General features: G+C 43.8%; 1 protein-coding gene across 1 annotated transcript; it reads right to left on the reverse strand.

Moving 5' to 3' along the window:
- Nucleotides 1-48,999: 48,999 nt before the first annotated feature.
- On the reverse strand, nucleotides 49,000-59,516 carry LOC137345854 (probable G-protein coupled receptor 139). The gene is made up of 2 exons (XM_068009101.1): nucleotides 59,375-59,516; nucleotides 49,000-49,910 (listed from the first exon to the last, which is right to left on the reverse strand). The coding sequence occupies exons 1-2, from the start codon at nucleotides 59,472-59,474 to the stop codon at nucleotides 49,000-49,002; spliced, it is 1,011 nt and encodes a 336-aa protein (XP_067865202.1). The 5' UTR covers nucleotides 59,475-59,516.
- Nucleotides 59,517-72,089: the final 12,573 nt, after the last annotated feature.

Genomic DNA, 72,089 nt, shown 5'->3' on the forward strand with positions numbered 1-72,089 from the left:
GGAAGTAATTGCGAGACATTTATAAAATCAAAATACAACTAAGCAAAGTTAACATGGTTCCGTGGAAGGAAAATCGTCGTTCACAAATTTATTAGTGTTCTTTGAGGATGTAGCAAGTAGGGTGGATAAAGGGGAACCAGTGGACATCCTGTATGTGGATTTCCAAAAGGCATTTGATAAAGTGCCAACAAAAAGGGTACTGAATAAGATAAGAGCTCATGATGTCGGTGGGGGAGGGTGAGGGTGTCATAGAATCATAGAGTTATACAGCACAGAAACAGGCCCTTTGATTCCATGCCAAGCATCAAGCACCTATCTATTCTAATCCCATTTTCCAGCACTTGGCCCCTAAACTTGTGTGCTAGGGCATTTCAAGTGCTGATCTAAATACTTCATAAATGGTGTGAGGGTTCCTGCCTCTACCACCCCTTCAGGCAGTGTGTTCCAGATTCCAACCACCCTCTGGGTGAAAAAAATCCTCACGTCCCCTCTAAACGTCCTGCCACTTAACTTAAATCTATGCCGTCTGGTTAGTGACACCTCTGCTAAGGGAAAAAAAAGTTTCTTCCCGTCTACCCTATCTATGCCCCTCATAATCCTGTACACCTGAATCAGGTTCCCCCTCCGCCTTCTCTGCTCTAAGGAAAACAACCCTAGCCTATCCAGTCTCTCTTCATAGCTGAAATGTTTCAGCCCCGGCAACATCCTGATGAATCTCCTCTGCACCCTCTCCAGTGCAATCACATCCTTCCTATAGTGTGGTGCCCAGAACTGTACACAGTACTCCAGCTGCGGCCAACTAGCATTTTATACAGCTCCCATCATATTCCTCCTGCTCTTATATTCTATGCCTCGACTAATGAAGGCAAGTATCCCGTAACCCTTCCTAACCACCTTATCTATCTGTGCTGCTGCCTTCAGTGATATATGGACAAGTGCACCAAGGTCTCTCTGACCCTCTGTATTTCCGAGGGTCCTACCATCCATTGTATATTCCCTTGCCTTGTTAGTCCTCCCAAAATGCATCACCTAACACTTCTCAGGATAGATGGGCAACACTGCCCATCTATACTGTCCTGTAATCCATAGCTTTCCTCCTCAGTATTTACGACAGCATGAATTTTCGTGTCATCTGCGAACTTACTGATCATGCCTCCTATATTCATGTCTAAATCATTAATGTACACTGCAACCAGCAAGGGTCCCAGCACCGAACCCTGTGGTACACCACTGGTCACAGGCTTCCAGTCACAAAAACAACCCTTGGCCATCACCCTCTGCCTTCTGCCACTAAGCCAATTTTGGATCCAAGTTGCCAAATTACCATGGGCTCTTACCTTCTTAATTGATCTCCCATGACTTATGAAATGCCTTACCGAAGTCCATGTAGACAACATCAACTGCTTTACCCTCATCTCCACATCTCGTCACTTCCTCAAAAAAATTCAAATTTTTTGAACATTATCTCGCCCTGTCAAAGCCATGCTGACTATCCTTGATTAATCCCTGCCTCTCCACGTGGAGATTAATCCTGTCCTCAGAATATTTTCCAATAGTTTCTCGACCACTGATGTTAGACTCACTGGTCTGTAATTACCTGCTTTATCCTTGCTACCCTTCTTGAATAATTGTACCACATTTGCTGTCCTACAGTCCTCTGGCAAATATCCTGTGGCCAGAGAGTATTTGAAAATTTGCGTTAGAACTCCTGCAGTCACCTCCCTTGCCTCACGTAGCAGCCTGCGATACATCCCATCCAGGCCTCGGGATTTAGCCACTTTTAAGCCCGCTAAAACCGCTGTGATAATTTGTTGGAGTGTATCACAATCCCCTTCCCTGATCTACATCTCCATAATGAACACAGATGAAAAGTAATCAATTAAAACCTCACCTACGTTGCCCCACTCCAGGCACAGATTGTCACTTTGATCCCGATTGGACCCTACTCTTTCCCTGGTTATCCTCTTGCCCTTATTATACATATGAAACGCCTTAGGATTTTCCCTTATCTTGCCCTCCAGTGTTTTTTCATGCCCCCTCTTTGGTCTCCGAATTACTTTTTTAGGCACCCTCCTACACTTTCTATACTCCTCTAGGGCCGCCACTGTTTTCAGCCCTCTGAATCTATCATAAGCCTCTTTTTTCTTTTCTTATCCAATTCTCTATATCCCTTGACATCCAGGGTTCCCTGGACTTGTTGGTTTGACCCATCACCATTACAGGAACATGTTGGCTCTGAACTCTATTTCCTTTTTAAGTGACTCCCACTGGTCTGATGTAGATTTTCCTACAAGTAGCTGCTCCCAGATTCTGTTTTATCATATTGAAATTGGCCTTCTCCTAATTCAGTACCTTTATTTCTGGTCCATCTTTGTCCTTTTCCACAACCACCTTAAATCTTGCAGAGATTTGGTCACTATCCCTGAAATGCTCCCCTACTGACACTTCTACCACTTGTCCAGCTTCATTCCCTTCTGTTGTAGGACTTTCTATGTGCTGGCTCAAAAAGCTGTCCTGTCTGCACTTTAAGAATTCTGCCCCCTTTAAGCCTTTTGCACTAAGACTATCCCAGTTAATATCAGGGAAATTTAAATCCTGGACTATTATTACCTGATTATTTTTACACCTGTCTGAGATTTTCCTACATATCTGCTCCTCTATCTCTTACTCACTGTTTGGAGACATGTAGTACACCCCTAGCAAAGTGATTTCCCCCTTTTTGTTTTAAAGTTCTATCCATAAGTCCTCATTTGAGGATCCTTCGAAGATATCATCCCTCCCTACTGCAGTAATTGACTCCTTGATCAATATTGCAATGCCACCTCCTCTTTTACACCCCCTGCCCACCTCCCGTCATGCCTGAAGATTCTATACCCTGGAATATTGAGCTGCCAGTCCTTCCCTTCCCTCAATCATGGCAATATATTAGCATGAATAGAGTTTTGGCCAATAGGAGAAAGAGAATTGGGATAAATGTGTCATTTTCAGGTGAGCAAGTTGTAAGTGGTGAGCAGTGCTGAGGCCTCAACTATTTACCATCTATATGAATGACTTTGATGAAACGATTGACTATATTGCAAACAAATTTGCGAACAATACAAAGATAGGTGTGAAAACAAGTTGTTAGGAAGACACAAAGAGTTTTCAAAGGGATATAGATAGATTACGTGAGTGGACAACAATTTGGCAGATGGAGTATAATATGGGAAAATATGAGGTTGTCCACTTTGGTGAGAAAACTAGGAAAAAAACGATATTATTTAAATGGAGAGAGACTGAAGAATGTTACAACACAGAGGTTTATGGGTGTTCTCATACAAGAATCACAAACACGTTACCATGCAGATACAGCAAGTAATTAGGGAGGCAAATAGAACCTTGGCATTTACTGCAAGGAGGATGGAGTATAAAAGTTAGAAAGTCTTACTACAGCTGTACAGGACATTGGTGAGACCACACCTAGAATACTTTGCAGAGTTTTGTTCTCCTTATTTAAGGAGGGAATATATTGGATGCAGTTTAGAGAAGGTTCACTCGGTTGTTTACTGGGTTTAAAGGATTACCTTATGAGGAAAGGCTGAGCGGATTGGCCCTATACTCATTGGAGCTTAGAAGAATGAGAGGTGATGTTTTTGAAACATTTAGGATTCTCAGCGGGCTTGACAGGGTAGATGCTGAGAGGATGCGTTCCCTGGTGGGGAAATCTGGAACGAGGGTGAACAGTTTCAAAATAAGTGGTCTCACATTTAAGACCCAGACGAGCAGGCATTTCTTCTCTTCGAGGGTCTTTAATCTTTGAATTCTCTAACCCAGAGAACAGTGGAGGTTAGGTCATTGAATAGATTCAAGGCCGAGCTAGACAGTTGTTTGATCTACAAGGGAGTCAAGTGTTATGAGAGGCAGGCAGGAAAGTGGAGTTAAGGCCAGTGTCAGATTAGCCATGATCTTATTGAATGATGGAGCAGACTCGAGGTACCAAATGACCTACTCCTGCTCCTATTTCTTTATTTATGGACAGTTCTATCTGTTGTCATTTTTTCTTACACCATCAACTTCTGAAAACAGACTTCTTCTATCTACCCTGCTCACTTTAGTTATAATTTTAAACACTTTGATCATATTGCCCTGTAATCTAATTCATTTCACCAAAGAGGGAGGGGGAGTGATTTTCATCGAATGTTTTAGGAACTAAAGATCCTCAGATGTGACTAATATACAACGTCAGTTTAGCCCGCACTTGAGGAAGATATGTTATCTTGGTAAAGCAGTTGAAACCAGAGCTCAGAGAGACACTCAGACCCTCATTGAGTAGCTTATTGCTGTGTAAAATGCCTGCTAACGCTCACTAAAGAGTCTACACGGCATTTTGGTAGTTAATGCTTCATGTAATGCCCTTTCCTAACAACGACTAGCTGTTTGGGAGCAAACACCACATTGATGTTGACTTCAAGAGCTACTTAAAGGGATACTCACTATGTCACGATCATTTCTGCTGTCGTTGTGAAAAAACATCTCTGGAACACCATGGGAGACACTTTGGGATGCTTTGTCAACACTGTTCCAACACTCGAGCAACATACATTCTGGGAACTCTGAGAAATTCCCCTAAAAATACTAAGTGCTATTCGGTGTTGTGTTCTCAACCACATTCGATATATTCTCGGAGTCATCCAGAGAAAGGGATTGCTCTGTCATGGGTAGATGAGTGAAGGCTCTCCTTCGGCTTGATGAGAAACGGGAGGAACACAGGATGTCAAGCAGAACAGCAGTAGCTTCTGCAAGAGAGAGTGACAGGAGGAGGTCAACGTTGTATCCTATTCTCAAGCGGTAAAGACATCCCTCCTCCTCTGGAGGTCGTCTGCTAGAGCGCCCGTATCGAAAAACCAATGCAACGCTCCCTCGCTCCCCGCGTCTTTTTGCAATGATCGTCCCTGTACCAACCAGAACACCCCACACAGACAGACGTAGGAGTGAGGAGCCCGTATGCAGTGCTCCACCAATATTGCTGCTAACCAGACCATGAGCAATAAACTGGTTGGTGATGACTTAACACATTCATGCAAGTTCAAATTGGGGTCAAATAAGACCTAAAATGTGTGTTAAATCCAGACTTTCAAGCAGGTGTGTCCTTTTGGCAATCCGCTAATGTTTTCAACCTTCGGTCAAAGCAAACCCCACCATCTTTTCTCGTTTTGCAACATATTTTATTTCCTCAAACCTCACCCCAGTGGATCTGCTTTACATCATCCCTTAAGCTTCAGGTGCATGAATAAAAAAAAGTCAATTGTGGGATTAGGGTCAATTAATGATGGACAGGATAATATCACAGACAACGAAAAATAAATGGCAGAAATATTAAAGAAATAATTTGTATCTCTACTTACCAGGGGACCAGGACAAATGGACATGGTGTTAGATGATAATATTAGAAATATGGTAACTGCATTTAAAATAAATAAAGCTGAAATATTAAATAAACGTCTCAAAGTCAAAGAGGGCAACAAACTTACTCTGAACAGTTTACATCTGTGCATTTTGGAAGAATCTAGGGAAGAGATAGCAGAGGCACAATGATATATTTTTAACAACTCATTAGAAAAAGCTGGAGTGCCAGAGGTCTGGCGGACAGCTAATGTTATACCTGTACTAAAGAAAGGAGATAGAGCACGTTCAGTGTTCTGTAGACCAGTTAGCTTAATATTGTGGTAGGTAAAATAATGGAATCCCTATTAAAAAATTAGAAGATCATTTAGAAACAAAAACATGATAATGATTAGTCAGTATGGATTACAAAAGGGAAAGTCTTACTTGACCAACTTCATTGAATTTTTTGAAGAGGTAACAGGGAGACTAGACAAAGATGATACAGTAGATGTAAATTATCTAGATTTCCAAAAGGCCTTCGATCAGGGCCCACATAATAGACTATGATAAGGTCAGAGAATGCGGAGTCAGTGGACAAGTAGCAGAACAGATAGCGAGTTAACTTCAAGACATTCTTCAGAGTGACAGCAGGTGGGAAGTGGTGTTCCAGAAGGATCAGTGCTGGGACCTCCATTACAATTTATATTAACAGTTTAGACTTTGGAGCCAAAACCGCAATTTCTAAATTTACAGAAGCCACCAAATTGTTAAGAATTGGGGAGCAGGATATTGAGGGTGGGGGGAGCGGGGGGAGGGAGGTGGGTACGGGGGGGTTGGGGGGAGAGTTAGCCAATACTGAGGAAAACTGCAACAAATCATAGGAAGATATTAATAAACTTGAAGAATTGGTAAATTACTGTTAAATGAATTTAAATATAGACAAATCTGGGTTATTATTTTTTTTCAAGAAGAATAAGGAGGTTGCATATTACTGAGAAAATGTAAATAGGGTAGAAGAGAAAAGGGATCTAGGTTTACAAATATACAAATCACTAAACCTGGCGAAGCAGCTGAACAAGATTATAAAAAATAACTAATCACAATTGGGTTTATTTCTAGAGGGATGGAATTTAAAAGTTTGAAAAAAAAGTTCTGCTAAACATGTATCGATCTTTGGATGGATCAGATCTGGAGTATTACACATAACTCAGATCACCATATGATAAAGAGATACAGGCACTGGATAGGGTGCAAACAATTACAAGTATGATACAAGAAATGCAGAGTAATCCTGTCAGGAGACAATAAAAATGTTGGGTTTCTTTTCTCTCGAGAAGTGAAGGCTGACGGGTAAAATAATAGAGGCTTTTAAACTTCTGAAAGGCTTCGATACCTAATAATAATCCTAATCAGTGGAAACACCCACAAATAAAGATTTAATGGAGAAAAGATATACCAGGATATTAACAAATTAACAAGCCGTTGTTCAGTGGAGAATACTGGCCCATTCGTCCATTGGTGCCATTGCTTCCTGCCCCGGTGGGTGTTGATTGACTTTTGTTTGTTTTAACAGCAGCTACTTTCAGCAATACCGAGGAAAGATTATACATTTTATGACAATAAACATATATTTTAAAATGTAGACTGCTTTGAGATAAAAAAAACAAGATTGTCAGATTGTGTAAACAAAAGTTAATTCGATGCAATATATGCTCTAATCAGTTCAAGTGCTTAAAATATTCTAATACTTTAAAATTCACTCTGTGGGTTATCCATCACAGAGAAATTTCGAAGGTAGCAAAGCTCCCAGAATAAGAGCAGAGCTAACTGATTGGTGTAACAGGGAGGAGGACGTTAGAGTTCACTGTGGGGACTGAAGTTATGGTGGTAGTGTTAGCTTGATAGTGCGATCAGAGGTAATGGTTAAGTGGGTAATAGTGTTCGATATCACAGGCCAGGATCGGTGCAACCTGTGGGATGAAGGGGTCAGAGGTCATAGCTAATAATTTTAGCACATACCACCAAGAAAAGCAAACAGGATGATTATTGGGAGCAATTTAGATTCCAGAAAATGATGACCAAGAAACTGATAAAGAAGGGGAAAACAAAATATGAATGCAAGCTAGTGAGAAACATAAAAGAGGATTGTAAAAGTGTCCTTCGGTATGTAGAAAGGGGAAAAAAATCAGCAAAGAAAAATGTGGGACCATTACAGATGGAAACACAAGAATTTATAATGGAGTAGAGAAATGGTAGAGAAATTAAACAATTATTTTGCATCTGTCTTCACGGAGCAAGATACAAAAAATCTCCCAGAAATATTTGAGAACCAAGCGACCTGTGAAAATGTGGAACTGAAAGAAACTAGTATTGATAACGAGATTGAGATTGATAAATCCCCTGGACCAGATGAGCTACATCCCAGAGTGTTGAATGTGGTGGCTATAGAGGTGGTGGATGCACTGGTGGCTATCTTTCAAAATTCTATAGGTTCTGGAAAGGTTCCTGTGGACTGAAAAGTAGCAAATGTATCCTCACTATTTAAGAAAAGGAGAGAGAAAACGGGGAAAGACAGACTGGCAATTTGACGTTAGTAGTAGGGTAAATGTTAACATCTATTGTAAAGGATGTGATACCTAGACACTTAGAAAATAATGATATGATTGGGCAGAGTCAACATGGATTTATGAAAGGTAAATCATGTTTAAGAACTCTGTTGGAATTTTTGAGGATGTTTCTTGTAGCGCAGATGAAGGGGAACCAGTGGATGTGGTGTATTTGGATTGTGAAAAGGCTTTTGATAAGGTCCCACACAGGAGGTTAACAAACAAAATTAGAGCACATGGGATTGATGGTAATATACTAGTATGGATTGAGAATTGGTTAACAGATAGAAAACAGAGAGGCAGAATAAACGGGTCATGCTCAGGATGGTAGGCTGTTACGATGGGGGTCCTCAAGGATCACAATCTATGTCAATGATTTGAATGTGTGGACCAAATGCAATATTCCTAAATTTTCTGGAGGTTTCAAGGCGACTTGAACAGGCTAAATGAATGGGTAAGAACATTACAAATGGAATATTATGTGAATAAGTGTGAAGTTATCCACTTTGGTAGAAAGAACAGAAAGACAGAATATTTCTTAAATAGTGAGAGATCGGGAAGTGTTGCTATCCAAAGGGACCTTGGTGTCCTTGTTCATGAAAGCTAGCAGGCAGGTGCAGTAAGCAGTTAGGAAGATAAATCGTATGTTGGTCTTCATGGCAAGGGGATTTGAGGACAGGAGTAAAAGTTTCTTGCTGCAATTGTATAGAGCCTTGGTGAAACTGCACCTGGGGTATGCTGTAGTATTTCCATCTCCTTATCCAGGAAAGTATATATCTACCATAGAGGGAGCAGTACAATGGATGTTCACCAGACTAATCCCTGAGATGGCGGATTGATGCCAGGAAACTGGGCTTGTATTCTCGAGAGTTTCGAAGAAGGAGAGGTGATATCATTGAAACATACAAAGTTCTTACAGGGCGTGACAGGGTGGATGTTGATAGGATCTTCCTCCTGGCTGGGGATATCTAGAAGCAGGGGACATAGTCTAAGAATAAGAGGTGGGCCATTTAAGACAGAGGCAAGGAGACATTTCTTCACTTAGAGAGTGGTGAATCTTAGGACTTCTCTATCCCAGGGAGCTGTGGAAGCTCAATCATTGAGAATGTTCGAGACTGAATTTGATAGATATCTGAATACTAATGACATCAAGGGATATGGAGACAGTGCAGGAAAGTGACGTTGAGGTAGATGACTAGTCATGGTCTAATTGAATGGTGGAGCAGGCTCCACAGGATGAATTGCCTACTCCTGTTCCTAAGTTCCTATGTTCCTATGATTAGCTGGACTCATAATTTGGCAGTCAACTATTTCGTCAGCATGGAAAGCTGAATCTTCATAGTGCCAGAGATATTAGATTGGTTAGATGGTTGGAGAATGGCAGGGGAAGAACTACAAATGGAAAAGAGAGTGAATAGCCTGGAAATCAGGGCTTACTGCATGACTGCTGGAGTTGTAAGACAAGTTGGCGAACTCGCATTTGTGCCGCCTAGTAACTGAGAGCTGGAACTACAACCTACATCTTCATTATAAATGTTGAGACAGGAAACTGTACTGAAACGTTTTGGCAAATATTGATAAATATCAAGGAGCTCCAGCAAAATTGAATCCAATGGGAATCGGGGAAAACTCTCCACTGGTCTGAGTCAGTCTGAACACAAAGGAAGATTCTTGTGATTTTTGGAGGCCAACCATCTCAGTCGAAAGTTATCTCTGCACGAGTTCTGGAGGGATATGCCCTAGGCCCAACCATGGAGTGATAGAGCCATTTATGGAATAAAAGGAGGCTACTTGGCCCATCAAGACCATTCCAGCTCTTCAATGAGCAAACCAATCAGTTTCAATCCCCCGCTCGATCCCCGTAGCCCTGCAAGTTTATTTCCTTCAACTGACCATCCAATTTCCTTTTGACATTATTGATTGTCTCCACTTCCATCAAACCCGCGGGCAGAATTACTCACATTATCATCTTCTGTGTAAAAAAAAAGTTCTTTCTAACATTCTCCCAGCATCTCTTGCTCAAAACCTTCAATCTCTGTCCCCTAGTTATTGTGCCATCAGTTAATGAGGACAGTTTTCCCTTGTCTCACTTATCTAAGCCTGCCACAGTCTTGTACGACTTCATCAAATCTCCCTTCAATCTCCTTTGCTCCAGGGAGAGCAACACTAGTTTTTCCAACCTAGCCTTCCAACTCAAATCCCCCATTCCCCCAATCTGTTAAGTCTCATCTACATCCTCCCAAGGACCTGCACATCCTTCGTAAGGTGTGGTAATCAGAAATGGACACAATATTCTAGTTGGGACCTAACCAGAGCTTTATCAAGGTTCATAACAACTTTCCTGTTTTGATCTCTGTCCCCATTTATGAAGCCCAAAATCTCATCTGCATTGCGAACTGCTCTCTCACTATGTCCTGCCGTTACGAAGGCTGGGCCATGAAACATGATTATGCCTTAAATATTGTGATGTTTAAAAGTTTAATATAGAGTCCAGAAGGTCAGCTGACCTCATCTCCACTCTACAAAATCTTACCAGGATAACAGAGGAAACAGATTCAGGACTGTCTTCTGAAGAACAGACACTACACAATTAAACCTGGGTTTAACAATGGGTTCTGCCCTTCCGGATGTTTGGATCATAAAAGAAAAAGGGGCACAGTGGCACAGTGGTTGGCACAATGGTTAGCACCGCAGCCTCACAGCTCCAGCGACCCGGGTTCAGTTCTGGGTATTGCCTGTGCGGAGTTTGTAAGTTCTCCCTGTGTCTGTGTGGGTTTCTGCCAGGTGCTCTGGTTTCCTCTCACAGCCAAAGACTTGCAGGTTGATAGGTAAATTGGCCATTGTAAATTGCCCCTAGTGTAGATAATTGGTAGGAGAATGGTGGGGATGCGGTAGAGAATATGGGGTTAATGTAGGATTAGTTTCAATGGTTGGTTGTTGGTTGTCAAAGACACGGTGGGCCGAAGAGCCTATTTCAGTTCTGTATCTCTAAATAAAAAATAAATAAATAAAAACGAGGAGTCAACCATTGTGAACAGGAAACTTGACCCAGGCAGGTGTTAACCCTTGAGGACAATGGAAAGGCTGAATAGTTATGGGAAACTCAGAATACTGGTCTTTGTATTTTGCAGTAGAGCAATAAAGGATTGAATTCTAACTCCAGATAAATTTAACAGACCTTCTGCATGAAGACAGGTTGCAAGGTAGGAATCATCCCATTGTGGCATCACACAGCCTGTGAGAAGGCACTCTTCGGAATGCAGCTTGAAGGAACGCTGTAAGAGAAGAAATCCAGTGGTGATAGCTGGAGTGAGAGAAAAATAACAGTGGTCTCAGCACTAGCCAGTGGGTAACACCACTGTTTACCATCCTCCAGTCTGAAAAACAACTGTTTCCCAAGACTCTGTGTCACCTGACCTTAAGACATTTGCTTTTTTTTTATCCAGGCTGACATTGACCCTCCAATTCCATGAACCTCTTTTGTTAAACAACCTTTTATGTGGTATTTCATCAAACGCTTTCTTAAAATCCATATACACAACATCCCCTTCATTGACGTTCTCTGTTACTTCATCAAAATAATCAATTGGATTAGTCAAGCATGATCCACTGTTTACAAATCCGGGCGAGTTATCCTTAATTAACTCAAACTTCTCAGAGTGCTGTTGATATTTTCTGTAGGCATCACCAATGGTAAACTAACTTGTCTGTAGTTGCTAGGATTGAGCTTGCACACTTTCTTGAACAACAGTGTCACATTTTCCACTCTCCCATCCTCTGGCACCTCCTTAATATCCAGGGAAGACAGAAAGATTATGGAAGACCTCTTCTATCTCCAGCCCCAATTCCTTTAGAAACTATTCGGCCCTATCTACCTCAATTCATAGACACCCTCTCCAGTACCTCATCCATCTCAATTTTTACCCTCTCCATGGCCTTTGCTCAGTCAGCTTCTACCGATATTTTGTAGATTCTTCTTCCTTAGTTAACACCGATACAAAGTGCTCATTAATTATTCTAGCCTTGCCCTGTACCACTAAGCATATATCACCATCTTTGGTCCTAATAGGCACCACTCCACCGCCTATGACCCACTTGCCAGTTACATGCCAGTGGAAGATTTTTCGGTTATTGTTTAAAAATAAGGGGTCGCCCATTTAAGACGAAGATTAGGAGAATTTGTTTTCTCTCAGATGGTCGTGATTCTTTGGAACTCTCTTCCTCAAAAGACAGTGGAAGCAGAGTCTTTGGATATTTTTAAGGCAGAGGGGGTGAAACGTTATTTGGGTAGGCGGCAATGTGTAATTGAGATTACAATCAGATCAGCCATGATCTTGTTGAATGGCGCAGTGGGCTCGAGGGGTGAGTGGCCTACTCATGCGCCTAATTCATATGTTCAAATGTTTGCATGTTTCCTTTTCTGTTGACTGCCATTGTGTTCTCATATCCTCTGTTTACCAGAAGGATTGTCCTCTTCACCTCCCCTCTCCACATATTGTATTTAGTCCCGTTCTCATTTGAATAATTCATCTGAAATGCATCATATACTTTCATTTTTTGTTTCTTCATAATCTCTATCAACCTAGTCATCAGATGAGCTCTGTTTTCTGTTTCCCTAACCTTTCCTCTTGTTGGAATGTAGCGAGCCTGTATTCCTTAGAGATAACCTGTTATTCTGTTACACTTCTTACAGTCAGCGCTTTGTTCCATTTAGAATCAGAGAATCATAGAAAGTTTAAGGCACAGAAAGAGGCCATTTGGCCCATCGTTTCTGTCCTGGGCGAAAAACGATCCACCTATTCTAATCCCACCTTTCAGCATTTCAGAATTACAGAATAATTCAGTGCAGAAGAGGCCCTTCAGTCCATCAAGTCTTCACTGATGGCTTAAAGACACCTGACCTGTCTACCTAATCCCATTTGCCAGCACTTGGCCCATAGCCTTGAATGTTCTGACGTGCCAAGCGCTCATCCAGGTACTTTTTAAAGGATGTGAGGCAACCCGCCTCTACCACCCTCCCAGGCAGTGCATTCCAGACCGTCACCACCCTCTGGGTAAAAAAGTTCTTCCTCAAATCCCCCTTAAACCTCCAGCCCCTCAGCTTAAACTTGTGACCCCTCGTAACTAACCCTTCAACTAAGGGGAACAGCTGCTCCCTATCCACCCTGTCAATGCCCCACTTAATTTGGTCCGTAGCTTTGCAGATTATGGCACTTGAGGTGCATATCCAGACTCCTTTTGAATGAGTTGAGGGTTTCTGCCTCAACTACCCTTTCAGACAGTGAGTTCCAGACCCCCACCACCCTCTGGGTGAAAAAGTTTTTCCTCATCTCCCCTCTAATTTTTCTACCAATCACTTTAGATCTATGCCCCCTCGTCACTGACCTCTCTGCTAAGGTGAATAGACCCTTCACCTCCACTCAATCCAAGCCTCTCAAAATTTTGTACATTTCAATCAGATCTCCCCTCAGCCTTCACTGTTCCAAGGACAACAACCCCAACCTATCCAATCTTTCCTCATAGCTGCATTTTCCCAGTCCTGGCAACATCCTCGTAAATCGCCTCTGTACACTTTCTAGTGCAATTACATCCTTTCTGTAATGAAGTGACCAGAACTGCACACAGTAATCAAGTTGTGGCCTAACCAATGAGTTATACAGTTCCAGCATAACCCCCCTGCTCTTGTATTCTATACCACGGCTAATAAAAGAAAGGATTCCACGTGCTTTCTTAACCACCTATCGAACCCCTCCTGTTACCTTCACGGATCTGTGGACATGCACTCCAAAATGTCTCACCTCCTCAACACTTCTTAGTATTTTCCCATTAATCATGCACTCATTTGCCTTGTTTGACCTCCCCAAATGCATCACCTCACACTTCTCCAAGTTGAATTCCATTTGCCAGTTTTCTACCCATCTGACCAGGCCATCACTATCTTCCTGTAGCCTACAGCTATCCTCCTCGCTATCTACCACACAGCCAATCATTGTGCTGTCTGCAAACCTCTAGATCATGCCCCCTACATTTTATTTTTTAAAATTTATTTAGAGATACAGCACTGAAACAGGCCCTTCGGCCCACCGAGTCTGTGCCGACCATCAACCACCCATTTTTTATACTAATCCTACACTAATCCCATATTCCTACCACATCCCCACCTGTCCCTATATTTCCCTACCACCTACGTATACTAGGGTCAATTTATAATGGCCAATTTACCTACCAACCTGCAAGTCTTTGGCATTTACGTCCAAATTGTTAATATATACCACAAAAAGGAGCTCCATGTGTGATTTTGATTTGACCATGTACCCTTTTGTTATTTAAACTCTCCTGACTTCCACCCCATCACAGACCTTCCCCTTTGTTATTTTTGTGCCTTCCCCACTTTTGTGAGCTTAAAACATAACACAGTTCGAATATTTCCAAGTTCTGATCACAGATCATTGACCTGAAACATCAGACATCGGCCTTATTTGCTAACTTCTTGTATTAAAGTATCTACCACTAATCACTGATCAATTCTTCTGTTGTCTGTTTTCTGGACATTGTTTCTTCTGCCTTCCATACTCGCTTACTAATTTCCTGCCTTTTCTTCCTAACTGTTCTCCCTCCTTTCTGAATCTTTGCTCCGGCTAATTCAAAACTGTCAACCAGGATATTCGTTCCAGTCTGTTCAGGTACAGACCCTCCAGCTTGCACAGGTCCTATCTCCCTCAGAACCGGTCCCAGTGCCCCAGGAATCGAACGCCTTCCCTCTCGCGCCATCTTCCAGCCAGGTATTCATCTGTTCTATCCATCTATTTCTATACTCACTAGCACATGGTACTGGAAGCAATCCAGAAATATTACCTTTGGGGTCCCAATTTTAATTTCTTTCTCAGCTCCTTAAAATCTGCCCCTGTAACCAGGGAGGCCACATACCATCTTGGAATCATGTCTGTGCTACAGAAACGCCTTCTGTTCCCAAACTATAGAAGCCTCTATCGCTGTTGCTTTTCTTGCTTTCTTCTTGTCCCTCCACTGCCTTTCCCCCACAACCACTGTACAGCAGAGTCACACATGCTGCTGTGGTCTTGACTCTGGCTGTATTCCTCAGATGAAACATCGGATTCACCAGTATCCAAATCTGAACACCTGTTACAGAGCAAGATATTTGGTCCTTCTTGTCCATCTGTTGGTCGTTCAGTACCTCTCTGCCTGCACACTCTCAAACAGTGGATTGGCCACACCTTGAAAGAAGCTATTGACATAGCCCTCGGCCTCACAAATGCACCACAGTGAGGTTTACTGCTGCTCAAACTCCAAACCCCGAAACCCGAGTTCCTCCAGCTGATTACACTTCCTGCACATGCAGTTGTCCAGGACATGAGGCACATCCTGGCGTTCCCTATGGCATAGGATATGCATCCAATATGACTGTCCTACCCTGCTATGTTTCTAATTATTGGAATGCTATCTAAACTTGGCAGAAATAAAGGTAAGGCTTGTATCAGAACTGGACAGAAAAAAACACATGAGCTACTCACCAATCAGGTTGTGGTGAAGTCACTTTAGGTGTTTTTTTTACCTCTCATCCTAATACTCACGTTATTTTATGTCTATGAGCTCCGATTATGATTACATTTGCTTTTCTAGTTTTTTAAAGTATTTATTAATCTAGATTCTGTTATATGTAGGCATTCATTTAAATCCATTTTAAGGCAAGGGGCTGTGCACAGACTTCCAATACCTCAGTACACAAATTCCCAATAATGCACTCCCATCATGGGATGTTCTTCACTGGGTGATCTGATGTGTAAAAATACTCGTGCTTTACAACCATTCGAAGTTGCAATTCTTCCTTTGTGTATTATACCGTGGAGTTTCTAAAATCAACACGTTATTCGCCAATACATTTACAAACCAACAGGCAGGATGGACAGTTTCTTTACATGCAAGTTCATAGGGGATATAGGTAGATTTACATGCACATATTAATCTGACATTCACACACTCTAACAAAGCCTGACAGACATAGAATGAATCTCACGCTCACATAAAGTACCAAAGTCTGGCAGATTTAGAATGAACCCCACACTCATACCCAGTGCCAGAGACTGACAGGAACAAAGGAAACCCCCACAATCACACATAGCACCAAATACTGACAGATACCGAATGCATCCCCCACTCAGAAACAGTAACAGAGACTGACAGAAGCAAGGGGCACCCCACCATTACAAACAGTACCAAACACTGACAGATTTAAAATGAATCTCACACGAACAGACAGTACCAGAGATGGATAGAAACAAAGAATTCCGACAATCACAAAAATACCAGTGACTGACAGCCACAGAATGAACCCCTCCTGCAGAACACTTTTCACAATAAGACTTGAGTTCCCAACATTCCTGTGGTGGCTTTACAGGGGCACCTCCAACCATTTGGTACATTTGTCTATGCTGACCAGGCAATTCTGGCAGCCTGACGGGACCCTAGGTACGGACCTGATAAACTTGATTTGGAGGTGTGTCCATGGGCCATTGGGTAGCAGCGCTCTGAAGGAGGGCTCGGATGGTCAAGGTGCCAGTTTATCCTGTAGGCACACCAGACATTTAGCTACTCTGCTGGAGCTATCCTCCCTCATCCCGCACCATGCTACCATATGGAATTTACCAACAGTTATCGCATCAGAAGAGCGGCCAGCTCCAGGCTGCCAGTGAAAAATCTCAAAAGAAAATTCTGCCATTGAAGGGGAACACGGACAGTGGGAAAAGAATCGGATGTCGGTTTAAGCATCAAAAGGGAATTCTTAGAATGGGTAGACTGTCCCCCCGATATATAGATGATTTGGTGAGCACACGCAGTTGGTTGGGGCATGCCTGGTGAGGGTAACTTCATAGGATGGCCATGATTTCTGGAGAGGGAAAGAATCACATTAGCATGAACGATCTTCCACAGTGGACACATACCTGAAGAGCACGACCTGAATCTCGCCGGAGATGATGGTCTCTTTTGCTGTCTGGTCTGCTTCTCAATTGCAGAGCATGTGTGCATTCGAGCTCTTAATATGTCCTTTAACTTTGCCTGCAAAATAGGCCTGCATTCTTTTATGTAGCAAGTGCCACATCGGCCTAAAGAGTGTGGCGTGGGTCAGAGGTTTACTGTCAAATATACACCAATAATTCCAATGGTAAAGGGACAAATGAAGCATAATGTTAATAGTATGGGCATTATAGGACCAAATATTAACCTTTTGTTCGGCAGTTGAAATTACTGCCACCACGAGGGCTACTGTCTCAGCGTATTGTGCAGAATGGAGGGTACATTGGTACTGAAGAACACGGTCAGGATGATGACAGAAAACCCAGTCACGGGTTTCTCGTTCACATGGAACGATGAGCCATCAATGTAAATATCAGGAGTGTTTTTTGATCCCAGACTTCTTGACTTGATGTGCCATGAAGTTAAGGAGATGGAGCGGACATTTACGGAGCTCTCCCTCGTACTGCATCATTTGAGCTCGTAGAGTGATACATTTTGAAGTAATGTCCAAGTGACTCTCCATTAGCAGCAATGTCTAATGACTTTGCCAAGTAGGAGAGAAATGTCCGGAGTCTAGTATTAAATTCAGTGAATTGTGAGAAAGGTGGAACAAAATTTTCACAAGCCTGTGATATTTGTAAAAGATATTACTTTAGAGAAAATGGCTAGCAAATTCTGTTTACAGGTGTCATGGGTTGTCTCAACTCCTGCGAAGATTTGTGATGTGTATACATTTTACAACAGACTATTCTTGACATCCTGACAGAGAACTGCAGCCAAGCCATGGTCAGCTGCCACTAATTCAAGGTGGAAGGGCTGGTTAGAGTTCGGAGCTGTTAAAGACACCGCCTGCATTACTGTCTGTTTGAGGGACTGCACAGTGTTAGTGTCCATTCGGACAATATATTGTCTCCCATCCCTCTCAGTTTATCATGTAGAAGTTTTCCTAATTCGGCAGACCTTGGGATAAACATTCTCTGATAATCAACTAATTCAAAAAAAGATCACAAAGTGGTTTTCGAAGTGGGCAGTGGTCGTTTTTGAATAGTTTGTACCTTTAGTGCAGGAAGTTCCTGAACAGTGCTGACATTGACGCTCTCAAAAAGGTGACACGCTGCTGCGTCAACTGTGTCTTGCGGGGACTGAGTTTTAATCCTGCTTTCTGTAGCAGGACATACCCTTTCTAATTGCTGGCATCCAACTGCAAATTCTCCACACATTGCAACAAGCATTATGGTCACGAAAAGGTCTTAATAGCAGCTTCCATATATTTATGAAATATCATCAGTGTAGTATGGAAGCCTCTCAGAAGGCAAATCCACATATAATTCTGATACTCAAAAATAAAGGCACATTAATAGTGGTCTGCACATCAAATAGGGATGCTCCAGGAACTGTTAGCTAAATCCAATGTGAAAATCATGTTAAGCCCAGTGGAATTTGGGACAGGATGATTTGAGTTCTCACACCACTGGAGAGCGCGTTGCTGTGACATAATTCAATTTCCGATAGTGATTGGAAAGGCACCAGCTGCATTAAGGATTTTTAACTGGCCAGATTGGTGAATGCATCGTGGACATGCCTTTTCTAATAGCACCCTGTTGTAGTAGAACACATAAACATATTTTTAAAACGCACATAAGAGATAGAAGCAGGAGTAGATGACATGGCCCGTCGCGCCTGCTCCACCATTCACTCCAGTCATGGCTGATCTTTGCCTTCAGCTCCACTTTCCCACCCACTCCCCATGTGCCTTGATTCCCTGAGAGGCAGAAAATCTGTCTATCTTAGCCTTAATTATATACAATGATGCAGCATCCACAACCTTCTGGAATAGAGAATTCCAAATATTCACAACCCTTTGAGTGAGGAATTTCTCCTCAAATCAGTCCTAAATGATCAGCTGTTTATCCTGAGAATACACCTCCGTGTTCTAGATTTCCTAGCCAGGAGAAACAATCTCTCAGTGTCAACCCTGTGAAGTCCCCCTCAGAATATTGAATGTTTCAATGAGATCACTTCTCATTCTTCTAAATTCCAGAGAATATTGGCCAATTTACTCAGCCTCTCATCATAGGACACCCTTCTCACCACAGGGACCAACCTAGTCAACCTTCCCTTTACCGCCTCCAGTGGAAGTATATCCGTCCTTAAATATGTATGGTAATCTGCACACAGTAGTCAAGGTGAGCTCTCATCAAAGCCCTGGAAAATTATAACAAATCCTCTTTATTCTTATACGCCAATCCCTTTGCAATAAAGGCCAGCACGCCATTTGCCTTCCTAATTAAATGCTGTACACGCATGCTAACTTTCTGTGCTTCTTGTACAAGTTCACTCAAGTCCTTGCGAATATCAACATTTACAACGACAGTAGAGTTTTTTTGTTCTTGCAATGACATGGGGTGACTGTCTTTCGGAATAGAGTACTGTTTGGTGAGGGAATGTGGGGATCTGTTAATGACCTCTTCAATGTTAAATCGCTCAGTCATGTTTTGATTTGGAAACAGCCGTGTCATAGTTCTGACTGCGTACCTCGATCACGGGATCAGAATACACAAAAGTGGGTAACTGTAATGCCTTTTTACTTCCAAAGGTCGAATGAGAATCTGCAATTTTTGCGCAAAACACTCCCCCGCCACCTCACAAAGTCGCCCACCCCAACAAGCCAGAGGCATTCTTTCACATAATCTATCAGGTAACCGCATTGTCCTACACATTGTCTCCTAAAATCCCGATCCTCCCTCCAAGATGAACCGCTGCCATGGATTGCAATTCACACAGCAAACATTATAAACCTCAATCAGCATTTGGGAGAATCCATCAATGCCAGATAGAAACAAGCTTTCCCTCTGGCTACTTAGTTGTGTCCAGGATGTGGGGTATGGATGACCATCACAGATGGCCCAGCATTGTCAAACATCGACTGCTGCTGGGCGCCATTAATGAAAGCAGACACCACCAGTCTGGCAGAACCATCACGTTGGAACTTTGTGTCGAGGGGGATGGAATCTCTTATTGTTGTCCAGTTCTTCACATCCTTCTGGTGGTAGAGAAAGAGGAGGTAAATGTACGGTAACAACAGAATCTGGGGCTCCCATCTATCCCCTGGCTAGGTGTGAGGTCATAAGCATAGCCATCATTTTATCACACTTCTCTTCCAGTTTGTCATTTTTTCCCCCAGCGAAGGAATCCCCGGATTGGACTTCCCCTGAACATGATAGCGAGCGGGAATCTCCTTTTTTAACCATTGTTGTCTGTCCTCCACTTTCCAGTCGATAATCCTTCAGCATGAGTCCGGGTCTCCCGCATCTATAACATGCTACTGCCCGCTGGTAAGGTCATTCTACCGTTGAAATGTTTCCTTGCATCAGTTTCCCCCCGTTCAGGAATGTTATCTTGAACCGTTACCCATGCATCTTTACTGCAGGGCAGGATTTGATCCCAGTTGTTGGACCAATCAACCACATCACTAGTTGTTGTGACTGGGCCTGAAAAAGACGTCACAACTGCTCCTCATTACAGAAATCCGAGGAGGGCTTCTCCCGGAGCTCCGGAATGAATGGGCTGAGTGCGTCTATAAAGGTCCACTTGATGAGCCTATTAGAGAAAGCCGGCAGACTTTCATTGGGACCCTGCTTTGCTGATGTGAATGACCCAAACGATTTGATATCATTATGGTAGGTAATCATTGGTAGGTAAATTGGCCATTATAAATTGCCCCTAGTATAGGTAGGTGGTAGGGAAATATCGGGACAGGTGGGGATGTGGTAGGAATATGGGAATAGTGTAGGATTAGTATAAATGGGTGGTTGCTGGTCGGCACAGATTCGGTGGGCCGAAGGGCCTGTTTCAGTGCTGTATCTCTAAATAAATTTTTAAAAATTAATGCCTAAGGCACATAAAATCTTCCCAACAAGGTAATCACTATCAGTGTCCATTGTCATCAGAGAAGGATCGACAGTGGCCTAACTTCAGAGTCAACGATACCGAAAAAAAAACCCTTTCTCCGTCCTCACCCTGCAGGTCTTACTCAACCCTGAGCCTGGAGTTTGTTTCGATGGGGCGTCACCAAATTTATTCTCTCTAACTCTCTAGCCGAGGTCTCAGCCTCCTACGCCATTACAGTGGTTGAAATTGTAGCCGCAGTAACGGTACCTGGGAAACCAATTGCCCGACCTCGAATGACTGTTCTCCAGTCCACATTAACGGGCAACACTCCCTGTGATGGGATCTCTGAATAAATCCTACCGCTATTTCCATCCCAGCTGTGCTGTTGCCGGTCTGTTCACCGATCAGCTCCAGTCCTGAACATCGAATCGCGCTGCCTCTTCCGACCCTATATCTCATTAATTCTTAAATTACACGCAGGAAGTTCAGCTTACTGTGTTGGCTGGTCAGCCATTATCCAGAGAGCGTCTTCAGCAGGTATGATCTAATTGCCATTATGGAGACGTGACAAAGGAAAAACAAAGGAAACTCCAAGGTATTGAGCGAGGATGGGGTTGTGTGGGCGGGGGTGGGGGGGGGGGAGGCTGGTGGCGGTTGGTAGGGGGGCAAGTTGGCTGTGGTCGATTGGGAAACTACATTAAAATATATGATGACAGACAGGTATGCCAAATAGACACAAGTTTTCCCTCTGGCTAATAGGTTGTGTCCAGGATGTGGGGTATGGCTGACCATCACAGATGGCCCCGCATCATCAAGCATCGACCGCTGCTGGGGCCATTAATGAAAGCAGACACCACCAGTCTGGCAGAACCATCAAGTTGGAAGTTTGTGTCGAGGGGAATGGAATCTCTCACTGTTGTCCACCTCATGGACTTATGCTAAAGGATTATCGATTGGAAAGTGGAGGACAGACAACAACGGTTAAAAAAAGGGAGCTCCCCGCTCGCTATCACGTTCAGGGGAAGTCTAATCCTGGGACTTCTTCACTGGGGGAAAAAGTTGACAAAGTGGAAGAAAAGTGTGATAAAATGATGGCTATGCTTATGACCTCACGCCTAGCCAGGGGATAGATGGGAGTTCCCGTTTCTGTTGCTACCGTATTTAAAGAATTAATACGTGATTTACATTCCTCTGAGGCACAAAAAATAAGAGATAAGGTGATCCAACCAGTATGAACATGCAAGATTGGAAATTATATTAGATTAAAGGAAGAGGCCCCAGCTATTCACAAGTTGCCAAAAATGTACTAAGCCTGAGGATTGGGAACATTTTCGTACATAACAAAGAAAGAGCAAGCAACTGGTAAGAAAGAAAACAATAGAATATGAAAGTAAACTAGCGAGAAACATAAAATGGACTGTAAAATCGTCATTAGGTATGTAAAAAGGAAAGGATTAGCAAATACAAATGTGGGCCCATTACAGACAGAGACAGGGTAACTTATAGTGGTGAATAAGGAACTGGCAGAGAAACTAAACAATACATTAGGTTTGTCTTCAGGGAGGAAAATACAAAAAAAACCTCCATAAATACTAATAATAAAGAGCGAGAATCGGGAACTGAAAGAAATTAGTGTCAATAAAAAAAAAAGTAGTACTGGAGAAATAAATGGGACTGAAAGCTAATAAATCACCTGGACCTGATGATCCAGTGCTTGGGCCCCTGATATTCACAATATTTATCAATGATGTGGATGTGGAGACCAAATGTAATATTTCCAAGCTTGCTGATGACACAAAAATAGGTGGGAATGTGAGATGTGAGAATAATGCAAAGAGGCTTTAGGGGGATTAGACAAGTGAGTGGGCAAAAAAATTGACAATTGGAATATAATGTGGAAAAAGGTGAAGTTATCCACTCGGTAGGAAAAGAGAAATGGAGAGTATTTCTTAAATGGTGAGAGATTGTTGATATCCAAAGGTACTTGGGCATTCTTGTTGATAAGTCACTGAAAGCTAACATGTAGGTGTAACAATCAATTAGAAAGGCAAATGGTATGTTGGCCTTTATTGTAAGAGGATTTGAGTACAGTTGTAAAGAATTTTTGCTGCAATTGTATAGAGCCTTGGTGAGACAGCACTGGAGTATTCTGTAGAGATTTGGTCTCCTTCCGTAAGGAAGGATATATTGCCAAAAGGAAGTGAGAGGAAGAGTCACCAGCTGATTCCAGTGATGGCGGGACTGTCCAATAAGGAGAGAATGAGAAGATTAGGCCTATATTCTCTGGAATTTAGATGAATGAGAGGTAATCTTATTGAAGCATCCAGAATTCTTACAGGACTCGACATGTTTGAAGTAGAAAGGTCACTGCCTCTGGCTGGGGTGGAGGTGTATAGAACCAGGGACACATTCTCAGATAAGGAGGTGGGCCATTTAGGACTGAGATGAGGAGGAATTTCTTTTCTCAGAGAGGGGTGAATCTGTGGAAGGCATTCTCTACCACAGAGAGCTGTGGAAGCTCATTCACTGAGTATGTTCAAGACAGCTGTTGTTAGATTTCTAGACATTAAAGACATCAAGTGATAAGGGGATAGTGCAGGAGAATGGCATTAAGGTAGAAGATCATCCCTGATCTGGTTGAATGGCGGAGCAGACTCAAGGGGACAAATAGCCTAATCACGCTCCTATTTCCTATGTTACTCACTGACCAGGCGATCCCTGCTTATGCATTATTTTCCCATGAAAGCCTATGGAGATCGAATCATGCAATTTTTTGAAGTGCCCAACAACAAAAGATTTCATTGAACCATCTGGCCGCCCAAGCCAAGCCAAACCCGCAAGATCTCTGACTTCCCATTCTCTGACATCTCTTAAGCATTTGAATGTTAGTGCCTGGCCAAAACAGTCAAAATATGGTGTCCTTGGCACTCAGTTGTTGTATCTCAGCTCCAACTCACATCTGGGCTTCTGAAATCCTGCAAAGGTGCCTATCTGTGAACAGTGGTATTTTAACAGATAATCTCCTGTATCTGTGTTCATTAACAGTGGTGCTTCCAGTAGTGAGTCTCCTGCATCTGTTGTTATGACTGAGGCGGGAAGAGTGCATTGTTTACTCTAGTTCCACTCCTCTTCTTATAACAAAAAGAAATGGAAGCACTTGTAAAACCTCCACACTTGGCAGAGTGAAATGCCATTGTTAGATGTGTTTCATTGCAAAATGTGGAAAAAAAACAGATGATGGAAAAAAATGAAAACAACATTTTCACACTCGTACTCATTCTCTTTACCTGTAGTTAATACAATTCTGCTTTGTACCATCTTTGAATTCATATAATATAAACAAAGTTAGATTCTAGAAAAAGTGTCAGCAACTACATTATTTTTGCCCGAAATGTGGATAATCTTTACACGATAAGGTGGCAATAGTAAACTCCATCGGAATTGTCTGGCATTCTGTTTTTAAATTTTTCCACAAAGGCTAGGGGCTAATGATTAGTATATTCTGGTGTCTCTCCGTAGTCGTGGTGAATAGACTTCAAAAAGCTTAAAGCCAATAATAAACTTAGGTGTTCTTCTTCCACTGTTTTATCTTTTTTGAGGTCGATTTAGCTTTTTGGAAAAATATCCCACTGACATTTACATACCTGATCCATCGATTTGCAACAGGTTTGCACCAGCCCCACGTCACTAGCCTCAATCGTTACCTTGCAGGGCTTAGTGAAATGTGAAGCAGCCAACACTGTTTCATTAGTCAAAATGGCTTACAGATTCTCAAAAGATGCTTGGCACTCTCATGACCACACTACCTTGGTTTTCTTGTTCTGTACCAAATCTGTCAGTGGAGCAACTATAGTATTAAAATCTGGTACAAATGTTCAGTAGAAACCACACATTCTCAAAAACCTCATGATTTCTCACTTTGTCTTAGGGCTAAGACAGTCCACCAGTGCTTGTACTTCTGCTGTTCTTGGCAACACTTCTCCTTGCCCTACTGTATATAGATAGGTTACTGCCGCTTTTGCAAATGCACTTTTGGTAAGTTTTATAACTAAATCAGCCAATTGTAATTTTCTAAACAGAGCTTCTAGATGTTTCAAGTGGTCCTTCGAAGTGTCAATGTATATTAGCACATTATCAAGGTAAACTATACAGTCAGGAACACTGGCTATCACTTGGTTCATTGCCTTTTTTATTCCGAATGGTATCTCTTGGTATTGAAAAATACCGTCTGGTGTGAGAAAGGCTGATATTTCTTTAGATTGGGTGTTAAAGGAACTTGCCAGCTTCCCTTTAGCCAATCTATTTTTGTAAGAAACGTGGCATTGCCCAATGTGTCAATACAGTCTTTCAAGTGTAGAATTGGGTAAGAGTTTCACTTTGTTACTGTTCTCTATATGCGTTCTTACCAATGGAGGGAGTAAGTTTTTAAATTCTTCCAGGAGAATTAGTTCCAAACATTTCTCATACATGGACTCTACCTTTAGTGTCCATATACAACGATCAAAATTAATTTGCTTTACCTCTCAAATTCTATAAACGTCTGCACAATCTCCGGTGGTTCCAAAATTTCTGCTGGTACGCTTCAGGAACTAACTCATATGCAGGGAGAGTAACCTTTTTTTGCCATCACATAACCTGCAGAAGCCTCCTCAGAAATCATGGCATAAATTTCATGAGCTATGCCCATCAACCTGCTTTGCATAAGCAGTATCCAGCTTTCCTTTGGCCACTTCATCTGTTTGGCTACCTTTTCAAAAGAAATGAAAAATGCCTCTATGGCTCTTTCCTCAAACTTAGGTAGTGCTTCCACAAATTTAAACAGCTCTTCACTGTGCCCTGGCTGGGGTCTGATCTTTACCCACCAAAACCTGCACTGGAGTCAAGACCACCCCTTTGTTTTAGTTCCATTGTTTTTTTAATTTGAATTTTCTTTCTCTTTGTCTTTCCCTTTCCCTTTCCTCAAGTTCAAGTTTATTCATTTTCAATTCTCTTATAGGTTCAAATTTCTGTTCAATTCTGCCGCATTTTTGTTTTTCTGTTGCAAAGTAAAATTTTCCACTTCTTTTTATTTGTCAAGTTTAAGCTGCTTCATGAATTTTAGCTAATTCTACTGAATTACCTTCTGGTTTACATTCTTCTTCTTCCAACTGCAAAAGTAGTGCTATTACTTCAATAAAAGCAAAATACTGTCGATGCTGGAAATCTGAAATAAAAACAAGAAATGTTGGAAATGCTCAGCAGGTCTGGCAGCATCTGTGGAGAGAGAAGCAGATTTAACGTTTCAGGTCAGTTCTGAAGAAGGGCCACTGACCTGAAACATTAACTCTGCTTCTCTCTCCACAGATGCTGCCAGACCTGCTGAGCATTTACAGCATTTCTTGCTATTACTTCAATGATATCTGATTTCTTAGTTCCTGGTTTTAACTCTGATGCCAACAGGTCAGCTAAATCCTTTCGGCTAACCTTGGTTAACGTTCTCAAATTAAGCAGAGAAACATCCTCCTTCTCCAGAAAGGTCACAGCTACTAATGAAGACATTCCCGTGGTGTAGACGTTACTAAATTGCACAAGAAACCTGGTTTTGTTTTGTTTTTACTTTTTTTCTTTTCAATTATTGCACATCATTGGCGTTGGGTTTATCCCACAAAGAGCCCCCAAATATATGTTACAAACGAGGCAAGATGAGTGCACTGTTTATTTTAATTCCACATCTCCACAGTTCACAACATATATATATTTCCAATTATGGATACAGTCAATTATGGACTCTATTTTCTCCCAGACGAAAACACACCCACCAGGTTTCTGTAACAAGCAACAAAATTATCAGTTCTTATAAAACAAGTCTTTACCAGTGATAAAGCAAAGCGTTAATACACAGATTAAAATATTAAAGTCCCATTTTTACCTTAACCCCTCAAACACACACACACACACACACACACACACACACACACACAGCTTAACTGAAGAAAAAAAGATTTCTTAAAGGAAAACGAGAAGATATTATTACGACAGTTGTCATAAATTTTGTTACAACTTGGAATTGTTATTTTTGAAACTTAAGAGGCTGATCTTTGGGTGTTCTTTTTTAAAAGGAATTTCAACAAAATGTTGACCAGTAAACATGTTTTTACTAGAAAGCGTGTGATATTAAGTAAATAGCACAAGGGGTTCTAACATGAAGGGACAGATATTTTCAAGGAAATGACAGACCACAATATATGGCTGTCACAGGATTGTTGATGAACTTTTTTTGGTTTCACTTTAAACTGTTAGAAGCCAGCTATTTTTTGGTCGAAGAAAGGCAGTTGGATTTTGATTATTGAGCTGCCAGCAGATCAGAAGAAAAACAAACAGATCAATGTTACCTCTCTTTGAATAATCCGTTCTGGTGAATGCAAAAGCCTGTGTGAGGTTGTACCCTTGCCTCCTGTGCTTTGAAGACATTCCAAATGGTTGCAGAAACTTTGAATCTTTAAAAAATGACTTTGCATCGAATGTGTGAGGATTGAAACCCCTGTTGCTGCACACCTGCTGTAAGACCAATGTGAAGCCTTCTGTAGCTGAATTTCTTTCAATGCCTACCCAAACAGAAGGTTCACCAACATCACCTGGAAAGATTTCTAGTGGTAGCCACCTATTCATCTTTGGGACACCTCGCCAAAAGAAAGGACGTCCTTCCATATCTTTGCAGTCTAAGTTTTTTTTTATTCCTTCTATTTCTTCGTAACAGCTGTAAAAAAAAAATGTCCTTTTTCCCCCAGTTAACTTGTTTTTGGATGTATGTACATGTGTGAGTGGTAGGATAAAAAAAAACTACTACGGGGCTTTAATATCTCAATTCACGTATATATTTACTCCCTTATTGGTTCAGACTTGGTTTTATAATAAACGGATAATTTTGTTGTTTATTAAAGAAATCTGGGGACAAATAGAATATCTAAGTGACTTTTTTGGTAAGTGTGAAAATGTATTGATATGTTGTGAACTGTGGACAAGTGGTACTGAATTAACAGTGCACTCCTCCCGCCTCAGTGGTAACAATTTGGAAAGATGTATTTTTTATTGGTTTTACGTCCCAAATGCTAATAGACAGCTGACACTGGGATCGATCTAGAACAGTTCATTTGAGGCGACATTGCGGATCAGTTTGGATAGGCTTTCCAGGAAATCCAGCGACAGAGCTTCCTTACTGGCCTTACAGGAAATGCAGCAACAGTTTCAGCCTGCTTCTTTCACTTACTTTGCAGATTCTCAAGAGATGGTAAACTGGCAGGCTTTTTCCAATCTGCCAGAACAGACTGAGTTGGGGTGGTTTTCTTGGCAAGTTGATTCTGCAACTCCCTTTCAAAACAGTGTTCAACCCAATTGTCCTTTTTTAAAAATTCAAAGTGAAACCAAAAAACATTCTGGAAGGCAAACCACTTGACCTCGATATTCTTGACCTCTATCTTCTCTGTAAACATCTTCTCCAAACCAAACAAACACAACCCTGATGGATATTTATTTGAAGGCAAGTGTATTCCAGTAATTGTTTACAATCCAAACCTCTCAGTGAACCTGGTAAACAAAAACATCCACGTACTCCTTTTCAATTTGAACACAAATTCTCAAAATGTATCAAAAAATAGAAGCACTCCTAATGCTATATCTATAAAAAGTGGTGTTTCCAGCAATGAGTCCTCTGTCGCAATGTCTGTGAACAGTGGTCTATGCGATAGGAAGTCTAATGCATTTGTGTCTATGAGCATTAGTGTTTCGAGTTGTGAGTCGCCTGTACTAGTGTTTGTGAACAGTGGCATTTCCAGTAGTAAGTTTCCTTGATCTGTGCCTATGAATAGCCGTCTTTCTAGCCGTGAGTCCACTATACCTGTGCCTTTGAACAGTGTTGTTTCCAGTAGTGAGTCTGCTCTATTTGTGTCTATGAACAGTCGTACTTTGAGTAGTGAGTATCTGTTTCTGTGAACAGTGATGTATGCAGCAGTGAGTCTCTTGAATGTGTGTCTATGAACAAACGTGTTTGCAGCATTGTTTCTGCTTAATAAGTGCACCTTAACGGTGGTGTTTCCAGCAGTAAGTCTCCTGTGTCTGTACCTATCAACAGTAGTGCTTCCAGTAGTGAGTCCCCAGTGTCTGTGTCTATGAAGAGTGATGTATCTGTGTCCATGAACAGCGGTGTTTCCAGGAGTAGGTCCCCTGTAGCTGATATAAAAACAAGAAATGCTGGGAATACTCAGCAGGTCTGGCAGCATCTGTGGAGAGAGAAGCAGAGTTAACGTTTCAGGTCAGTGACCCTTCTCAGAACTGGCGAATATTAGAAATGTAGAAGGTTATAAGCAAGTAAAGTGGGGGTGGGGCAAGAGATAACAAAGGAGAAGGTGTAGATAGGACAAGGTCACAGAACAGCTGACCAGAAGGTTGTGGAGCAAAGGCAAACAATATGTTAATGGCGTGTTGAAAGACAATGCATTAGTACAGATAGGGTGTTAATGGACTGGAAATTGAACAGCCACAAGTATAAACATGAAAAAAAAACAGTGGGTAAGCAAACTGAACAAACTAAGATGAAATAAAATAAAATAAACACAAGCAAATTTTAAATAAAGGAAAAAGAAAAAATAGCTAAAAATAAAAGAAACAAGGGGGGGCCCGTCATGCTCTGAAATGATTGAACTCAGTGTTCAGTCCGGCAGGCTGTAGTGTGCCTAATCGGTAAATGAGATGCTGTTCCTCGAGCTTGCGTTGATGTTCACTGGAACACTGCAGCAATCCAAGGACAGAGATGTGAGCATGAGAGCAGGGGTGAGGTGGTGGGGGGGGGGCAGTGTTGAAATGCCCAGCAACCGTAAATTCAGGGTCCTGCTTGCGGACTGAGTGGAGGTGTTCTGCAAAGCAGTCAGCCAGTCTGCGTTTGGTCTCCCCAATGTAGAGGAGACCACATTGTGAGCAGCGAATACAGTATCAATACTACATTGAAAGAAGTACAAGTAAATTGCTGCTTCACATGAAAGGAGTGTTTGGGGCCTGGGATAGTGAGGAGAGAGGCGGTAAATGGGCAGATATTACATCTCCTGCGATTGCAGGGGAAGGTTCCATGTGAAGGGGACAAGGTGGTGGGGTAATGGAGGAGTGGACCATGGTGTCACGGAGGGAATGATCCCTTCGGAATGCTGACAGGGGAAGGGAGGGGAAGATGCGTTTGGTAGTGGCATCACGCTGGAGGTGGCAGAAATGGCGGAGGATGATCCTTTGGATATGGAGGCTCATGGGGTGGAAAGTGAGGACAAGGGGAACCCTGTCACGGTTCTGGGAGGGAGGGGAAGGGGTGAGGGTAGAGGTGCGGGAAATGGGCCGGACATGGTTGAAGGCCCTGTCAACCACAGTGGTGGGGGGGGTGGGGGGGTGGGGGCGGAATCCTCGGTTGAGGAAAAAGGAAGACATATTAGAAGTAAAAACGAGAAATGCTGGAACCACTCAGCAGGTCTGGCAGCATCTGTGAAAAGAGAAGCAGAGTTAACATTTCCGGTCAGTGACATATCAGAAGCGCTGTCATGGAAGGTAGCATCATCAGAGCAGATGTGTGGGAGTTGGAGAAACTGGGAGAATGGAATGGAGTCCTTACAGAAGGCAGGGTGTGAAGAAGTGTAATTGAGGTAGCTGTGGGAGTCGGTGGGCTTATAATGGATATTAGTAGACAACCTATCCCCAGAGATGGGGACAGAAAAATCGAGGAAGGGAAGTGTCGGAGATGGACCATGTAAAGGTGAGAGAAGGGTGGAAATTAGAAGCAAAGTTGATAAAGTTTTCCAGTTCGGGGCAGGAGCAGGAAAAAGCAATAATACAGTCATCAATGAACCAGCCAAAGAGTTGGGGGAGGGGGCCTGAGTAGGACTGGAAGAAGGAATGTTCGACATATCCCACAAAAAGACAGGCATAACTAGGACCCATGTGGGTACCCATAGCAACACCTTTTACTTGACGGAAGTGAGTGGAGTTGAAGGAGAAGCTGTTCAATGTGAGAACAAGTTCAGCCAGGTGGAGGAGGGTGGTGGTGGATGGGGATTGGTTGGGCCTCTGTTCCAGGAAGGAGCGGAGTGCCCTCAAATCGTACCAGTGGGGGATGGAGGTGTAGAGAGATTGCACATCCATAGTGAAGAGGAGGTGGTTGGGGGCCAGGAAACTGGAAATTGTCAAAATGACGTATGGTGTCAGAAGAGTCCTGGATGTAGGGGGGAAAAGACTGGACCAGCAGAGAAAAGATAGAGACAAGATAGGAAGAAATAAGTTCAGTGGGGCAGGAGCAGGCTGACACAATGGGTCTGCCAGGACAGTCCTGTTTGTGGATTTTGGGAAGGAGGTAGAAGCGGGCTGTCCGGGGTTGTGGGACTATGAGGTTTGAAGCTGTAGAAGGAAGATCTCCAGAGGAGCTGAGGTCAGTGACAGTCCTGTGGATAGTAGCTTGATGGTGGGGTCATGGTCCAGAGGGAGGTAGGAAGAAGTGTCTGAGATTTGGCGCTGAGCCTCTGCAAGGTAGAGGTCGGTACGCCATACAACAACAGCACCACCCTTGTCTGCAGGTTTGATGACCATGTCGGGGTTAGACCTGAGAGAACGGAGTGCCTCAAGTTCAGAGGGGGACAGGTTAGAGTGAGTGAGGGGTGCAGAGAAATTGAGATGTCCAATGCCTCGCCAACAGTTTTCAATGAAAAGATGATGAGCAGGTAAGAGACCAGGGGGAAGGATCCAGGTAGAGGGAGAATGCTGGAGGAGGGTAAATGAGTCTACTGATTGGAGGAAGGACTCTTGGTCAATGAAGTGAGCCCAGAGGTGGAGGTGACCGAAGAAGAGCTCAACGTCATGCCAAGTGCGAAATTCATTGAGGTGGGTATGTCAGGGGTTAAAACTGAGACCTTTGCTGAGTACAGAACGTTCAGTGTCACAGAGGGGGAGGTCAGAGGGCATAGTGAATACACGGCAAGGGGTCAGATCAGAAGGGGTGTGGTCAGAATGAAGTGAAGGGGAAGAAGCTCTGGAGGGGCATTAGTCCCCATCAGCTGCTGGAGCTTGCGTTCCTTGATACCTGAAAGGAAGAAAAAGTTTTTTGTTAATGCGTCAGATGAGACAATCTGATTCTATGAGCAGTGGTGTATAAAGTATTGAGTCTCCAGTTTCTTTGTCTGTGATCAGTAGTGTTTCCAGCTCTGTGTCTCCTCTGTATGTGTCTACAAATAGGCTTGTTTCGTGTACTGCAAACACACACACACCACAGGCCAAGTCATTGAGCAGTTGTGTATCCAGTAGTGAGTCCCCTATTTTTATGTTTGTGGACAGTAGTATATCCAGTATTGAGTCTCCTGTATCTCTGTCTGTGAGCAGTGATGTTTCCAGCAGTGAGTCACCTCTATCTTTCTCTATGAACAGACGTGCCTCCTGTAGTGGGACGCCTGTATCTGCACCTATTAACAGTTGTGTATTCAGTAGTGATTCCCCTATTCTATGTCTATGAAAAGTGGTATCTCCAGTCGTGAGTCCCTTGTACTTGTGTGTATGAACAATGATGTATCCAGTAGTGAGTCTCCTCCAACTGTTTCAGTGATCTGACGTGTGTTCAGTAGTGAGAACCCTGCATCTGTATCTATGAACAGTGTTATATCCATCAGTGAGTCTCCTGTATCTATCTGTGATGTGGTGTTTCCACCAGTGAGCACGTGTGTCCACGAACAGTGGTGTTTCCAGCTGTAGGTCCCCTTTAACTGTGTCGATGAATAGTTGTGCTTCTAGCAGTATGTCGCCTGTATCTGTGTCTATGAACAGTGGTGTTTACAGCAGTTAGTCTGCTGTATCTGTGTCTGCAATCAGTCGTGTTTGCAGCAGTGATTATAATGCAACTGTGAATATGAGCAGTGATGTTTCCAGCTGTGTATCTCCTCTATCTTTGCCTATGTTCTTTCGTTTCCAGCAGTGAGTCTCGTGTGTCTCTGTCTACCGATAGTGATGTATCCGTTCGTGAGTCACCTGTATCTGTGTCAATGAACAATGGTGTTTAGAGCAATGGGTCTCACGTAGCTATGCCTCGTAAGGGGTACAGATAGGATTTTTGTGGCCACAAACGTGAATCCAGGATGGTATGTTGCCTCCCTCATGCTAGGGTCAAGGATGTCATGGAGCAGCTGCAGGACATTCTGAAGGGGGAGGGTGAACAGGTAGAGGTCATGGTATACATTGGTATCAACAACATAGGTAGAAAGAGGGATGAGACCCTGCAAGAAGAATTTAGGGAGCTATGTAGCAGATTAAAAATCAGGACTTCAAAGGTTGTAATTTCTGGATTATTCCCGGTGCCATGTACTGGTGAGTATAGGAATAAGAGGATACAGCAGATGAATGCGTGGCTGAAGAGATGATGCAGGATGGAGGGCTTTAGTTTTCTGGATCACTGGGTCTGTTTCTGGCGAAGGTGGGACCCGTGCTAGTTGGACCAGTTGCACCTGAACATCCTTGCTGGGAGATTTGCTTGTGCTGTTGGGGGGTTTAAAGTAAATTTGCAGGGGGATGGGATACAGGTACAGTAGGCGGTGATGCACAGTCAAAATAATAGAAACTGAATCAGTCTGGAAGGCAGAGCAAATATAGACCTGTTAAGGCACAAGTGAAAAATGCAGGTCTGGATTGCAGCTATTTTAATGCAAGGAGTCTTACTAATAAGGCAGATAAATTGAGGGTGATGATTAGCACATGAGATGATGATATTATTGCTATCACAGAGACATAGTTAAGGGAGGGGCAGGACTGGCAGCTCAATATTCCAGGGTATAGAATCTGCAGGCGAGAAAGGGGAGGTGGGGGGGGGGAGGCGAGGTTGGTGGTAAAAGAGGAGGTGACATTGCACTCTTGATCAAGGAGTCAGTTACTGCAGTAAGGAGGGATGATATCTTAGAAGGTTCCTCAAATGAGGCCATATGGGTAGAACTTAGAAACAAAAAGGGGGGCAATCACTTGACTGGGAGTGTCCTATAGGTCTCCAAACAGTCAGGGTGAGATAGATGAGCAGATATGTAGGCAAATCTCAGAGAGGTGTAAAAATAAAAGTGTAATAATAGTGGGGGATTTCAACTTCCCCAATATCAACTGGGATAGTAATAGTGCAAAAGGCTTAAAGGGGGTGGAATTCTTAAAATTCATACAGAAGAGCTTTTTGAGCCAGTATGCAGAAAGTCCTACAAGAGAAGGGGCAGTACTGGACCTAATCCTAGGGAATGAAGCTGGACAAGTGGTAGAAGTGTCAGTGGGGGAGCATTTCAGTGATAGTGACCATAACTCTGTAAGATTTAAGGTAGTTATGGAAAAGGACAAAGATGGACCAGAAATAAAGGTACTGAATTGGGGGAAGGCTGATTTGAATATGATAAAACAGGATCTGGCCAAAGTGGACTGGGAGCAGCTACTTGTAGGAAAGTCTACATCAGAGCAGTGGGAGGCATTTAAAGAGGAAATAGTGAGAGTTCAGAGCCAACATGTTCCTGTTAAGGTGAAGAGTAGGACCAACAGGTCCAGGGAACCCTGGATGTCAAGGGATATAGAGGATTGGATAAGGAACAAAAAGGAGGCTTACAGCAGATTCAGAGGCCTGAAAACAGCAGAGGCACTAGAGTAGGATAGAAATTGTAGGGGGGTACTTAAACAAGTAATTTGGAGAGCGAAGAGGGGACATGAAAAAACACTGGCAGGCAAGATAAAGGAAAATCCCAAGGTGTTTTCTAAGTAGATTAAGAGCAAGGGGTTAACCAGTGAAAGAGTACAGACCAAAGTGGCAATCTGTGTGTGGAGGACATAGATGAGGTTTTAAATGATTACTTTTCATCTGTGTTCACGATGAAGAAGGCGATGTCGGTGTAGAGATGAGGGAGGGGAATTGTGATATACTTGAACAAATTAGCATTGAAATGGAGGAATTATTAGCTGTTTTAGCAGACTTAAAAGTGGATAAATCCCCAGGCCCAGATGAGATGTATCCCAGGCTGTTATGTGAGGAAAGGGAGGAGATAGCAGGAGCTCTGACACAAATTTTCAAATTCTCTCTGGCCACAGAAGAGGTACCAGAGGCATGGAGGACAGCGAATTTGGAACCATTATTCAAGAAGGGTAGCAGGGATAAACCAGGTAATTACAGGCCGGTGAGTCTAACATCAGTGGTAGGGAAATTATTGGAAGAAAATCTGAGGGACAGGATTAATCTCCACTTGAGGAGGCAGGGATTAATCAGGGATAGTCAGCATGGCTTTGTCAGGGGGGAATGGTGTCTAACTAACTTGATTGTATTTTTCAAGGCGGTGAGTGGATGTGCAGATGAGGGTAAAGCAGTTGATGCAGTCTACATGGACTTCAGTACAGCTTTTGATGAGGTCCAATTTGAGATTGGTTAAGAAGATAAAACCCCATGGGATTCAAGGCAATTTGGCAAACTGGATCCAAAATTGGCTTCGTGGCAGGAGGCAGAGAGTAATGATCGAGGGTTGTTTTTCCGAGTGGAGGCCTGTGACCAGTGGTGTACCACAGGGATCGGTGCTGGGCCCCTTGCTGCCTGTAGTGTACATTAATGATTTAGACATGAATATAGGAGGTGTGATCAGTAAGTTTGCAGATGACACGAAAATTGGTGGTGTCATAAATAGTGAGGAGGAAAGCCGTAGATTACAGGACGCTATAGATGGGCTGGTAAGATGGGCGGAGCAGTGGCAAATGGAATTTAATCCTGAGAAGTGTGAGGTGATGCATGTTGGGAGGACTAACAAGGCAAGGGAATATACAATGGATGGTAGGACCCTAGGAAGTACAGAGGATCAGAGGGACCTTGGTGTACTTGTCCATAGATCACTGAAGGCAGCAGCACAGGTAGATATTGTAGTTAGGAAGGCATATGGGATACGTGCCTTTATTAGCCGAGGCATAGAATATAAGAGCAGGGAGGTTATGATGGAGCTGTATAAAATGCCAGTTAAGCCACAGCAAGAATACCGTTTACAGTTCTGGGACTGAAAAGGCTAGGGTTGTTTTTCTTAGAGCAGAGAAGGCTGAGGGGGGACATGACTGAGGTATACAAAATTATGAGGAGCATTGATAGGTCAGATAGGAAGAAACTTTTCCCCTTAGCAGAAGGGTCAATAACCAGGGAGCATAGATTTATGGTAAGTGGCAGGAGGTTTAGAGGGGACTTGAGGTGAAAAAGTTTTCAATCAGAGGGTGGTTGGAATTTGGAACGAACTACCTGAAGGGGTGGTAGAGGCAAGAACTCTCACAACATTTAAGAAGTATTTAGATGAGCACTTGAAACGCCATAGCATACACGGGTCAAGTGCTGGAAAATGGGATTAGAATAGTTAGGTGCTTGATGGCTGGCACAGACACTATGGGCCGAAGGGCCTATTTCTGTGCTGTATCGCTCTATGACTCTATGACAGTGGTGCATCCAGCAGTGTGTATCCTCTCTGTGACTATGAACAGACATTTTTCCAGTACTGAGTCACCTGCTTCTCTGTCTGTAAACAGTTGTCTTTCCAGCAGTGAGTCTCGTAAATCAAAGCCATTTGACTAATAATCCAGAGGCTCAGGTTATTGTACTGGGGACATGGGTTCAATTCCAACACAGCAGATGGTGAAAATGGAATTCAATTAAAAAGTCTGGAATTACAAGCTTGTCTAATGGTAATCCTGAAACCATTGTCGATTGTTGTAAAAGCCCAGCTGGTTTACTAATGTCCCTTAGGGAAGGAAATCTTACCTTACCTGGTCTGGCCTACAAGTGACTCCAGAGCCCCAGCAATGTGGTTTCCTTATCAAACCACTAAGTTGTATCAAAGCTCTATGAAAATTAAGAAAAGAGATGAAACTGGACAGACTCCACTGGAAATGACAACCTAGGCACTGGAAATGACAACTGCAAACCCAGCCCTGGCCATCCTGCATAGTCCTCCTGACCAACATCGGGGGTTGTGCTAAAATTGGGAAAGCTGACCCACAGAGTAGTCAAGCAACAGCCTGACATAGTCATACTCACGGAATCATACCTTACAGATAATCACGCAGAGAGCACCATCAAAATCCCTGGGTATGTGCTGTCCTACCAGCAGAACAGACCCACCAGAAGTGGCACTAAAATAAAAGCAAAATGCTGCGGATGCTGGAAATCTGAAATAAAAACAAGAAATGCTGGAACCACTCAGCAGGTCTGGCAGCATCTGTGGAAAGAGAAGCAGAGTTAACGTTTCAGGTCAGTGACCCTTCTTCGGAACGGTTCCGAAGAAGGGTCACTGCCCCGAAACGTTAACTCTGCTTCTCTTTCCACAGATGCTGCCAGACCTGCTAAGTGGTTCCAGCATTTCTTGTTTTTACACCAGAAGTGGCGACAGACTGGTATACAGTCGGGAGGGAGTTGCCTTGGGAGTCCTCAATATTGAATGTGGACCCCATGAAATCTCATGACGTCAAGTCAAACATGGGCAAGAAAACTCCTGCTGATTACCACCAACTGCACAGCCGCCACCCCGTCTCCCCCAACCCCTGCCCCCCGGCTGCTGAATCAGTGCTTCTCCATGTTGAACATCAATTGGAGAAGATACTGAGGGTGGCAAGGACACAGAATATACTCTGGGTGGGAACTTCAATGTCCATCACCAATAGTGGTTCAGTAGCACCACTACTGACCGAGCTGGCTGATTCCTAAAGGACATGACTGCTAGACTGGGTGAGCAGCAGGTGGTGAGGGAACCAACAAGAGGGGAGAAAAAAACTACTTGACCTCGTCTCACCAATCTATTTGTCGCAGATGCAGCTGTCCGTGATAGTATTTGTAGGAGTGACCACCTTACAGTCCTTGGGAAGATGAAGTCCCGTCTTCACATTGAGGATATCTACCATCATGCTAAATGGGATAGACTTTGAACAGATCTAGAAACTCAAAACTGGGCATCCATGACTCGCCGTGGGCCATCAGCAACAGCAGAAATGTATTGAACCACAACATGTAACCTCATGGCCACATTTCCCACCACCCCCCCATCCCCCCTCCCCAACTCTACCATTACAAACTATTCAGGGGATCAAACTTGGTTCAATGAATAGTACAAGAAGGCATGACAGTAACAGCAACAGCAACAGGCAAACCTACAAAAATGAGGTGTCAGCCGGTGAAGGTGCAACACCGGACTCTTGCATGCCTAACAGTGGAAACAGCATGCGATAGAGAAGGATGAGCGATTCCCACAATCAATGGATCAGACCTAAGCTTTGCAGTGTTGTCATCCAGTCATAAATGGTGGTCGATGATAAAACAACGAACAGGAGGAGCAGCTGCCACAAAAACCCCTCCACAATGATGGTGTGGGAACTCGGCAGCTCAGTGCGAAAGACAAGGCTAAAGCATTTGCATCCAGCTTCATCCAGAAGTGCCAAGTGGATGGTCCATCTCAGCCTCCTCCTAAGGTCCTCGGCATCATAGATGGCAGTCAAATGCCAGTAATGACCATCTCCAACAAGAGAGAATCCAACCATCTCTCCTTGTCATTCAATAGCATTACCATCACTGAATCCCCACTATAAACATCCTTGAGGTTAACATTGACCAGGAATTGAACTGGACCAGCCACATAAGTACTGTGACGACAAAAGCAGGTCGGACTTGGTGATTCTGCAGCGAATAACTCACCTCCTGACTCCCCACATCCTGCCCATCTACAAGGCACAAGTTAGGAATGTGATGGAATACTCTCCACTTGCCTGGATGAGTGCAGCTCCAACAATACACAAGAAACTCGTTACCCTCCAGAACAAAGCAGTCCTCTTGATTGACACACCATTTATCACTTTCAATATTCACACCCTTCATCACCACGCACAGTGGCTGCAGTGTTTATCATCTACAAGATGTACTGCAGCAACTCACCAAGGATCCTTGACAGCACCTTTCAAACCAGCAACCTCTACCACCTAGAAGGACAAGGTCAGCAGGTGCGTGGGAATACCACCACCTGCACACACTCCTCCAAGCCACACATCATCCTGACTTGGAACTACATTGCCGCTCTTTTTCTGTCACTGGGTCAAAATCCAGTTGCTCCCTTCCTACCAACATTATACCACATGGACTGCAATGGTTCAAGAAGGTGGCTTACCGTCACCTTCTCAATGGCAATTGGGGATGGCTAACAAATGCTGGGTAGCTAGTGATGCCCACCTCCTGTGAAAGAATAAAAACACAATCACCTTGGAGTATGTTCTTGACACAACTGGAGTGCAGGATGTTACACAACTGGTTAACTCTTTCAGCTGGCTTCAGTTTCTCCGTGAAGCCACTCCATTCAGTGTCATGAACTCATAGGACCCAGGTTCAGTGCATACCTTGGAAACCTCTGCAGGAGACGAGGTTCCTTTGGTTGGATGTATGACCTAAACATTTCATCCCACGTATCGTCTAGACAGCTCTGTACCCGCATTTCTGTCATATATAGACGTTTTCTTCTCATGTTTGTCAAGAACCTTTTCTTGCACTTTTGGAAATTTGGACCAATGATGTCTGGGCAGTGTGGTTCTTACTCGGGGTGTTGTTCCTAGGTGTAGCATGGCATAACGTCTCAAAACCCCTATGGTGCTGAATCTGCCCTTGTACATCTTCGACCTCTGTCCCTTTGTCCCACAGGTTGCAGTATTTTAAATATTGTCCGCTGCCCCGTGCCACTGTATTCCACAGTCTGCCGACCCACTTTCCGAATACTGTTTTAGTTCGGAGTCTAGAGGAGGATTGAGGAATGAACTGATCGAGTTGTTTAAACATTAAAGGGATTTGATTGGGTAAATAAAGAGGAATAATTTCTTCAGCCAACTGAATCACCAGCTGGTGTCTGACCTGATGAATATTTCCAGCAGTTTCTGTTTTTAATGTTGCATTTTCACGAGAGCAGTTTTCCTAACAAAACGGAACTTGTCTCAAGGACGCATTTGCTTTTTCAGCTCTTCTCACACAAGAGCTTTCTTTATATTTCCACACAAGTGTTTTAAAGCCTGCAGTTTCTGAACACAGCCTCCTGCGTCACAGGAGTTCAAACGATATTTCTCTCAGGACCAACCTGTTCTAATCGCTCCTTATTCACCATTCGCAATCTTTTCATTTATCCTCCATTCATTTCAATCGCACATTTCAGCAGATAACTTGAATTCGGAACAATTTCCAACTTGATGCGCCGCCTCAGCTTGTCAGCCCATCTTTCATTCACTTCATCTGCTTAGAGAAAAGCGCCAGCCAGCGTGTAAAAAAAAATAAACCCAGGTCTTCAGTTAGCTTTGAAATTATCAACAGATTCCCAAGAAAATGTTGTGAGCAATGGCGCCGCTGCCCTTCCGGAGGTCAGTCCTGCTTTCACAGCGCTTGTCTGACTGGCCATCCCACAGATCAAAAAGTATCGACTGGTTTCAAGGCACAGATGTACATTGGTGTAAATGGGAGATCCACCCCCAGGAACAGCGGTGGTGTCAGAACAACATAAACGCTTAAATATTGAATGTGAGTGTTATATTAGGTAATCCCGCAGTAAAGTGACAATGAAATGGAAGGAGGAAAGTAAAGGAGGGTGAGTGATCGTGGAAGGAGAAAAATCTGGGATTTGCATTTTGGAGTATCAAGTACAGCCATGTGAGAGCGCGAGGTTTTGATGCAGTAAATTGGTTTCCGTCAGCAAAACAAGAAAAATATAACAAACATACAATGAAAACTGATTCTTTATTGCAGGCGAAGCAGAAAGCAAAGGTATAAAGACAGCTGGTGTTGGAACGCGGATTCAAACTGAGGTGACTGCGGCCACAACACAGAGAATTAACTACAATATGATCACAGCACCACATGCCAACTGCACAGTGTAGCGAGTACTCTATAAATACAGTTAAAAACGGAACTGCTTCGAAAAGATGCATTTTGGTGAAGACCAAAATAAGAAGTTAAAAATACTCCCACGAATGGAATTCGACACATGTCCCAGCAGTGACTACAGCTTTAATGCACTGCTTTAGACCGTTCACTCAGAGTATCATAAATAACTGATTACAGCTTTGAATCTAACTGAAAACTGGGTTCCCCCGATTGCCCACCGAGTCCAAGGTTTTGTATTGGACGGAGAGAATCCAACCAGAAGCTGTGGGTCCCAAACGGAGTCGAGATTTATCCACAAATAGAGTCATATATTCCCCAACTTCACACAAAAGTGAAATGTTGCAGATGCTGGAAATGTGAAATATAAAAAGAGAATGCTGGAGTTACTCAGCAGGTTTGACAGCATCTTTGTAATGAGAAACAGAGTTAATGTTCCAGGATGATGACGTTTAGGAAGTTACACAATGACTGAAAAGTTTGACTTGTTAAAATTGCATTGTTGCTGTCAGCAATTTCAATCCCGCTCTCCTATATCATAGATGAGAATACTCACCATTATACTAATGAGGAACACATCCACAGTCTACAGATGGTGGCGTTCATGGTTCTTGTTCCACTCAGTCTTTCCAAAAATACATTTGATAACATTTGATTGTATTCTCTCTGTCCAATGCAAAACCATGAAGTGGGCGGGCAATCATCAGGAAAACCAGCTTTCAGTTAGTTTCAAAACTGTAGACAGTTATTGATGGTAACCTGGGTGAACGGTCTAAGCTAGTAGATGAAAGCTGTAGTCGGTGCTGGGGCGTGTGTCGAATTCCATTCGCGGGGAGTATTGTTGACTTCTTATTTTGGTCTTGTCATCAAAATGCATCTTTTCGAAGCAGTTTCGTTTTTGAGTGTGTTATAGGGTAAGCGCTGAGCTGCCCAGGTGGTACGTGGCGCCGTGATCTTACAGTGGTTAGTACTCTGCGTCGTGGCCGCTGCAACCTCGGTTCAAATCCGAATTATGGCACCAGCTGTCTTTGTACCTTTGTTTTCTCCTACGTCTGCTGGACGAACGCAATGAAGAATTACTTTGCATGATTGTTACGTTTTTTCTTTTTCGCAAACGGAAACCAATTCCATTTGTTAAATGAAAATTTACAATTCACATTTCCATCTCTTTGTAAATTCAGATCCAGAGTAATTGGATCGAGGAGACTGAGTAACAAACACCCGCGCAGAAAAGTGCAGACAATTTGAGGCGCAGAAACATACACACAGACAGTTACACAGACAGACATAAGCACAAAGACAAATTTACCAACAGACAGTTAAGTTCACGCCACACAAGTATGAGGCAAGAACGAATCCGACCATCTCTTCTTGATAGTAAATAATGGCAATTCTCTCTCTCTCTTTGGCCTCCTTGTCTCGAAAGACAATGGGTAAGCGCCATTGCGTGTATTAATAAAAAAACAAAAAAGTCATTGCAGATTCTGCAAAATTCAGTTCAGCAATTGTCTTTCGGGTGTAATTTTCGAAAAGAGCAACACGGATCATGTCCGACAAGAATGATGAAAAGTCACAGAGTAGAAACGTTAACTCTGTTTGTCTCTGCACAAATAATGCCAGACCTGCTGAGTATTTCCTGCACTTTCTGTGGTTTTTTAATTTCAGATTCCCAGCATCCACAGTATTTTGTGTGGATGTATTCTGAATGTCCAGAATGGATTGAAGTGTATTTTAAATTGGCCTACAACTGGATATTTATCTTGCCTGTTTTGTATAAAATGGGGAGAGGGGAGGCGGGAACCTGCCCAATGTGCAGGACACAGGACGAGAATCTGTTCCATTTCCTGGTCACATGTCCGCAGTTAAATAATTTCAAGCACTTTGCTCAGCAGTTGTGTGAGGTTTCCTTGCTGGATGAGGGCAGCAGAGTGGGATTGGGAATCCCCTGGGAATCTATTTTGAGATGGAGATTGAAGAAGAGTCTCTTCGGGCCTGGTGGAGCGGCGATGAACTGAGCGAATAGTGTGACCAGATTCCTGATCATTCAAAGAAGGAATTTTGATGTGTTTATTTTGTTTGTTTTTTCTTCACGGGAGTCGAACAAAACTGAAAGAGGATTTGAAAAATATCCTCTTGTCAGCATGTATAAGGCTCTGAGTAGATATTATTCTCAAAATAATTGAAAGATGGAATATTCACCATTTGTTCAAGTTCAGTACATTAATATGTGAAATGGGCAGCAAATTGGATTTGAATTTCTGAAGTGAATAAAGAGTAAATTAAAAACTATACAGTATGAGCCGTCATGCGGCAGAGCTGAAGTAATCTTGTGATTACTCGAAGGTTAAAAATCAAAGACAACCACAGGGGATAGTAAGTTATCAGGTGTAGGTGGAAATGTGGAGTAATCAACTCAGCAATGAACTTATTGAAAGGCGGAGCAGGTTCGTGTGGTCCAGTGATCTACTCCTGCTCCTAATTCGCATGTTCCTGCATTTACCGTTTAAACTAGGCGACCACTGATTAACTAATTGCTATTATACCTGGATCGCTTTTATGATCAATGTTGAATGTTTTTAAAATGATTTTTTTTTTGTTTCCGTGAGTAAATGGGCCCAGGTCGCGCGAATACATCGACAAATGAACTATGTTCTGCTAAACATAGTCCCGGATTGGCCTGAATGTGACTCCTGTCGAACAGCAACGCATTAATTGGTACCTGCTTATTTCAGAAGAGGAAATCAAATAGTGTTTCAGCAAGCGACATCCATACACAAAACCACCGCTGCTCCTGGAATACAACTCAGTATTATGTGACTTTAAATAAATTCCACATTGTTTGTATTGGATAACAGACTGACCCAGGGAGTCCTTCACACAAACTGAGATGTGGATGGGACACGAACATCTGTTTCTGGAGTTAAAGGCTGCACAGATAGAGGCATTGAGTCCAAAAGCAGGGCAGTTATGCCAGATTTTTCTAAAGCTCCGGTTAGGACCCAACTAGAGCATTGTGTCCACTTCTGGTCTGATTGGATAGCTCGGTGGAGAACCGGCATGAATTCGATGGACCGAGTGGCCTCCCTCTAAAGTCTAACCGACTTTCTGACTCCAGACACAAACCCAGGGGGCGAGCTACTAGAAAAAACACTGTTCATAGACACAAACCAAGTCAACTCGCTACTGGAAATTCCATAGCTGAAGGTTCAAAAAATCCACAATGGTGATGGAGGAAATGTTGGCGAAATAGAGACAATAAAAGACCAAAAGCAGTACATGTCCTTTACAAGATTGATCTGTTTATTACTTTACGGATTTCACACATATTTGTCCTCCACCTCCTTATCTTTAGATATTAATTTGACACAGGATTATTCTCCTTTCACCCACCCCTGGGATTTCTCACATGTTCTGAATCATATCCCACATTTCACCTATTCTCACACCAACCTAAACCTCAGTGCTGGTTCCTTTATCTCTTTGGGTCCAGCAGTGTGATTTAATGCAATGAAATTCTACCTCTATTCTTTTTTCTTTTGGGCCTCCTTATCTCGAGAGACAATGGATACGCGCCTGGAGGTGGTCAGTGGTTTGTGAAGCAGCGCCTGGAGTGGCTATAAAGGCCAATTCTAGAGTGACAGGCTCTTCCACAGGTGCTGCAGAGAAATTTGTTTGTCGGGGCTGTTGCACAGTTGGCTCTCCCCTTGCGCCTCTGTCTTTTTTCCTGCCAACTACTAAGTCTCTTCGACTCGCCACAATTTAGCCCTGTCTTTATGGCTGCCCGCCAGCTCTGGCGAATGCTGGCAACTGACTCCCACGGCTTGTGATCAATGTCACACGATTTCATGTCGCGTTTGCAGACGTCTTTATAGCGGAGACATGGACAGCCGGTGGGTCTGATACCAGTGGCGAGCTCGCTGCACAATGTGTCTTTGGGGATCCTGCCATCTTCCATGCGGCTCACATGGCCAAGCCATCTCAAGCGCCGCTGACTCAGTAGTGTGTATAAGCTGGGGGTGTTGGCCGCTTCAAGGACTTCTGTGTTGGAGATATAGTCCTGCCACCTGATGCCAAGTATTCTCCGAAGGCAGCGAAGATGGAATGAATTGAGACGTCGCTCTTGGCTGGCATACGTTGTCCAGGCCTCGCTGCTGTAGAGCAAGGTACTGAGGACACAGGCCTGATACACTCGGACTTTTGTGTTCCGTGTCAGTGCGCCATTTTCCCACACTCTCTTGGCCAGTCTGGACATAGCAGTGGAAGCCTTACCCATGCGCTTGTTGATTTCTGCATCTAGAGACAGGTTACTGGTGATAGTTGAGCCTAGGTAGGTGAACTCTTGAACCACTTCCAGAGCGTGGTCGCCAATATTGATGGATGGAGCATTTCTGACGTCCTGCCCCATGATGTTCATTTTCTTGAGGCTGATGGTTAGGCCAAATTCATTGCAGGCAGACGCAAACCTGTCGATGAGACTCTGCAGGCACTCTTCAGTGTGAGATGTTAAAGCAGCATCGTCAGCAAAGAGGAGTTCTCTGATGAGGACTTTCCGTACTTTGGACTTCGCTCTTAGACGGGCAAGGTTGAACAACCTGCCCCCTGATCTTGTGTGGAGGAAAATTCCTTCTTCAGAGGATTTGAACGCATGTGAAAGCAGCAGGGAGAAGAAAATCCCAAAAAGTGTGGGTGCGAGAACACAGCCCTGTTTCACACCACTCAGGATAGGAAAGGGCTCTGATGAGGAGCCACCATGTTGAATTGTGCCTTTCATATTGTCATGGAATGAGGTGACGATACTTAGTAGCTTTGGTGGACATCCGATCTTTTCTAGTAGTCTGAAGAGACCACGTCTGCTGACGAGGTCAAAGGCTTTGGTGAGATCAATGAAAGCAATGTAGAGGGGCATCTGTTGTTCACGGCATTTCCCCTGTATCTGACGAAGGGAGAACAGCATGTCAATGGTCGATCTCTCTGCACGAAAGCCACACTGTGCCTCAGGGTAGACGCGCTCGGCCAGCTTCTGGAGCCTGTTCAGAGCGACTCGAGCAAAGACTTTCCCCACTATGCTGAGCAGGGAGATTCCACGGTAGTTGTTGCAGTCACCGCGGTCACCTTTGTTTTTATAGAGGGTGATGATGTTGGCATCGCGCATGTCCTGGGGTACTGCTCCCTCGTCCCAGCACAGGCATAGCAGTTCATGTAGTGCTGAGATTATAGCAGGCTTGGCACTCTTGATTATTTCAGGGGTAATGCTGTCCTTCCCAGGGGCTTTTCCGCTGGCTAGGGAATCAATGGCATCACTGAGTTCCGATTTGGTTGGCTGTATGTCCAGCTCATCCGTGACTGGTAGAGGCTGGGCTGCATTGAGGTCAGTCTCAGTGACAGCATTCTCCCTGGAGTACAGTTCTAGGTAGTGCTCAACCCAGCGGTCCATCTGTTTGCGTTGGTCAGTGATTATGTCCCCCGATTTAGATTTGAGGGGGGCGATCTTCTTGATGGTTGGCCCAAGAGCTCTCTTCATGCCATCATACATTCCTCTGATGTTTCCGGTGTCTGAGGCCAGCTGAATATGACTGCATAGGTGTTGCCAGTAGTCGTTTGCGCAACGCCTAGCTGTTCTTTGTGCAGTACTTCTGGCTGCTTTAAGTGCTGCGGATGTTAAATCGCTGGGGGCTTTCTTGTAGTTCAACAGTGCAATGCGCTTAGCGGCTATGACAGGTTCCAGCTCTTCATTATGAGATTGAAACCAGTCTGCATTTCTCTTCGCACTTTTGCCTTAGGTGGTCAAAGCTGACTCATAGATGGCGTCTCTGATGTGGGCCCACTTGGTCTCAGCATCCCCTGTGGGAGTGTTTTGAAGGGCTGTTACAAGTGAATTTAGAAATTTTTGTAACAGCTGTGGGTGAGAAATTCTGCTCGTGTTGATGCGCGGGTGGCCCTTCTGCTTGGAATGATGCAACTTCTTTGGTCTGAGTCTAACCTTGCTGCACACCAGGGAGTGGTCGGTGTCGCAGTCCACACTGTGGAAGCTGCGTGTGATTTGAACACTGTTTAAGGCGGCTCGCCTTGTGACAATGAGGTCTAGCTGGTGCCAACGACGTGATCTTGGGTGCCTCCATGAAACCTGGTGACAGGGTTTAGTGTGAAAGAACGAGTTGGTGATGCAGAGGTTATGATAGGTACATAACTCAAGCAGTCTCTGCCCGTTCTCATTCATCCTTCCAACGCCATAGCGCCCAAGGCAGGAGGGCCATGAGTCATGGTCGGCCCCAACCCTGGCATTAAAGTCCCCCAGCAGGAATAGGTGTTCGGTGTTGGGGATGCTGCTAATGATGTTATGGAGTTGTTCATAGAACTGGTCTTTAGCTTCAGGTGGGGAGCAGAGTGTTGGAGCATAGATGCTGAGTAGGTGTACTGGACCAGAGGTGGTGAGCAGTCGGATGGACAGTATGCGTTCCGAGCCATTTGAGGGAGGCTCTATCATGCTGAGCAAGGAGTTTCTGATGGCGAAGCCCACTCCATGCTGTCTTGGTTCTTCAGGATCCCTGCCCTGCCAGAAGAAGGTGTAGTCTTGCTCTGCTAGAGAGCCACTCGCGGGAGGTGAGTCTCCTGAAGTGCTGCAATGTCCACATTGAATCTACTGAGCTCGTTGTTAATGATGGCGGTCTTCCGAGAATCGTTGATTTGTGTAAGGTCTTCTGACAGGCCAGGACACATAGTTCTGACGTTCCAGCTTGCAAAGCAAAGGGCTGGTACCTTCTTTCCTTTTTTCATGTTGTTTGGTGCGGTGTATCAGTCCACCTTTCGGGCAATGACCCTGAACTCCAAGCACCCATTGAAGCAGGCAGACTGTGGCGGGACAGAACCTTATTGACCGGGGGCTGCCCGGTTTGAGGCGGGCGGTAGCTGTCCAGTGAGGTGCAATGACCTCTCCCACCGACAATAGCAACCCATGGCGCCCAGTTTCTACGCCAATTTATCTGGACTTATAACCCATAACTGCTGCCTTCCGTGTTGTTTTAGTCGCTGTGAGGCAACTATGGAGTGACCTCTCCATGGCGCATGCCTGGGCAAATTTATGGAGGTTGAGAGTTGCCCAGTCGTCAAAACCCCCCTCTCGGCCTTTCTGGTGGGGTCCAAAGGAGTGCAGGACACGACGTTTGGCACCAGTATGGCTGCAGGAACTGCCGGAAACATGCCAAAGGTGACACATGACCGCCTACGGGGTTCCGCTCCGGATTTTCTGTTAGGGTTTACTCCCTTAGCCTTGGTCCCTCCCGAGACGCCCACAAGGCAGTGGGGTTGTTGGGGCCCCTACACAGGTGTAGGATGGTGCCGGTGGGAGGAGGGGATGCAAGGGGGAGGGGTAGAGGGAGGGGGTGGGGGGGTTGCAGGGGAAGGGGGTGCGGGGTGAAGATGGTGCGAGGGGGGGCGGGCTGGGACGGGGGTTGTGAGGGGGTGAGCTGAGAGGGTGGAGCAGGGAAGGGGACGGGGGTGGGGGGGTGGAAGGGGGGTAAAGGGGTGGGAGTGGGGGGGAAGCTGGTGCAGGTAATAAGCCATTTCCTCAGTGCCCACCATCGACGTCCGGAAAGCTCATCCACGTCCTTCGGGAGGTGAAGCAGACTTAGAGGCGATTACATTTGCTAAGGGTTTTTTTTTTGCAGTGGTTTAAATAAAGGCATGCAGCATTGCCGACAGTGCGCTGCAGATGCTCTCCGAGCCATCTCCCGCGGGCGCTTTGAAGTTGCGGCCGGGGGGTTGGGGGGGGGGGGGGGGGGGCGTTCGTGGATTTTTTGGGTGTTCGGGGCACCTTTTCTCAGGACTTCTCTCGGGTCCCGCAGCTCCTTCTTCACCTCAATGGACTTACCGCATGCCGTGGCTGCAGACACTCTGGACTGTGAAGACAGCAGGATCGGAGATTGAAGTATCGGCAGCTGTGCTCGTCAGTTTCATCCGGATCAATTTCATTGAGAAAACAAAGAGAAAACAAAAACCTCTATTATCATCTGGATAATGTCACCGTTTCTACCTCGGTCACAGACTCCTACATTGAAAAACACAGTCTTTGTCTGATATTGTCCAACATTACAACTGGAGCAGAGTGGGCCAGAGATGGAGTCAGCAGAAGACACAAAGAACACAGGATATAATATGAGATGTGATTCAGCTTCAATTCTGGGAATTCCTCTGTTATTTTCTTTGTTTCAATAATGTAAGTATTATCCTCAGTGGATATTTCATCCCATTCTTCAGCTCCTCTCTGAATTTAGTCTGGATCACTGCATAAATACACGTGTTTGTGCAGCAGCTTAAAAGCAGGAGCATGTAGCTGGTATAGTCTGCGATCATCATCGGCTCATTGAAACCTGTTGAATAATATTGGTTTGTAATTTGGATTAATAGGAAAACTATCACATACGTCATCCATAACAGTATGAAGTTTCCGGATATAGCGAACAGTAAAATGATAGATTTTCTTCTGCTCTCCATCTCCGGATCACTGTGATCCACGGCATTCCTGGTGCCCCTCAACCTCCTGCGGACTCTACTGGCCACTAAAATGTGTCCAATGGTCAGAGCATTGAGCAGTAATATCAGGAATGTTGGGAGCAGTGGGGTGAGACAGCGGTCAATCCAGCTAAATGCTACCCATGCAGTTAATGTGTAATACTGCAGCTTTTGATGGCAGCCCCAGGGTATGTTGTCGATTGTAATGTAGGGTTCAAATGTAAAGTACCAGGGAATGTTTTTCAAACAGAACAGCAGACACACAGTTCCTATAACTACAGCTGCCGTTTTCTCGGTGCAATATTTAGTCCTCAGCTTCTGGCAACAAATAGTAACAAAACGATCAAAAGTGAAAGCGACTGTTAACCAGACAGAAATATCAGTGGCTGCACGAACCAGGACGGTGTGGAAAGAGCACACAGGGGTGAGAAACAGGAAGGTAGTCGGGAAATAATAATCATTAATCCGATTTAACACCACGTCAGTGATAGTGACCAATAGATCCGCTGCTGCCATGGCGACCAGGTAGTGAGTGATACATCTGGAGAGACCACACTTTCCCCGGGACAGGATCACAATCGTCATCACATTTACTGCAAAACACAAACGAACAGAAAAAAAAGGATCATCCATCAGGATACAAGGAATGATTCAGGTCCACAGTGTTTAGTATGAAATGTCCTTTACTGCAGGATCATGGGATGGGAACTGGAGTTTACCGCTGCTGGAACTGTGTAATTGAAAAGATTTTGATATGAAATTGCAATGTAATGTATACAGTGTGGAGTAAATAAATTTAAAGAGATACCTTTAGCAAATAACATAGAACGAACCAAGTAGACTTTGTGTGGAATTTGCTCAGAGCTGCTCCCGTTCCACTGTAACATCATCGGACGTGCAGTGGAGAACGGAAGAGCTCTGGGTAAATTTCCAGCCATTGAACTGCTACAAGTAAATTAACAGTGAGATAATAAACTATAAATAATTGCAAGAAGTAACAGTCCAGTGAAAGAACAAATGAACTAATCAAAAGAAAACATAAAAAAATTAATTGAAAATAAGTAATAAATGGTCAATTATAAATTGGAAGATAAATGATCTAGTAGGGAATCGTGAGAATGAAACCGGCCCAAAATGTGGTAAATGCTAAACGAGGACCGCCAAGAAATTAGATTAAACGGCGGGGTTTGGATCCGTGAACAGCAGAGGAGAGTAGATACCTGGTGAGGGAAATGGCCTAGAGTTGCCAGGTTATATTTTCAGACTAGCGGTAATGAGTAAAGACCGGTGAAAAACAGCTGCCAAACAACATATTACATGGTGAATTGCTGTGGATCAACTCGACCAAATAACAGAAGTTTCTGTTTACAAACCACCGGATGAACATTTCAGATGTTCAGCCGATTTCCCCTCTCTGGAAATTCATCGGCGATTTAAACAACACAATCCCATCTGAATAAAATCCAACAATGGCCGCAAAGTGAAGTTGAGATGTGAGCAGCAACACAACAATATTTCATCCGTTGATCCTCGGAACAGAAGAACTTTCCAAAGTAGACGATAGAAGAAGGACGACAATCCAGACCAGGATGTTGTCACCTCTGATATTGCAGGAAACCTCAGAGGGAGATGGTGGTGGCGATACCAGGATGGCTGCAAAGATCAGTGCAAGTGAGACCAGAGGTTTCAGGTAAAACCAGATACCTACCGAGAGTCACCTTCAGAGATAATGAGTAAGAAGGTGTTCCCTCTGAATTGGCCGAATCGCTCTGTAATATTAAACCGGTACATCAGCAATATTGAGAATCCATCTCCCTGGTGTGAAAGACTGTCCTGAAGTCCATCCCAGAGGATCGGGGCAATATATAAACCTGAGCTCCAGAACAAACAATCAACAATATAAGAGATATTCCGAATAGTTTGACTGGGATCCTTGGGATCTGCAGGATATTGTGTCCTTCAACAGTTTAACAATTTGATATAGAAAGAGGGTAAGCCGGAAAGTGAGAGAGAGAGAGAATACAACATGTACCAGAGACATTTCTGCACTGAAGAGACATCCTGAGCAGCTGGTGTCGAAATAATTAACTGTATTCCTCTAGAACTGACTTTGATAATAAACTCTTCGGTGTAAATTCTATCACAGGCGTTTCAGAGTGTATAAGCTTAATTTAATTCAGTGTTTGTGTGTGTGTGGTTGGGTGAGGAGTGAGTGGGACGGGTACCTTTGACACAGAAATGTCGTGGGAAAGTTCTAAGAAAAATGACTGTAGTAATCCGGAATCAGAGATGGTGTGTTGCTTCCCAGTCACTGCGAGAGATGGAGGTGAGGCATTTTCTTGAACCGTTGCAGTCCGTGTGGTGAGACTGCTCCCAATACGTTTTAGTTTCGTTCGTAACTTATTTATCTAAAATATTCTGCCATAAACATTGATCAATCATGCCACCTGTTCGTTATTCAAATAGTCATTGATTTAACAATTGTACCAGTTATTCAATGATTTATTCATTATAGTCCCCGTCTTACTTAGAGTGACAGTTTAAGGAGTCGTGACTCTGAATTAACAATGAATCTAATTATAAAACGATTACAATCATTTATACTTGTTTCTGTTTGTAAATGTTATGCAATGACTGGAAACAAAGCAAACAATGTCCATCGCTCACAGAATCCAACCACCAATGTCGCCTGTTAAGTCTAAAAATGTCATTATAACTGTTCCTTAATGCTTATCGTTTCCCAACTCTCGATTCCTTCAGCCTCAGCGTTCATTGTTCGTGTCATATCCGAAATATAAACATTATAATGTATTTTTCAACTGACATACAAAATTATCATACAGTTTAGCGAGGATACATCTTAACTGAAGTTGGTGCACGATTGAAGCTTTGAATATGATGTTTGACCAGTGTGGTTTCAGGAAATAATTGGCAATACAACAATGTTACCAGCGACCTCAGCACAGAGTTCCTTGAACTTCGCAGTAATACCTAGCTCTGGTAAGTTTCACACACAGTGTCAATATGGGCCTTCACCTTCTGTCGGGAGGTGGTCACTTTGACTTCCGAGTGCACAATTAAATGTGAATTTGCACACAAAGCCCCACAAAATAATAATCTGTTTCGTGATATTCGTTTAGGAGTACTTTGTTCGAAAGAGTACGATAGGAAAGACATCACATCCGGTGGCGCAAATTGTGAGTCAAAAAATACTGATTTGGAAGCTACAGAGTTTGTGAATTTGAGGTTCATATAAAACAGCCTAGGAGTGTCTGTTATTCAACTGTGCAGCATGGCATTAGTACTTCACTGAACTATCAACCTGGAGTTTCAAAAGGGTCTCGAAACCACATCCTCCTGACTCAGAGAGGAGAGGGGAACCACTGAACCACGGCTGTTGCAGTGAAGAGCGATGGAGATAAAGTGACCAGAGAATGTCCACAGGAGAACATTCAGCAAAGGCCCGTGTCGCTGCTGCAGATTAACTGGAACTACTTCATAATCTCATCATATCCCATTCTGTGAATGCTGTTCACATTCTGAAATAAAACCGTAACAGCCCGAGACTATTAATGTAGAAAACCATTGGTGTGTTAGCTGGAGTTTGAAAGAACGTTGTCCTATCAATAAATATATCCCAAATGGAAGATGGAGGAACGGCAGTGCATGATATTCTCGTAATTTCCGTAACAGACCTGAAATTAGCAAAATAATCACTTCAAAACGAACAGAGTAAATGAACAGAGAGAGCATTCATCGAGGGAGAGATGGATTTAGACCATCAGTAATACTTCAGAGAGACTTACTGGGAACTCGAAACACGGTAAGAATAACATCAGAAACCATTTGTCCCGATAGAGGTTTCAGTTACACTGATTCCAGTCTTGCGATTAATGTTTCACTCATTTCAGAAGTTCTGATGATCTGGTGATTAACGCAGAGGAATATAAGAACACAAGAGGAGGTTATTCAGCCCCACAAGCCTTTCCCAACACTCCATTAGACCCTGGCTAATCTGTGCCTTAACTCCATTCATGTCTTGTTTCCATCGTCCTTTATATTCTTACCTTAAAAATCTATCAATCTCAGTCTTTAAAATGTAATTGAGCAAGCAGTAACAGGCTTTAAAGAGAACGAACTCCAGATTTCCGCTATTCCTTCCGTGAAAAATTCTGCTTTCATTCTTAAATGGCATAATTCTAATTTTAAGATTATTTTCCCTTGTTTTCGATTACACGGCGCCAGGAAACAGTTTACTTCCATCTACCCTTCAAATCATATTATCAATTTAAATACTTGGACTGTGTCACCCATCAAAATTCCGAACACAAGGGAACACGGGCTAAGTTTATGGATCCTGTCCTCTGAATTTGATCCTTTCAGCCCTGGTATCAGTCTGTTGAATCTGGGCTGAAACCCCCAGGCCACCCCCGCCCCAACGCCAATACATCTTCCCAGTGGGGCGCTGCCCCACTGAATGCAGTACTCCAGCGGGGGTCTGACCAAGACTCTGTACAACTGCATCTCATGCACAGTTTATCATTCATACATCCGAAAGATAAAGGAAAGTAACATTACATTAACATGCATCACCGATCTCTGTCTCCCAGCTCGCAACCGGTTCCGAAGAAGGGTCACTGACCCAAAACGTTAACTCTGCTTCTCTTTTCACAGATGCTGCCAGACCTGCTGAATGGTTCCAGCATTTCTTGTTTTTATCCCCGATAATCTTTCACCCCTTGCTTATCAGCTTAAGAATCAATCTACCTCTGCCTTAAAAATATTCAAAGATTCTGCTTCCACCATATTTGGAGGAAGAGATTTCCAAAGACTCACTACCCTGTGATGGAAAAATAAAATCCTCATCTTTGTCTTAAATGGATGACCACTTATTTTTAAACAGTGATCCCAAGTTCTAGATTCTCCCACAAGAGGAAACATTCTTTCCACATTCACCCTGTCAAGACCCCTCAGGGTTTATGTTTCAATCAAGCTGCCTGTTACTCTTCTAAACTCCAGCAGATACAAGCCTAAACTGTCCAAGCTTTCCTCAGAAGACGACCTGCCCACTCCATTAGTCTAGGAAACCGGCTCCGAACTGCTTCCAACGCACTTACATCCTTCCTCAAAAAAGGAGACAAATAATGTACACAGTATTCCAGATGTGGTCTCACCAATGACATGTATAACTGAATCATTACCTCCTTATCTTTGTATTCAATTTCCCTCGCAATAAACGGTAACATTCCATTTGCTTTCCTAATGATTTGCTGTACATGCATACTAACCTTTTGTGATTCATGCATTAGGACACCCAGATCCCTCTACATCTTACAGCTTTGCAACCTTTCACCATTTAGATAATAGTTAATACACGTGCACAAGATGACATTGCATGAAGATAACAATTTGGGGTTTTCTACAACAAAACTTCTGTTCATAGCGCGCGTTTATGGTAACTAAATGTGCCAAAGTGCTTCACAGGAGCATTATGAAGCAGACTGTGACACAGAACCACATAAAGAGATATGAGGTCAGATGGGGAGACAGTGGTACAGTAGTCATGTCACTGAACTAGTAATGTAGATACCCAGGCTGATGCCCTAGATGCGGGTTCAAATCCTATCACAACAGCTGGTAGAACACAAATTCTATTAATTAACAAATCTTGAATTGAAAGTTAGTCTAAGTAATGGTGCTATGAAACTATCATTGATTGTTGTCAAACCCATGTGGTTCACTCATGTCCTACAGGGAAGAAAATCTGCTTTCCTGATGTGATCTGGCCTACATGTGACTTCAGACCCACAGCAATGTGGTTGACTCTTAACTGCCCTCTGAAGTGACCTAGGAAGCCATTCAGTTGTCAAGGGCAATGAGGGATGGGTAATGATGCCAGCGATGTCCATATCCATGAAAGAAGTAAAAAAAATACCAAAAACTTGGTCAAAGTAGTAGTTTTTAAGGAGTTTCTTAAAATACAGCGAGGTAGCGAGGCTGACAGTGTAGAGAGGAGATTTTGCGGGATATTATAAGCATATTATGATCCCAGTAAGCAGATCATATGCAGAAAGTGGCGGAATGGGAGGAACATAGAACATAGAACATAAAACATTACAGCGCAGTACAGGCCCTTCGGCCCTCGATGTTGCGCCGACCTGTGAAACCATCTGACCTACACTATTCCATTTTCATCCATATGTCTATCCAATGATCACTTAAATGCCCTTAAAGTTGGCGAGTCTACTACTGTTGCAGGCAGGGCGTTCCACGCCCCTACTACTCTCTGAGTAAAGAAACTACCTCTGACATCTGTCCTATATCTATCACCCCTCAACTTAAAGCTATGTCCCCTCGTGTTTACCATCACCATCCGAGGAAAAAGACTCTCACTATCCACCCTATCTAACCCTCTGATTATCTTATATGTCTCTATTAAGTCACCTCTCCTCCTCCTTCTCTCCAACGAAAACAACCTCAAGTCCCTCAGCCTTTCCTCGTAGGACCTTCCCTCCATACCAGGCAACATCCCAGTAAATCTCCTCTGCACCCTTTCCAAAGCTTCCACATCCTTCCTATAATGCGGTGACCAGAACTGCACGCAACACTCCAGGTGCGGCCGCACCAGAGTTCTGTACAGCTGCAGCATGACCTTGTGGCTCCGAAACTCGATCCCCCTACTAATAAAAGCTAACACACCATATGCCTTCTTAACAGCCCTATTAACCTGGGGGGCAACTTTCAGGGATTTATGTACCTGGACACCAAGATCTCTCTGCTCATCTACACTACCAAGAATCTTCCCATTAGCCCAGTATTCTGCATTCCTGTTACTCCTTCCAAAGTGAATCACCTCGCACTTTTCCGCATTAAACTCCATTTGCCATCTCTCAGCCCAGCTCTGCAGCCTATCTATGTCCCTCTGTAACCTATAACATCCTTCGGCCCTATCCACAACTCCACCGACCTTCGTGTCATCCGCAAATGTACTAACCCACCCTTCTACACCCTCTTCCAGGTCATTTATAAAAATGACAAACAGCAGTGGCCCCAAAACAGATCCTTGCGGTACACCACTAGTAACTAAACTCCAGGATGAACATTTGCCATCAACCACCACCCTCTGTCTTCTTTCAGCTAGCCAATTTCTGAACCAAAGCACTAAATCACCTTCAATCCCATACTTCCGTATTTTCTGCAATAGCCTACCGTGGGGAACCTTATCAAACGCCTTACTGAAATCCATATACACCACATCCACGGCTTTACCCTCATCCACCTGTTTGGTCACCTTCTCGAAAAACTCAATAAGGTTTGTGAGGCACGACCTACCCTTCACAAAACCGTGCTGACTATCGCTAATGAACTTATTCTTTTCAAGATGATTATAAATCCTATCTCTTATAACCTTTTCCAACATTTTACCCACAACCAAAGTAAGGCTCACAGGTCTATAATCACCAGGGCTGTCTCTACTCCCCTTCTTGAACAAGGGGACAACATTTGCTATCCTCCAGTCTTCCAGCACTATTCCTGTCGACAATGACGACATAAAGATCAAGGACAAAGGCTCTGCAATCTCCTCCCTGGCTTCCCAGAGAATCCTAGGATAAATCCCATCTGGCCCAGGGGACTTATCTATTTTCACACTTTCCAAAATTGCTAACACCTCCTCCTTGTGAACCTCAATCCCATCTAGCCGAGTAGTCTGTATCTCAGTATTCTCCTCGACAACATTTTCTTTCTCTACTGTAATAGACGTGATATCTACTGACGTGATATATAGTTAAACTCTGATCTTGAATTAGAAACAGCAAAACAAATACTTCAGAAGAAACACAGCAATTTGAAGAATACGCAAAACGAGCGGTGATACAGTTAAACCCTGCATAAAATAAATAAGTTTAGAATCCGTAACCAGGAACACAAAGAATCGCTTGGTCAAATGGATGCACAATAAATTAAACTTCATTTATCTATGAGAAATAATTATGAATATTGCTGCGGGACACCGAGATCTAACTGACCCCGTGAGCGGATACATTCAGAGAAACCCTTCGAAATACAGGAGTGAATCTTCCAATGGGAGCATTGGGCTGCATTGGCCCTGAGGTTAGTGAGAGTCAGTGAGACAGTGAGACAACTCACTTCACTCTTCTCTTCCTGTGTAACATCTTTAAATAGGCTCAGCAGAATTTCAAAAAACAACAGCCGGAGCATTGGAGTTTAATGTCGGTCACATTTCTTCAAAAATAAATCTGTAAAGGTTCAGTGTCCTCTGGAGATGGGGACTCGTTCCACTGATTGTGAGATTTTACTTTCACACCTCAAGTGGGGAATTTGAGTCCGTGGTACAGTAAGGGTTAAACTGCACCATTTTCACACACTGGGCTCTGTCACATTAAACTGTAAATGTGAGGGAGAAGAAAGTAACAGCGACATAGATTACAGGGCGATATAATGGAAGTGTTTAAAGTTATGGAAGAGTGGGAGAAGGTGGATGGAAGAACATGGTTTTGAAAAAATGAGACAGTGAACACCGGGATTTGTTCAGTCCCATTATTCAGATATTCTCACTGTTCTCGGTCTGTTTCCACAATGTGTTGGATCTTATTCCTGATGATAACAATCCACTCCGAGTGTGGATTTGTGCTCCGTGAAGGAACACAGACTCTCCCTCTGATCTTCTCTCCTGGCCGGTTACCAGCCTGTTCTCAGTTACCTCTTCTCCCACCGAGCGGATACTCTGTTCCCTTCAGCCGGTGGGAGGCAGCTGGTTTCTGTCCCAGACCTTCCTGCAGGTGGGGCAGGGAATTCAATGCAGCGAAAGAGTGACTGCAACACTGCAGCGGGAGGCAGCAGAGCTGAAAGATTAAATGGAAGATATTTGGAACAGAAAACAGGAGAAATGTCTTCACAAAGAGAGTTGGGAAACGGTGCAGTTCAGTTCCAGGATTAGGGGTTGAGGCAGAAACTATATCCAGATACAGAGTAGATTGAACAGGTGGATGGAGGAAGAGGTGGTGAAGGTTTAGGGGGACAGGGTGTGGAAATCTGATTAGGATATCTTCTATGTACAAGAATCTGGAGTTAAATTACATGATATTTGAGAGGACCAGTGATTTGACTGGGTGGACGGACATGCTCAGAGTGCAGCGTTTTTGTATCAAACTGCGAGCGTGAGATTGGTAAAATCCGGATGGTGAAAGCTGAAACGAGTTTCTCAGCTGGGGCAACGCAGGACCGTTTCACAGAGTCCCGCTGCAGTGTTTAAATCACTCTTTCACTGTGTTGAATTCCCTGCCCCACCTGCAGGAAGGTCTGGGACAGAAACCAGCTGCCTCCCACCGGCTGAAAGGAACAGAATACCCGCTCGGTGGGAGAAGAGGTAACTGAGAACAGGCTGGTAACCGGACAGGAGAGAAGATCAGAGGGAGAGTCTGTGTTCCTTCACGGAGAACAAATCCACACTCGGAGTGGATTGTGATCATCAGGAATAAGATCCAACACATTATAGAAACAGACTGAGAACAGTGAGAATATCTGAATAATGGGACTGAACAAATCCCGGTGCTGACTGTCCGTACTCACAAGTATATATCTGTCAGCAGATCTGTCCCCAGCAGAAATCAGAGGGGGAGAAACTGGGGCATTTTATAAAACAGTGAAGGAAGAGTAAAAGTTATTGCTTGTCAGATATTACTGACTGTTACTGGAATGAAGGAGAGGAGAGTGAGTCTGTTGGGCAACGGAAAAATTAAACTGAAATAATCCGTTTTATCACGCACTGAACGCATTCTCAGTTCAGACGGAACCAGTTTGAAGATGTTAAATGAAGAAAATAAGCTGCAGGCTTTGATGGAGATTTAAAAGAACATTTTAACGTCAACAAATAATCTGTAATGAGTAGAGGAGAGTGGAAAATACAAAGAATGTGGTTCTGCTTTTGGATTGGTTTGAGAATAAAAAACAGTGAAAAGGAACAGTTACCGAGATAAGAGCAGGAATACAGTTAACCTCTGCTTTATACATTTAGTGACTGAATATAATCACTTACCTGGGATTCCAATTGCTGCTATAATCGGATAGTAAATCATTACTGTCTGGAACATTGGTGGTAACATTTTAAATGGATAAAAGCTCAATGGAACTCTCATTCTGTCTGAGAAGTGATGGTGACTCTTGCCGCTGGACACGGAACTCCAACTAACTGTGGGATGAGAGATTGAGAGAAATCCCATATTTATAATTGAGAGACACCTCCCGTGAGATCCTGAAGCAGGGGAGCATTGACATTACTTCCAGTCATTTGAACAAGCAGCCAACTCCCTTCACTGTAATAAAAGCAAAATACTGCAGATTTGGGCTGCTCTCGTTTTACGCAAACAGACATTGTAATTGTTTGTTTTTAAAGAAACAGCCCAAAATCGGAATTACATTTTGTCCGCATTTCTATCTAGCAACATACTGAATGCCTGGCCCTGACTGCATCACTTCTGTGCGTTAAACAAAAGCAGCTTTGGTTTCTGTTGTTATGTGAATCGGTTCATCTTTGTCGATGCACCACCATGTGAATTCTCAAACTGATTTTAAGGTTTTACACCAGCTCGGCGATGGAAACTTATCCGTTTTTTCAAGCGGGTAGAGGAGCCGTAACTGAATTAGAAAGTTATGTGTTCTGACTGTGAACAGTTCTGGCTTTGCACTCTTTTGGGCCTCCTTATCTCGAGAGACAATGGATACGCGCCTGGAGGTGGTCAGTGGTTTGTGAAGCAGCGCCTGGAGTGGCAAAAAGGCCAATTCTGGAGTGACAGGCTCTTCCACAGGTGCTGCAGAGAAATTTGTTTGTCGGGGCTGTTGCACAGTTGGCTCTCCCCTTGCACCTCTGTCTTTTTTCCTGCCAACTACTAAGTCTCTTCGACTCGCCACAATTTAGCCCTGTCTTTATGGCTGCCCGCCAGCTCTGGCGAATGCTGGCAACTGACTCCCACGACTTGTGATCAATGTCACACGATTTCATGTCGCGTTTGCAGACGTCTTTATAACGGAGACATGGACGGCCGGTGGGTCTGATACCAGTGGCGAGCTCGCTGTACAATGTGTCTTTGGGGATCCTGCCATCTTCCATGCGGCTCACATGGCCAAGCCATCTCAAGCGCCGCTGACTCAGTAGTGTGTATAAGCTGGGGATGTTGGTCGCTTCAAGGACTTCTGTGTTGGAGATATAGTCCTGCCACCTGATGCCAAGTATTCTCCGAAGGCAGCGAAGATGGAATGAATTGAGACGTCGCTCTTGGCTGGCATACGTTGTCCAGGCCTCGCTGCCGTAGAGCAAGGTACTGAGGACACAGGCCTGATACACTCGGACTTTTGTGTTCCGTGTCAGTGCGCCATTTTCCCACACTCTCTTGGCCAGTCTGAACATAGCAGTGGAAGCCTTACCCATGCGCTTGTTGATTTCTGCATCTAGAGACAGGTTACTGGTGATAGTTGAGCCTAGGTAGGTGAACTCTTGAACCACTTCCAGAGCGTGGTCGCCAATATTGATGGATGGAGCATTTCTGACATCCTGCCCCATGATGTTCGTTTTCTTGAGGCTGATGGTTAGGCCAAATTCATTGCAGGCAGACGCAAACCTGTCGATGAGACTCTGCAGGCATTCTTCAGTGTGAGATGTTAAAGCAGCATCGTCAGCAAAGAGGAGTTCTCTGATGAGGACTTTCCGTACTTTGGACTTCGCTCTTAGACGGGCAAGGTTGAACAACCTGCCCCCTGATCTTGTGTGGAGGAAAATTCCTTCTTCAGAGGATTTGAACACATGTGAAAGCAGCAGGGAGAAGAAAATCCCAAAAAGTGTGGGTGCGAGAACACAGCCCTGTTTCACACCACTCAGGATAGGAAAGGGCTCTGATGAGGAGCCACCATGTTGAATTGTGCCTTTCATATTGTCATGGAATGAGGTGATGATACTTAGTAGCTTTGGTGGACATCCGATCTTTTCTAGTAGTCTGAAGAGACCACGTCTGCTGACGAGGTCAAAGGCTTTGGTGAGATCAATGAAAGCAATGTAGAGGGGCATCTGTTGTTCACGGCATTTCTCCTGTATCTGACGAAGGGAGAACAGCATGTCAATAGTCGATCTCTCTGCACGAAAGCCACACTGTGCCTCAGGGTAGACGCGCTCGGCCAGCTTCTGGAGCCTGTTCAGAGCGACTGGATTGGACAACAATAGAAACTAATAAACTGAGCAGAAAGTCGAATCCCCACCACCGGAACCCTATATGCACTAACTCATGAAATACAATAAATCTAAAATATCAGGTAGAAATAGATCATCATGAACACTGGCTTGGGAAATCCACAGTTTCACTGAAATTTACATTCTGTGAAGGTTGCAGCTGATGTTAAAAGAGATCCCATTCAGTTCTAAGAAGCTATCGGGAGTTGTACAATACTGAAATAGGGTCTGACACATTTGAAGGAAAATCTCTTTGGAAATCTACATCCCCCCGGATTCTCTTTCCGGTGGTGGGGATTCGACTTTCTGCTCAGTTTATTAGTTTCTATTGTTGTCCAATCCAGTTTGCTTCACTTTGAACTTTCCAGTGAAGTAATAGAAGGGGGGAGTGTGGCATTGTTAATCAAGGAGAGTATTACAGCGACAGAAAGGACATTTGAGGACTCGTCTACTGAGGTAGTATGGGCCGAGGTTAGAAACAGGAGAGGAGGTCACCCTGTTGGGAGTTTTCTATAGACCTCCGAATAGTTCCAGAGATGTAGAGGAAAGGATAGCGAAGATGATTCTCGACAGGGGCGAAAGTAACAGGGTAGTTGTTATGGGGGACTTTAACTTTCCAAATATTGACTGGAAATACTATAGTTCGAGTACTTTAGATGGGTCAGTTTTTGTCCAGTGTGTGCAGGAGGGTTTTCTGACACAGTATGTAGACAGGCCAACCAGGGGTGATGCCACATTGGATTTGGTACTGGGTAATGAACCCGGCCAGGTGTCAGATTTAGATGTAGGTGAGCACTTTGGTGATAGTGATCACAATTCGGTTAGGTTTATCTTAGCGATGGGCAGGGACAGGTATATACCGCAGGGCAAGAATTATAGCTGGGGGAAAGGAAATTATGATGCGATTAGGCAAGATTTAGGATGCGTAGGATGGGGAAGGAAACTGCAGGGGATGGGAACAATCGAAATGTGGAGCTTATTCAAGGAGCAGCTACTGCGTGTCCTTGATATGTATGTACCTGTCAGGCAGGGAGGGAGTTGTCGAGCGAGGGAGCCCTGGTTTACTAAAGAAGTTGAAGCGCTTGTCAAGAGGAAGAAGAAGGCTCATGTTAGGATGAGACGTGAAGGCTCAGTTCGGGCGCTTGAGAGTTACAAGCTAGCCAGGAAGGATCTAAAGGGAGAGCAAAGAAGAGCAAGGAGAGGACACGAGAAGTCATTGGCGGATAGGATCAGGGAAAACCCTAAGGCTTTCTATAGGTATATCAGGAATAAAAGAATGACAAGAGTTAGATTAGGGCCAATCAAGGATAGTAGTGGGAAGTTGTGTGTGGAATCAGAGGAGATAGGGGAAGCGTTAAATGAATATTTTTCGTCAGTATTTACAGTAGAGAAAGAAAATGTTGTCGAGGAGAATACTGAGATACAGATGACTAGGCTAGATGGGATTGAGGTTCACAAGGAGGAGGTGTTAGCAATTTTGGAAAGTGTGAAAATAGATAAGTCCCCTGGGCCAGATGGGATTTATCCTAGGATATTCTGGGAAGCTAGGGAGGAGATTGCACAGCCTTTGTCTTGATCTTTATGTCGTCATTGTCGACAGGAATAGTGCCGGAAGACTGGAGGATAGCAAATGTTGTCCCCTTGTTCAAGAAGGGGAGTAGAGACAGCCCTGGTAATTATAGACCTGTGAGCCTTAATTCGGTTGTGGGTAAAATGTTGGAAAAGGTTATAAGAGACAGGATTTATAATCATCTTGAAAAGAATAAGTTCATTAGCGATAGTCAGCACGGTTTTGTGAAGGGTAGGTCGTGCCTCACAAACCTTATTGAGTTTTTCGAGAAGGTGACCAAACAGGTGGATGAGGGTAAAGCCGTGGATGTGGTGTATATAGATTTCAGTAAGGCATTTGATAAGGTTCCCCACGGTAGGCTATTGCAGAAAATACGGAAGTATGGGGTTGAAGGTGATTTAGAGCTTTGGATCAGAAATTGGCCAGCTGAAAGAAGACAGAGGGTGGTGGTTGATGGCAAATGTTCATCCTGGAGTTTAGTTACTAGTGGTGTACCGCAAGGATCTGTTTTGGGGCCACTGCTGTTTGTCATTTTTATAAATGACCTGGAAGAGGGTGTAGAAGGGTGGGTTAGTAAATTTGCGGATGACACAAAGGTCAGTGGAGTTGTGGATAGTGCCGAAGGATGTTGTAGGGTACAGAGGGACATAGATAGGCTGCAGAGCTGGGCTGAGAGATGGCAAATGCAGTTTAATGCGGAAAAGTGTGAGGTGATTCACTTTGGAAGGAGTTGCAGGAATGCAGAGTACTGGGCTGATGGGAAGATTCTTGGTAGTGTAGATGAACAGAGAGATCTTGGTGTCCAGGTACATAAATCCCTGAAAGTTGCGACCCAGGTTAATAGGGCTGTTAAGAAGGCATATGGTGTGTTATCTTTTATTAGTAGGGGGATCGAGTTTCGGAGCCACGAGGTCATGCTGCAGCTGTACAAAACTCTGGTGAGACCGCACCTGGAGTATTGCATGCAGTTCTGGTCACCGCATTATAGGAAGGATGTGGAAGCTTTGGAGAGGGTGCAGAGGAGATTTACTAGGATGTTGCCTGGTATGGAGACAAGGTCTTACGAGGAAAGGCTGAGGGACTTGAGGTTGTTTTCGTTGGAGAGAAGGAGGAGGAGAGGTGACTTAATGGAGACATATAAGATAATCAGAGGGTTAGATAGGGTGGATAGTGAGAGTCTTTTTCCTCGGATGGTGATGGCAAACACGAGGGGACATAGCTTTAAGTTGAGGGGTGATAGATATAGGACAGATGTTAGAGGTAGTTTCTTTACTCAGAGAGTAGTAGGGGCATGGAACGCCCTGCCTGCAACAGTAGTAGACTCGCCAACTTTAAGGGCATTTAAGTGGTCATTGGATAGACATATGGATGAAAATGGAATAGTGTAGGTCAGATAGTTTCACAGGTCGGCGCAACATCGAGGGCCGAAGGGCCTGTACTGCGCTGTAATGTTCTAATTCTAATTCTAAGGTGAAGACTTGTAACATGAGCACATTAAGACCATTAGCAGGCCATTCAGCCTTTCAGTCCTGCTCCGCCATTCAATTAGATCATTGTGATCTGCAGTTCAGCTCCATTCCCATCTGCCCCCTTCCCGCCCCCACCTTTGCTCCATATCGTTTGCTACCTGCAGCTTAAAAAAAATCACTGCCCTGAAAAGCTATAAATGAACCCGCAGCATTCACAGCTTTTTGACAAGTGAGTTTTAAATTTCTACCTCCCTTCGTGTCAAAAAGTGCTTCCTGATATCACTTTTGAAGGACGTCACTCGCATTGAACATTCATTGTACAGAATTATATAGAATTTCCAGCACAGAAGCAGACCACTCGGCCCATCTGGTCTCTGTTTATCCTCTACAGGAGCTTCCTCTCACCTCTCTTTATCTAACACTATCACTATGACCTTCTATTACTATTACACACATTTCATCTGAAAAAATGAGCTTCCTTTTAAATACATCGATGATATTTGCCTCAACTGCTCCTTGTGGTGTGAAATCCACAATATGTTCCATTGTGCTTTATTCTTCCAGCAGAGGAAAGAGTTCTCTGTATCTACCCTATAGAAACATTTAACATTTGTATTCACTTCTCAATGAGCAGCCCTCAATCACTTCCACTGAAGGAAATATAAACCATATGTTTTCCACCTCTTCTCATAATCTAACCCGTTTTAACCCGGTATCATTCTGTTGAATCTGTGCTTCATCCACGACAAGGTTATTATATCCTTCCTGAACATTGATTCCCAGAACTATAAGCAGTGTTCATGACTGGTTCTGAACAAGTCTGTCTCTAAATGAAGAACTGAATAATTGCATTTGTATTCCAGCCAGCATTCTGTTGGCCATTTTGATAACTTTTTTATACTTGTTTTTAATGATTTTTGCACTTGGACTCCCAAATCTTTCTGTTGTCTACAGCCTGAGGCTGACCCAGATTTTTATTCTTCGTGTATTGGGTGTAAGCATTGCAGACAAGGACAGATTTTGTTGCCCATCCCTAATTACCCTGAAGAATCTGGAGTCCATCCATTTTAGCTACACCAATAGGACTGTTTGGAAAGTAGTTCCAGGATTTAGACCCAACGGCAGTGAAAGAACAGCGATATATTTGTAAGTCTGGATGGTGTGTGACTTGGAGGTAGAAGGCAGGTGGTGTTCCCATGTATTGGGGTAAAAACCGTGGGTTTGGATTGTGCTGTTGAAGGAACCTTCATGAGTTTCTACAGTGCATCCGGTAGATGGTATACACTGCAGCCACTGTGCACCAGTGGTGGAAGGAGTGAATGATAAAGTTGGTGTATTGGGTGTTGATCAAGCGGGCTGCTATGTCTTGGATAGATTTGTAGGTAGATTTGGGGAGTTAGATTTTAGCTTAACTTGACCATTTTTATATTGTATCCATTGTCATGAATAACAAGGTCAAGGAAGCCTTTTTAATACGAACAAGTGACCAATTAAACCATTTTCTATTGTGTGTTAACTGATGCATAGTTACCCATCAGGAAACAGATGATTGTAAAAGTAATGAACTTTGATTCAGTTATAATTAGTGAATCAATAATCATTTTAGATAGAATGTGTTTTCATTTAAAGCTTATTAAATTTACTTACTGTAATTTTCTGTTTCTGTGTCAGAAAGTGCAGTTTCAGCAAAAGGTGTTCATCATTGGACTTTTCTAGGATCCTGATAAAGCCCATGAGATGGTACATCGTGACTTTCAAGAGTTTGGCTTCAATGAATGGAAAAGTTGTTTAAGATCAGATTTGGAGACAGTTTGAAACCAGTCCATTGTACTCGAAAGAACACAGGTGGCCGTTAGTGGAAGACATCATTAAAAAACAATTAAGTTTAGCTAGCAACAACTAGAACCAATTATTGTTTTACAAGAGCCTGACTGAGATGGTGTGATGGTCATTCAGATGTTAAAAACAGGGGTCTTGCAACATTTTGTCAGGCAGGGAAACTAGAAGAGCTCGGAGGTAAAGGCACAGACCATCAGCCACGTTCATCCACCTGAGGAGAGATCTGGACCAAAGAAAGAGAACCTCCTCACTCTGTGACCAAGTTCACCTGCTGGAGCTGGAAAGTTATATTCCCAAGTCTGCTAAATATAATTTTACTTTCAATTGTTAAGTATTGTTTTACTCTCAATAAACATTCTGGATTTATTAATCAAGTATCCTCTTGCCTGAATTGGTTAATTTCGTGCTTGAAGTGATTGTCCGCAACAAAGATTTCAGACTTTCAGGTGCGACCATGGCAGGACTAGAATAAACAGGAGAACTCTATTAATAAAGAATAATGCTGTCTCATCAAGGAGAGTACTACAGAAGGAAGGAAGAGGGTGTCTTTTCGGGAAGTGATCACCTTTATTGAAGGACGAGTGGAAAATAAGAAGTTGAGGGCAGGAAGACTCCGGGCCTTCTGGCATTTGGAACGTACTTTGTTGCCGCGGAAGATGACAAGATTATCAGGAGAAAGAATCGAAAGATCCAGGAGTTACAGCAGCTGCTGGAAAAACAGAGAGAGCAAAATGGTCAGGTGTTAGAGGCCTTAAGTATCCAAATGGATCAGCAGATGTTAAGTCTGTCGACCCGTGTTCGCGACCGAGAAAGAGATACCGACAGAACGGCTGATATGCGACAACAGCAGAACTATTCAATTGTGACTGCTGGGGCAGTGGATGTTGAAGCACAACAGCTAAGACAGGGACTTGCCGAGTGCAAGGCAGAAAATGAAAAGCTTCAGTTAGACCCAGGGGACGCTGGAGGTGTCCTTTGAGAATACATTAACCAGTGAGAGCTGGAGGTAGATTATACTCAGTGTCAGTTATGGATTTGTGAACTAGATTGACAGTTAGGTAGACAGCGGGCTGTGGTCACTACCGTTACCAGGGGAAGTGAGATACCGGATATATGACAGTCTGACCCAGAGCGTGTGTGTCTGACTGGGAATAGCCTGATCCCTCACCGCCCGCAGGGATGACCTGTCCCCCACTGATAGGAAGAAGGAGCAATCCAGTAACACCTTAAAATGCAGTTCCTGTGGAGTATACTTTTGTCAGATACACAGTTCAGAGTGTCTGAATGTCCCGGTTACAGGCCTTGTCCAACCTTTCCTTATACTGGAGGCTATTGAAGTCATTTTAATGCACCTAGTTACCAAGGTTCACCATTTCTGTTGTACCCTCCGAGCATGGTAGTTCATCAGACAACACACAGTAACATCCTTCTTTATTGACAGAGTAGTCCCGTGTCCCGCTTCCCCTTCCACCTGAAGAGAAAGTAGAATCAGTTCTGTCACTGCAGTATCAAAGAAGACAGTGAAAAATCAAAACGGTGACGTGGGGCATGAGGGGGAGCAATCCGTTCTCCTCACCATCACTGAGATACAAGTGTAAGAGAGAGCAAATGTCATGGTACAAGTGTCAGAGAGAGCAAATGTCATGGTGCAAGTGTAAGAGAGAGCAAATGTCATGGTACAAGCGTTAGAGAGAGCAAATGTCATGGTACAAGTGTAAGGGAGAGCAAATGTCATGGTGCAAGTGTAAGAGAGAGCAAATGTCATGGGACAAGCGTTAGAGAGCAAATGTCATGGTACAAGCGTAAGAGAGAGAAAATGTCATGGTACAAATGTCATGACACCAAGGCGAAGCCAATACCATCGAAGTGGAATCCGTCATTGGAGACCAATTTGCTATTATGCAGTCGGTAAATACTGTCCGACCAAGAGCATCTGTTGTGAAGAGACACCAATGAAGCGGGTTTGCCCCCTGGCTGGATGTGGGGTAACAGCGTGATTGTGATGGGGGTCCGATCATCTCTGTTGTTTTTGAGGGGGACCAGTAACAGACTGTGTTAATTGATACGAGCTCCGTCATCACGATCATCCACATCCCACACCCTGAATACTATACAGCAGTGGGAAAGGGTCCACATCACTGACAGGTTTTACCGGGAATGATACTCTGGTGTGGACAGGAAAGGCTTCTGAACTCCGGTTAGGGGGCTTTACCTGCACTTTGCCATCACCAGTATATCTGACCATACCGGCAGGAAAGGGGAATAGTGGGAACTGATGTGTTAAATCAGTACGGAGCAATTATTGATTATAACCGTAATTGTATGTGTCACGGATCAGGAAGTAAAAATGTCATGGTAATCTCAGATGTTCAATATGTCTATGCAGTCAAAAAGGCGTGTGTGTATGAACCTCCTAGGCTTGATAATATTCAGATAGATCAGCTGATTCAAAGACATCTCGTTACTTTTGCAACCAGCAAACTTGACTGCGGGCGGATTGAAAGAGAGGAGTCCATCAACAGACCTCCTCACCCATTAATCAAACAATACTAGATCTCCATAGAAAGTCACTCCTGTATCAGAGAAATGATTCAGTCCCTCATTAATCAGGTCATTGTGAGACCAGGTATTTTCACAGCGAGCTCACCAATTTGACCCGGAAAGAAAACTGATGGCAGTTGGAGATTAACTATCGACCATTGTAAACTCAAATCCGTAATCCCAGCCTGTTCCCCTGTTGTGTGAGAAATTCCCACTCTTCTATAGAAAATACCAGTTGGTTCGAAGTATTTCTGCACATTGGACATTTCTAATGGGGTTTGGATCATCCCCATTAAAAAGGAAGATTTGTATAAATGTGCCTTCACATTCGAGAATCAAAGTTGCAATTGGATTTATCTGAAACAGGGATTCCCCAATGGCCGCACAATTGTTCATCAACGATTGGTAACAGCCCTGAATGATTTTTACAGACCAGTGTTCCTGTTGCAGTATGTAGACGATGTGTTGCTAGCAACCAAGACTGGAGACGGGCCTTTGTCATCGCTGGACCAACTGTTAACAATTTTGACTCAGGCGGGTCTCAAAGTCAATCCGCGTAAAGCTCAGTTATTTCAAGAATGAGTTACAATCGTCGGATTTTGAATCGCTCTGGAGGGAATGAGCGCAGATGGCCACAAATTGGAAATCATCTCGAGACTGCCGCTCCCTCAATGTAAAACCGTACTTCCATCATTTTTGGATTTGGTTAGCTGTCAGTGAAACTGTATTCCTGACTTTCCCGGGATGGTAAAGCGGCTGTCTGAAGTTTTGATATCCAGTGGGACTGGATACCTTGTCACACTGAAGACAAAACAAAACTTCAAATGGTCTTCATGCAAGCTCTGAGTTAAATCATGCCTGACCCTACTCAGCCATTCCAAATCGAGGTCACATCTACAGAACAAAGTCCATCCGTTGTGCTTTATCAGAAATATGTGGGAAGACTGCAGCAAATTGCATTTGCGGCAGGGATCCTGAAAGGGGTTGAAACTACGTATTCTGCGTGTGAACGTCACCTGCTGGACACGTTTTGGGTCATCCACCACGTTACATATATCACAGTTTTGCAGCAGATCATTTTACACTCACCACACACAACACTGAATTTACTAATGACGCCAGGAGACTCATTGGTTTCATCTCAACTATAAACAAGTTGACTTTCAACTAACTGAACTAAGATATTAATATTACAACAAAAAAGATAACGTTATTACCACTGTTACTGACTTATGAGGGCAATCCTCATAAGTGTCCACTGCCTCTTATTAACTTTGATTCACATCCTGTCATGAAAGAACCATCGAGAGCGCCCTGGATATATTTGTGGATGGTTCCTCCTACCACGTGCGAGACACGCTGAAATCGTATCAGACGCTAGTTCAGCCTCAGCTGGAGTATTGCATCCAGTTCTGGGTGTCACACTTCAGGAAAGATGTTTAAGCATTTGGAGAGATTAGAGAAAAAAATCACCAGAATGCTACCAGGGATGAGGAAGTTCAGTTGTGAAGATAGATTGGAGAAGTTTCTTTTTATTAGGTCATTGGATGTGGGCGGTGTTGGCTAGGCCAGCATTTATTGCCCATCCTTAATTGCCCTTGAAGTGTTGGTGGTGAGCTGCATTCTTAAACAGCTGCAGTCCTCAGAATGTACCCACAGTGCTGTTAGGAGTTCCAGGACTTTGACCTGACGACAGTGAAGGAACGGTGATATAGTTCCAAGTCAGGATAGTGTGTGACTTGCAGGGGAACTCGCAGGTGGTGGTGTTCCCATGCACCTGCCGCCTTTGTCCTTCTAGGTGATCAAAGTCATGCATTTGGAAGGTGCTGTAGAAGGAACATTGGTCAGTTGCTGCAGTGCATCTGGTAGATGGTACACACTGCTGCAACTATGCATCAGTAGTGAAGGAGTGAATGCTGAAGGTGCTGGATGAGGTGCCAATCAAGCAGGCTGCTTTGCCCTGGATGGTGTTTTAGGAGCTACACGCATCCAAGCAAGTGGAAAATATTCCATCACACTCCTGACGTGTGTCTTTAGATGGTAGACAGGCTTTGTGGAGACAGAAGATGAGTTACTCACCCCAGAATTCCCAGCCTCTGATCTGTTCTTGTAGCCATAGTTCACTTTCTGGTCAATGCTCACCACAGGATGTTGACAGGGGATTCAGCAATGGTAATGTCACATCAAAGGGTTATATTCTCGCTTGTTGGAGATGGTCATTGCCTGGCACGTTTGTGCCACATATGTTACTTGGCACTTATCAGCTCAAGTCTTGCTGCACCTGGACACGGGCTGCTTCAGTATCTGAGGAGTCGTGAATGGTGCAGAACATTGTGCAATCGTCAACAAAAATCCCCACTTATGACCTTATGATGGTGGGAATGTCATTGATGAAGCAGCTGAAGATTTTGGAGCTTGGCCACTACCCTGAGGAACTCCTTCACTGATGTCCTGTGACTGAGATGATTGACCTCTAACAACCACAACCATTTTCCTTTGTGCTAGGTATGACTCCAAACGGTAGAGAATGTTTCCCCTGATTCCTATTGACTCCAGTTTTGCCCGGGCACCTTGCTACCATACTCAGTTTAATGCTGCCTTGATGTCAAGGGCAGTCACTCTCACCTCACCTCTGGAGTTCAGCTCCTTTGTCCAATTTGGACAAAGGCTGTAATGATGTCAGGAGCTGTGTGGCCCTGGCAGAACCCAAACTGAGCGTCAGTAAGCAGGTTATTGTTGAACAAGTGCTGCTTGATGGCACTGTCACTGATCCCTTCCATCTTCATGCTGATGATTGAAAGTAGACTGATAGAGTGGCAATTGGCCAGGTTGGATTTGTCCTGCTTTCTGTGTACAGGACATAGTTGGCAATATTCCACATTGCCGAGTAGATACCAGTGTGAAAGCTGTACTGGAACAGCTTGGCTAGGAGCACAGCTAGTTCTGCAAAACAAGTCTTCAGTGCTATTTCCGGAATATTGTCATGGCCCATAGCCTTTGCAGTATTCAGTGCTTTCAAACGCTTCTTGATATCAAATGGAGTGAATCTGATTGGCTAAGTATGGCATCTGTGATCCTGGGAACCTCAGGAGGCTGAACTGGATCATCCACTTGG

This window comes from Heterodontus francisci, chromosome 29 (assembly GCF_036365525.1).
Source record: "Heterodontus francisci isolate sHetFra1 chromosome 29, sHetFra1.hap1, whole genome shotgun sequence".
NCBI classification, from domain to species: Eukaryota; Metazoa; Chordata; class Chondrichthyes; order Heterodontiformes; family Heterodontidae; genus Heterodontus; species Heterodontus francisci.

What these genes read in the sequence shown, in the direction of transcription:
- LOC137345854 (XM_068009101.1), bottom strand. Translation starts at nt 59,474, where the DNA reads ATGAGAGTTCCATTGAGCTTTTATCCATTTAAAATGTTACCACCAATG. An exon ending in AGCAGCAATTGGAATCCCAG is followed by an intron (nt 49,911 to 59,374) that starts GTAAGTGATTAT and finishes TGTGTTTTGCAG; the next exon opens with TAAATGTGATGACGATTGTG.